Source organism: Suricata suricatta, chromosome X (genome assembly GCF_006229205.1).
Source record: "Suricata suricatta isolate VVHF042 chromosome X, meerkat_22Aug2017_6uvM2_HiC, whole genome shotgun sequence".
Lineage (NCBI taxonomy): Eukaryota > Metazoa > Chordata > Mammalia > Carnivora > Herpestidae > Suricata > Suricata suricatta.
The window spans coordinates 91540686-91606976 of record NC_043717.1 but is presented as its reverse complement, the minus strand read 5'-3'; the positions used below and the strand labels follow the sequence as shown (position 1 = coordinate 91606976).

General features: G+C 48.0%; 2 protein-coding genes across 2 annotated transcripts; both read right to left on the bottom strand.

Annotated features, from left to right (window-relative positions):
* Positions 1–5821: 5821 nt before the first annotated feature.
* SASH3 (SAM and SH3 domain containing 3) lies at positions 5822–19222 on the bottom strand. The gene is made up of 8 exons (XM_029929883.1): positions 18956–19222; positions 12252–12347; positions 11418–11564; positions 9903–10041; positions 8543–8691; positions 8183–8392; positions 7880–8030; positions 5822–7336 (listed from the first exon to the last, which is right to left on the bottom strand). The coding sequence occupies exons 1-8, from the start codon at positions 19010–19012 to the stop codon at positions 7146–7148; spliced, it is 1140 nt and encodes a 379-aa protein (XP_029785743.1). The 5' UTR covers positions 19013–19222; the 3' UTR covers positions 5822–7145.
* Positions 19223–26138: 6916 nt separating this feature from the next.
* On the bottom strand, positions 26139–53326 carry XPNPEP2 (X-prolyl aminopeptidase 2). Its single transcript, XM_029930929.1, has 21 exons — positions 53123–53326; positions 50450–50526; positions 48678–48788; positions 47471–47534; positions 46433–46537; positions 46092–46178; positions 45050–45196; positions 42057–42158; positions 41314–41395; positions 40844–41039; positions 39975–40064; positions 38587–38696; positions 37757–37834; positions 36580–36651; positions 34524–34584; positions 33255–33324; positions 32639–32743; positions 32125–32184; positions 31553–31629; positions 28928–29017; positions 26139–28308 (listed from the first exon to the last, which is right to left on the bottom strand). Exons 1-21 carry the CDS (start codon positions 53169–53171, stop codon positions 28114–28116), a joined length of 2028 nt encoding a protein of 675 aa, XP_029786789.1. The 5' UTR covers positions 53172–53326; the 3' UTR covers positions 26139–28113.
* Positions 53327–66291: the final 12965 nt, after the last annotated feature.

The following is a 66291-nucleotide window of genomic DNA, read 5'->3' as shown; positions in this document are numbered from 1 at the left end:
AATTCTACCCCCAACATGGGGCTCGAAATCCTGAAATCAAGAGTCGCCTGCTATACTGACTGAGCCAGCCAGGCACCCTAGTGTGCATGTATATTTTAAAATATAACTGGACTTCAACTACAAATAGAGTTTTGTATCCTGCTTTTTTTTTAATTTTGCATTTTCCATATCATTAGGAATTTTTAAAAATAATTCCATAACATATAGATAACCATCCTCCTATTGTCAGACATTCAGGAGTTTCATTTTACATTATTATAAATAATGTTGTGATGAACTCTTTTATATATGAGTATATCTGTGATTCATTTCCTTAGGATAGACTCCTAGAAATGGAATCACTAGAGTCAAAGGGAGTGCTCTTTTTAATGTTTTTTGTTTGTTTGTTTTGTGTTTGTTTGTTTTTGAGAGAGAGAGAGACAGCTCAGGCAGGGGAGAGTCAGAGAGAGAGGGAGGTACAGAATCTGATGCAGGCTCCAGGCTCTGAGCTAGCTGTCAGCACAGAGCCCGCCTCGGGGCTCGAACACATGGATCTGAGATCATGACCTGAGCTGAAGCTGGAAACTTAACTGACTGAGCCACCCAGGTGCCCTGGGAGCGCTCTTTTAAAGGCTCTCTATAAATATGGGCAAATTGCTTTACAGAAAGGCGGTCACCGTTAGTCCTGCCAGCAGTGTATCAGAGAGCCTGCTTCAACACATCTCATGTAAACATTTGGTAATTTGATAGTTGGAAACTGGTATCTCTGGGTTGCTTCATTTCTATTTCTTTTATTAATAACGAGGTCAAACATTTTTCACACCTCCGCTCTGCCTTATGTTTCTTGCCATTTGTATTCTGTGAATTGGCTGTCTGAGTCCTTTCTTTTTCTTTTGGTATGGGGGGGGTTTCTACTCGATTAATAAATGAGAGCTTGGAGCTCACACTCCACCACAGGCCAGGAAATGAGGGGACCCTGCATCAGAAGTGGTTCTACAACTCTGGAACATGCCGTAGAATTACCTCCCTGATACTCCATGCCCCTTCACTTTCTTCAAGTCTGCCTGTCATTGCCTTTTCTGCCAGCCACTGGCCATCTTCAGCTATCTGGTTGTTCCAGTGTGACTAAAGAGTTGTAGTTTTGTGCCAAAGTAGACACAGGGTGATTATTTGTCATAAACCCAGGCTCTGTTAAATGGCATTGCTGAAAGGAATATGCCTGCATTTGCCCTTCCTCTCCCATCAAATTAAATACTGTCATATAGACAGTTACTGCTAGAGCCAAGAGCAGAACCTAGATGGCCTGACTCCCAGTCCAGAGAGCTTTCCGGCATAAGGCAGGTGCAGACAGATGAAAGGGCGTTGAATAACTCCAAGTGTCACTTGAGTGAAACGAGCCTTTCATTTATTTATTTAGCATTCAATAAGTACTTGTTGAAAACTGTGTGCTAGGGTTGACTTTAGGAAAAACTGCATTGCTGACCCCATTGTCTTATGAGTTAAGAACCAGCAGTGATTTTACCTTTTTTTTTTTTTTTTGCCATTTTGGATTAATTTTACCAATGATGTCTCCATGTTAGCATTTTAGGCATTTAGAGAGGCTGACTGTGTATATTCAGGCTAATATGGTGGTGGTTGTTGGCTTTTGCTTTAAACTTAAATCTCTTAAATATTTCTTTAGATCCCTGCACTTAGCTTGAACTGATGGTGGGGTTTCTTTAGCACAGAAAGTCAGGAAGTTGCCTTGCCTGGTTCCCACAGTCAAATTGGCTGTCCCTTTGTGAGGGCCATTGCCCTGGGCTCTTTCTGACGCTATCCCTGGCAGGTCCCAGAGGCAATGGTATACAAATGCTATATTGGTAACTGTGAAGTTATAGGAAAAGGTGAAGCCTACATATCAAGAGCTATAGAATTCCGTTAATTTAGGGCCTTCCTGGAGGAGTCTTGGCCGAGTCTAGAAGGGAGGCAGTTCCTTCCCACTTGATTGTGTTGTTGGCTGATATAGAACGTGGCCCCTGTTTTGTGAGAAGCTAAGGTAGCCTCTATTGTGGCTTTCTTTTCCCCAGCTGGGGAAACCTCATACCTCATCCTGAATTTCCTGATTCCAGAGGGGGATGGTGTTGAACCTCACTGAGACTACAGTGATCAACATCCTTTTTTCCTTTTAAAACCTTCTTTTAGCTTTTGTTTTAATGCCCTTGGTCTCTAATGGCCCCACCACAGCCTTCACTTATGCAAAAGACCTGGGTGTGGAGGTCTCTGGAAGCCTCTGGCTGGGGCCTGTGTCAAACCACACTGCTGTAGGGTTTGAGGGGTAGGAGAGGGAATTTGTGGAGTTGACAGCCTTCATTGCAGGGATTGGTGAGAGCTGGTCAGAACCTACCTGGGGAAGTCTAAGATAAGCTTGTGAGAAACAGGGACCAGCGAGTGAGAGGGGGGATGGTTCTTTCAGATGGTATGTGCTGATTCCCCCAACTGCTTCACTGATGGACCAGCAAGTTGTTTCCAACCTTGAACTGGGGAGGAACTGGCTAGACTCTATTTCTTCTTGAATCTAGCCTTTATCCTCTTCTTCTAGTAGCCCATGAATATCCAAGGGAGTTGCCTAAAATAAATCTAATGTTCAGGGTTGATCATCCTACTGTGAACTGGGCAGATCCAGGGCTTCCCGTCACTCCTCAGGTGGCTTTCTTTCCATCACCAGCCTCTTGACACCACAGCTGGCACCACCTACCCCCAACACCCTCTGGGAGCTGGGATACCAGTTTGTCTGTGGGCTATAGCAGTTAGTCTGAAGACACATACCGACACAGCTTTTGTACCTAGCCTTGAGGTCAGTACTCTGAAGGTTACAAAAAAGTCAGAAAGCCACCATTTATTGTTACTATGTGCCAGGAACTTTATATGCACTATCTCATTTATTTCTCCACCAACCCAAAAAGGTAGGTATTATTAGATCATTATTCTTTTTTAAATTTAATTTAAAATTTTAAAAATTATTTTTTAATTGAGATATAATTAACATATAACATTGTGCACATTTAGCATGTGCAATGTGTTGGCTTGATGCGTTTATATATTGCAATATGGATTATTATTCTTATTTTACAGAAAAGAAATATGTATGTATATAATTACCTGAAGTCGAGTAATTAGTAAGTGGTGGAGCCGGGATTTGTCGACACTTTAGTTTAACTCTAAAGCTGTTGTTCTTGGTCACAACACTGACTAGGGATCTGAGGTGAGATGGGCCTTGAAGGGAGGGAAATGGAGGTAGCAAGGTGATGTGGATTTGGGGGATCAGATATATATTATCATTCAGTGAGCAATGATTTTGTGTTGGACACTCTGCTAAGCACTTTACATATACTAGTTCATTCAATCTTTGTAACAACCCCATGGGGCTAGTACTATTATCCCACCTTATTGATTTGGAAAATGAGGCTCAAGGAGGTTAAGTGACTTATCCAGGGTGACCCAGCTAAGTGACAAAGCCAGATTTGAACTCAAGTTGGTCCTGACTCTTAACCGCTAGGCTTTGCCTAACTTGGAGGAGCTGCCACTTGCTGTCCCCAGGCCCTGGAGGGGCCCAAGGTTAGAGGAAGAGCCCCATTACCGTCTTAGACTAGCCCACCCCTATCCTCCCAAGGGGAGCCTGGGCCTCAGAAATACTAGGCTGGGGAAAGGGATAGAGGGTCTTCAGCTGGAAAGCCTCAGCCAATTGGACTGCAGCCCTTTGTTTGCTGGGATAGGGTACCCTTGGCATCTACTAGATGTCCAAAGGCTGGCAAAGAGGTTCTGGCAGCCTTGCCTGGTGGAGGGGCTTGGGACCCTGGGCTGTAGCCCCACCTGTCCTGTGTTTGTCTTCCCTCAGGCCCTGCCCTGCAGAGTACAGTTTCCTCATTGCCCCTCCTCAGCTTCCCATCCCGAAGTCTTGGGATCATTGGAGGCGTTGCACAACTACTACTTTCAGCCAGTATGCAGCCTATGGACAAAACTGGGGCCTGACACCTCTGAGACACTCCCCTCCCCTCCCATAGGTGGGGAGGAGTTCCAGACACTTCCTCAGTCTGATTTTGCTTTTCCTGATATTTTCCTTTTCCCAGCTTAGGCCTAATAGATATGTATTACCCACAGATTTGAAAAGGTTTTGGAATCTACTCTGATAAGGACCCCTTAGTTTGTGTGGATTTTAAGTATTTGGGCATTATTCACCCCCCATTCCCCGTCTTTCCAGAAGCCTGTGCCAAAAGATAGCAGGAGAATGACTTTGCTATTGCCCTATATCGGAGGCCAGAGGTTTGGGCCTATTTATTTATTTAGTTAGTTTTATTTTTTTCAAAGCTTAAAATATTGCTCCTTTTTAAATAAACATAATATAATAGATACTTTTAAAATTCAAACACAAGAAGAATGTACAAAGTGAACGCTTCTCTCCCTCCCTCCCCCAGCCCCACTGCACTTGTCTCACTGGTGCAGGTCTTTCCAGTCTTTCTTCTTTTGGACGTTTTCCTTTTCTTAAATGAACTTGAAGTCGCCCCATAAGTAATGTTTTAGTTCTCGTTTTTCGTCCCATGATGGAGCACAGACTTCTTTTACAACCGTAATGTTTGTACATTATTTGTATAATTTAAAAATTTTTAATGAAACAATAAAAAATCACTAAGATTTTCCCTGTGTTAGTAAATATTTTTCTACAACGTCATGATTAATGGCTGCACAGTATTATGTAAACGAACTATAATGTATCCAACGAATTCCCCATTCGTGCTGTTTCCAATTTCTTACCCCTACAGACAAGAGGGCTGCGAGTATCTTTGTCCGTATATCTGTGTGCACTTGCGTGGCTCTTTCTGTGGATCAAGTCCTAGGAGGGGAATGGCTGGGTCAAAGGGTGTCAAAGGCACATGACAGATGGTCACATTGCCATCTGGAGGACGGGGGCCTCTGAAAGCTCGTTGGACTCCCTACTCAACTTCTTCAACCTGTCTGAGCTTCGGTCTCCTCCTCTGCAAAGTTGGAAGATGACTGCATGTACCTGGGGGAGGGGGGAGCAGGTTACTGCGGAGATTGAGTATTTGAGAGAATAAATGCCAAGTGTTCGGTTTCTGGCACCACAGTTGGTGCCCAGTAAATGGCAGAAAGTACGCAGTACCATTGAAGCGTTGAGGCTGTTTGGGCTTCTCTTAGTTTCTCTGGTGAGGATGATGCTCATAGCTGCCTGCGGCCCACAGCCACTAAGGGCAGTGGTGTGAGCACAGCTGGGAACAGAGCCTGCAAGCAGAGCGGCCTTGCATTCTCTCTGGCGGCAGCTCTTACCCAGTCTGCCCCGCTAGTTCATGGGGTGGGCAGAGACAGCGGGAGGTCTTTGTCTCTGTCCCACCTCCCAGGAGAGGCTGTAGCTTCCGTGGGGGCAGGGTGGGGCCCAAGTAGAGGTGGCCTCACAGGGAAGGCCCTGTGGAATCCAAATTTCTCCCTTTTGGATCCTGGATTGCCCCTAGCATGGGCTCTTCCTCACTGGTGGAGGTCTTCAAGGCTCTTGTTAAATAACTGATCTAGGAAAAAAGGGAAATAGCTACCTGCTCTGTCAGACCCCAGCAAGGCCTGTGGCTCTGGGATCTTGTACTTTGAGGATTGCCAGTTAGCCGAGAGGGCAGAGCCACTTAGTATTTCAAACTGGAGTTTTAGGTCAGCAGGATCAAGGGTAGTGATCATCTTCAGGGAAGGAACAGATGACCCTGAAAAGTCATTGGAGGTCATTTTGCTGAGTGCAGCTTCGAAGAACACTGGTCTGACCTTCCCCCAGCCCTTTCTCCATAGGAAAGATAACTGGAGACTGTAATTAGTTCTACCTATGTTTATTGCTGCCAACTTCTCCCCCTCCATCCCCTCATATTTACACCCAAACCTTTCCCCCAAGGTAGCTTTTACCAAAATTCTTCATAGTAGGTTGAGAAGTGTGTTCATGAAGCAGGCAGTCCTAGACGTTGTGGGCCCTGTCCCTAGGCCAGTTGTATCCTGGGGAAGGGTTACTCTGGGAATTCAGGGCACAGACTTGATATTGACATCAATGGAAGCCTCCCACCGACAGATAAGCTTCTTCCCCTTCTAGAACTCAGGGTATATCAAAACCTCTTGTAAAGCAAAATCGTAGGTAGTGAACTCCCCAGTGTCAAGCTTCATGCTTTCGCTGTTTCTAAGAACCCCTACAGGGGGCCGAATCTGAGTCCAGACTTGCATCTAGCTTCAGAGGGGCAGTTCTGTCCTTGAAAGTAGGATCTGACTATCTGCCATTGGCCTTCAGGGGAAGTGGTGGACAGTGCCAGGAGTAGAAAGGGAGGGTCATGTTGTTTTAAGCTGGGGAAGTTGCATCTTGGCTTGAGTTATGTGGGGAGGTATGGAACGAATGAGCAGGAGGAGCCATTTCATTTGGGAGCTCAAGGCCCCTTCAGCTCCCTAAGTAAACTCCGCTGGTGTCCTTGGCCACTGGTGACAGGAGAGCAGACATTTAATGCAACAGAATGTCAGAGCTGGCAAGGCCCTCGTCAATCAATATCCACTGTAATCCCCACTAGTCCTGGAGCTTGATGGGGGAAAGCACTCGGTTTAAGTCAGATAGCTCTTTAGTGGCCAAACCTCTAAAAAAGTTAAGGAGAAGGAATGTGGGAAAGGTATATGTGGCTTTCTTCAAGCCCTGTTTGGGGAAATGTGTATGGACCCATGATCACTTAGGGTCCTTTCAAATGGCCAGCCTCCCTAGGTCTTTGAAACCTACCCGAAACACTGACTTGGCCCACTTTTCAGGAGCAGTGTGACAGGGGAAAGTGGTGTGGGGGTGAGGAGGGTTTGGGGGCCTCGGTGGTGAGAAACATGGGTAGGATGGCCCCGCAGTGTCCCACTTGCTGTGGCCGGTCGCAGGTGGTATCTGGAAGTTCTGTGCTGTCAGTAGCTGGTGGAGGGTGGGACATGCCCTTGGCTGGCTCCGCATCCACTCCAGCCAAGCCTACAGGGAGGGCCCTGGCCGGCCTCCGCAGCCCTAGACACTGCTGGGGGAGCAGAGCCGGGCTCAGCCCCAGTCCTCCAGGGTCCAGGCCTCCGTGGGAGGCCCGGCCCATCCCAGTCTTGGCCGCTGGGGCCCAGCCTCATCCTGTGCCACTGCCTCTGCCTCAAGGCGCCCCAGCCAGGGAGAGGCCTTGCAGCTGCTCCTCAGCGCCTGCTAGCTCGGCCTCATCGCGCCCGCTCTCTGAGCCCTCAAAGCAGCCGGAGTCTCGAGGAATGTCCACCTTGGGTTCAGACACTGTGTTTGCCACTGGCTCCAGGCTGCTCTCAGTGCCCTCTTCTGCCTCCTCGCTGCCGGCTGCCAGGGCAAAGGAAAGAGATGGAAAGTTGGGGGCGCTTTTGCCTTAGTTGGGCAGGGGTTCCAAAGCCCCAGGGACCCCTGTGTGGGGGTAGAGACTCTGGGAAGTCTACCATAAGAAGTCTCTCCCTCTGGGCACCCACCACCATCCTTGCTCTGCTCACCCTTTCTGGCTTAGAACCACATGGGAGTGGTTTCCAAGGCAGCAACCCAGCCTAGGAGCTCTTCTTCAGCACCCAGCTAGAAGCTGGTAAAGCTGTGCTTGGCTCCTGGTTCTGTTATTACCCAGCTGTGAGGCCTTGAATACATGTCTTACCTTCTCTGGCCTTACGTCTCCCTTTTGATCCCAAAGGGAGTTGGACCCGATCATTCCTAAGATTCCTCTCCAAACTTTGCCTGAGACTGGAATTGGAGTGTGGAAAGTAACTTCCCATTGCAGAGGGGTGCTGGGGCTGAGTGTGCTCAGGGGGTAGGGCCAGGGCAGGCCTCCCCTCCCCAGAATACCTGCAGGCACCCCTGAACCCAGCTCCTAAACCCACTCACTGTCATAGTCCAGCAGCAGCTCGGCCGCCGTGAGCAGCTTGGCCCGGTGCTGTGGGTCCATGATGTTCAGCTCATTGAGGTGTGTTTCCCGCAGCTCTTTGAAGTCCTCCAGTGTCTGGTAGCCATTGAGCAGCAGGGTGGACGTGTGCTCCTGTGAGCAGAGGCAGACCACCAGTGCGGCCACTTATAAGCCACCCCCACTTGGGATGCCCCTTCCCACATAGCTGACCATGCCCTAGCCTCCATTCCCGGGCCTGTGTGCCCCCCTTGATCTTAGATGCCAGTGCAGGTCCCAGCTCAAACCTCCAGGCCTATGCGCTCCAGCAGCTCATGCAGAGTCTTGGGCTTGGGCCTCTTGCCCTTGCTTTGTCGGCGGCTGGGGCGGGCAGGCCCCGCAGCCTCCTCAGGCAGCACGTCCACATAGATGAACTTGAAAGATCCCAGCTTGCCATTGAGCAGGCCCAGCCATGTGCCCACAGGTGGCTTTTCAATGATCTGGATCACATCTCCTTTCTGTGAGAGGACAGGAGAGCACAGTGGAGCAGGGGAGAAGGGAGGCATATTCCCTTGGCCTCCATGGACACTGTTGTACCCTGGCTCAATGCAGCCTCCTTTATGAGCACTGCCTGCCAGGCTCAGGAGAGGCCTACATGCCAACCTTACCTGCAGTTTCAGCGAGTCATGGTCATAAGGGCTGGGAGTGAAGTCGGTGTGGACTCGTGCCCTGCCACAGAAGGGCCCCGTGTACTGGGAGGCAGGTGGTTCTTCTCCGAAGCTGCCAGAGCCTGGGCTGGGGCTGCAGAGCTCACTGCCTGCAGGAGATGGGCAGGGGGGAGGGTCACCTTTGTCCTAAGGCAGCTGGGGCAGTACCCAGGAGGTACCTTCCTGGGGCAAGAAATCCCTAAGATCCATGCGGGGGAAGAATGCTGAGCTCTGGCAAGACTCACACTGCAGAAGGGATTCTGACCCACCCCTTCAACCACGCTGCAGGAGCACAGCTTTACTTTTGGGGCCTCAGACATGAAAATGGTTGACCACAGAAGGAGAAATGGCTCACGGACTAAAGAATGAACAATCTGGAAGGACCTCTAGAGACCAGCTGGACCAACACCACGATGAAAAGAAGAGGAAAACTGAGGCCAGACAGGGCAACTACAGCCCAAGGCCTCTCAACATATAATTGGTAGCACTGGGTCCATTAGATTCTGAGTCTCTTGACCCCTACTCCAGTGCTTCTGGAGGCCACCTTGCCCCTGAGAAACCACACCCTAAACTAATATTTTACTTTCTCTACTTAATAAGAGTCAGTGTCTAGTTATAACATGGAAACTCAGACGGGCTCTTTCTCTCTGGGAGGGGAGAAATGAAGGGCATTATAAGTGGCTCTTGGTGGGGGCAGGGAGGTGCCTATGGACACAAAGAAAGAGCATGGAACTTAGAACTAGCCTGAGGAGTGAGAAGGACAGTGGTTCTGTGGTTGTGCAGCCCAGAGTCTGCAGCCCCTCCTCCAGGAAGGGCTGTCCAACCCCATAGATATCTAGAGGATGCCAAGTGGTGCCCTGAGCCCAGCAAACCAAGGGCTGCAGTCCAACAGGCTGTCTTCCCAGCTGGAGACCTTCTACCCCCACCCCCAGCTCAGGCGTTGTAGCCACTAGCTCCTCTTGGAAGGGCGGGAGTGGGCTTGTCCCAAAGGGCAATGGGACTCTTCCTCTGACCCTGGGCCCCTCTAGGGCCTGGGGACAGCAAGTGGTAGCTCCTCTAGGCAGACCTAAGTCCAAGACTGGGTCACCTTGGGCAAGTGAAAACCTTGCTGAGCCTCAGTTTTCACATCAATAAAGTGGGGATGAGAGTACGGGCATCATGAGGTTGTGAATATTTAACGTGAAGAGGGCTCAGAAAGTCCCCAGCAGGTAAACTGTGAAGGTACCTTTCTCTCGCCTCCTGTCCTGACACCCACCTGCATGGCCCTAACCCAGTCCTTTTCTCCAGACTCAGCAAATGTTCCCGTCTGTCCCCTACTCACCTGTGGATGTCTGGCGGCTAAGTGCCGGGAGCTCGTGCTCCTGCTCAGAAAAGGCCAGCGCCATCTTCTCAGAGCTGGGGCTGTCCAGGCTGCAGTCTGGTGAAGTGGGGGAGGCTGAGCCCTCCTCCAGCGTATCTCCCTGCAGGGGAGGAGAGGCAGGGAACCCTGAGAGGCCTTGGCACGGGGATGCTCTGGGTGCAGAGGAAATGGGCCTGGGCACCGTGGAGAAGTGGGGCCTGGCTCAAGTGTGGACTCTGTTGCTATAGGCTGCCCGGCACTCTCTGAGTCCAAGTTTCTCCTTCTGTAAAGTGAGAATGATGGTCTTGCCCTGCCTACCTCGTGGATGAGGCTCAACTGGGGTGCTGCGTGAATGTGCTGTGGCGGACTCAAGCAGACCACTGGGCTCCTATGTGCCAGCGCTGCCTGCCATTTCATCTCATCCTCACGGTGACACCAGAAGGTAGCACCGTGACTCTCCCAAGTTTACAGAGGAGACGTAAGGGAGGAGCGTTCCCAAGGTCACACAGGAACCCACAACCAAGTGGGCTTGACTCCGGCTCCTCCACCTCACCACACCTGGGTGCTGTGGTGGCCCTCTCACAACCGGCTCTCTAGGGAGAAAAGCCCTGATTTGTAGCAGTTGCCAATTCCTGTGTTGTGAATCCTCCCCGCTGCAGCCAACATCAAGCCACCACTGCGAAGTCACTGATCCAGCAGCACACCAGATAGACTAATGCCACCACACAGAGACTCGGTGCAAATACCTTCGAGAGCTTAGAGGACAGTGAGAGAGAGTAGAAGTGTGGGGAAAGTATGAGTTCTGAAGACTGACGGTCATCTCCTTATTTGTAATATCACTTATTTAATTCTAAGTTCATATAATTTAATTTTCAGCACTGTTTGGGTTTTATGTTGGCTCACAAAATTCCTGAAAATTTGACCAGTTGCTGGCCTGAGCCAGTCTGAGCCACTGAGAGCGGAATAGAGTGTACCACAGCCGGGGCACCTTCTGTAAGAGCTAGGAGCCCAGCACGCTCACCGTGTGACCTCAGCTACCTGCATGTGTTGGCCCGACAGCTGCCTGTCCTACCTTTTATCCTTGGGCCAGAGCCAGCCTTCTCCATTTTCCCTCATAAGGGCCCCTCTTTGAATGAAGTCTTTCCAATCCCAGAGGCTGGTTCTAAGCGAGATGTTGAGGTGGATAAATTTGCTTCAGGCAGTCTCATCCCCTCGTTAGCAGCCCTCCCGCCCTCAGGCCTGCCTTTACAGGACATTTCTGTTACCCGGACTTCCACCACCCATCCTGAGACCCTACCCCTGCTTCCTCAGAACCATGCCTGCTGCCATGTCCATGGCCGAGTGAGCTCTCCTCCATATGACCTTCCTTCTGGAATTGAATCAGGCCTTCAGGCATGGTACCTGAGCAGGGGCTGTCAAGGTGGTCATGCTCACACTCTACCAGAGCAGTGCCCGTCCTCCCTGTCCCTCACCCTTCCCCTGGACCACAGGCCTCACCATCTCTTCTGACAGGGCCTTCACCATCATCTTGCCCATCTTCCTGTTCATGGTTCGGGAAATCACGGCCCTCCACTTCTTCCCCAGCTTTTTACCGCTCTTCCCAGCATCTTCTGGGATTGGGACACCTGAGTCATCTTCTGGAATCTGTGACAACAAAGGAGACAGTCCAGGGACCCTGGTGATCCTGGGTCCAGGATCTGAGGGCAGAAGGAGGCCTTCAGGTTCTGGCAGAGGATGGGGAGTAAAAATGAGAGGCCCCATCCCCTTCCCTCCTACTCCTATACTCAACCCTATTAATTTGTAATTAATTTGATAATTACAGTTGACCCCTAAGCAATGTGGGTCAAATTCCCCCCACCCCGGCCCATGCAGGTGAAAATCCATGTATAACATCTGACTCTCCCAAAACTTTACTAATAGTCCACTGTTGACCACAAGGCTTACCCATATCATAATCAGTCAATTAACTCATATTTTGTATGTATGTGTACTACATACTATATTCTTACAATAAAGTAAGCTAGAGAAAAGAAAATTACAAGGAAGAGAAAATACATTCACAGTACTGTCCTGGGTTTATTGAAAAAAATCCACATGTAAGTGGACCAGTGCCATTCAAACCATTCAAACCCGTATTGTTCTAGGGTCCACTGTAATTTGTGATTGAAAAGAACGCGGGTGAGTTATTGGGGCCCAGAATTTCGGTGGGTGGGATGGCGGGCCTTCGGTATTTAAGCAGGGATTCCTCAAAAATCCAAAAATATCTTCCCCCACCCTGCCATCCCCCCACCCACCTACAGCCAGATCCCCAGAGGAGCCTAGGCAACTCACATTATCATCCAGATTAAATTCCTTCTCGCTCACCACAGGGGAGCTGGGTTTGGATTTGGCAAAATCCTTGAAGCTGCTGGAGCGCTGGAGTGAGAGCTGGAAGAAGCAGAGGAGTCCCCATCAGTGGCTGGATAATGGCTGGCAAAGTAAGGAGCGAGGAGCTGTCCACTGTTCCTGACACATGCACAGAGCCCAGGGTTAGGCAGTGCCCACGTGTGCCCTGATGACCCAGGGCTAATGAGGTGCAGTGTCCCGATATACTTGGAGCTACCTGGCTGCCATGCTGCTCTTCAGCCAAGAGTAGCCTCGAATGCTGGCCCCAGGGCAAGCTCGGGACCTCAGGAGCCTATGACCTCAGCCAGGCCTCAAACAAAGCTCACATTTCCACTAGTACCTGAAGTTCGGTGCCCAGAATTCTGCAGTGAAATACTAAATGAGTTTGGACAAAAGCATATCTCCTATTAGAGACATACCTCAGCATGACAGTAGCATCACCTTTACATAACAGAGCAAACCTTCCCCAACACAACAGCAGCCTCTTTGCCCGGGATCTGACTCAAGCATGGTGTTCCTCTCACAATAATAGTGGCACATACGTTGAGGTCTCCAGCTTGATAAATTTGTGCCTTTGGAAGAGCAAGGCAGTAACCCTCTTCCCACCCAAGAGTCAGTTAGACCTGGCATTACACTTTCTGGAAACCGTCAGTAGAAGGTGCCAACAGATTTGGGACATAAACCATTGGGGTTAATTTAGTAAAAACAAGCTGCTGTTTTCTTTCCTCATGTTGGCACACTAACCCAGTAATATGATGAGCTGGCTACTGTTGACGTTTGCCAGTGTTTGAACTTTTAAATCCAGCCGATGGTTTGCACTGATCGGATTGTTTTCAGGAAACGAACGTTCTTAACTGTATATGCATGCACAGGGCAAGATAGCAGCCAGAAACCAAGGCCAGGCAGGTAGAGTCAAGCTTTACACACAAGAAGTGAAGGCTGAGCCTCAATCAAGATCAACAGTCAAGACCAGAGATACACACAGGAACCAGGGTTCACAGATGGCCAGACAGATAGAGCGGGATACACTGCAGACACCAGAGATAAGGGCTTGAGGAACTGAAGCCCCAAACCCACACAAAGCTGAAAGTTTCACATCCTCTTTCCTATGAAAGGGGGGTCCAGTGACAATCTCCCCAGGGTAGGGGCAATATCACCTGCTTCCCAACACACAAACAATTGGCCCCTACTGCTGGGGACTACATTGAGGACTCTTGGGGACTTTAGTTCTCTTGGTGGGTCTTGACCAAAGGCAAGTAGTCAATCAGGATCAGGGGTCACACCTTCCTAGAGGTTGTAGCCAACTAGTTGACCAGATACAAAGTCAGCAGTCAGGCCAAGCAGACACTACCACCATAAGGGCCGCCTGGATGAAGCACCTACAGCCTCAGTCAGAAAGCCTCTTCTGTGCTACACTGGGGAGACAGAAAAGGGGAGGGGCGAGTGGGCATGGGAAGGGGAAAGCATGACCACGGGGTTACCACCATGGTTCCCACGTGTCTCCTCCATCCTCCTTCATTTATTTTCCCCACCCACTATTCTTTCCTCTTTTTCCCCCTTTCTTTCCCCTTCTCTCTTCCACCTTTTGTTTATTTCCTCCTCTTGAATGGCTAGGATGCAGCTGCCTGGGTAACTTCCTCCTCTTATTGCCTGGAAAAGAGGGAACAGAGAGAGGGTGGGTACCAGGCTGGCCTGGACCCAAAGAGGGCAGGCTGGGGTGCTATTTATAGGCTGATGGGACCATTATGACCTTCCCTTTGCTGCCTTTCAGCTTGTCTGCAGACCAGAAGGCTGAGAGTTGCCCTAGAAGCCCCAGGGACTGGCAAGCCTGGAAAGCACACAGGAGGGCAGGCACAAGGCTGGAAGTAGGGTTTGTTGCAGAGAGTAAACTCACCACCAGACCACAGTTCTTTCCTTTTCCTGTCATTAATCTGCAGGCTGGGGGCTGGGAGGAGGGCCTTTGGCCCCCAAGATCTTATGTCAGGGCCTGTGTGTCCCAGCTTTGGCTCAAAGTGGGAAGAAACCATCCAAAATGGCCGCGGGGGTGGTGCTAAGACTTGGGCCTCTTGGCCACTCCTCAGCCCAGAGATATGGAAGAACTCGACATGTTCTTCAGGTAACTAGGGATGGGGGTCAGCCAGAGTCGCCTTTTGCCCAGCCTACTTCCAACCTGAGGGACAACCCCATATACTTGAAAGCCTTTTGGTGACTCTAAAATGATCCCCCATCCATGTATGGATTCAAATCCTTGAACCCCTTTGGATTTTCCATCTGGCTTTCATTTGGGGTGAGGCCTTCCTGGGGGACGTCCTGCCCAGGTCAGGAGGTAGTACCATACACTGTTGGCCCCCTTTCCATGTCCAAGAGGAATATGTGGGCATCTTGGAAAGAGCTACTTTTCTGACATCAGATGTTCATGAGTTCAACTCCGAGGTGTGTGACCTTCAGTGAGTTATTTAACCTCCCCAATCCTCAGTCTGTCAGCTTGCAGGTGGTCACATCTTGATTCTGCCATTGACCAGCTGTGCAAAGCAGAGAGTTCCTCAACTTCTCTGTGTTTCTGTTTCCTCGTGGGTAAAATGAAGACAAGAGCACCTACCTTGTTGGTCGCTGTGAGGCTAGAAGGCACTGACAGCAATTCCTCAGCAAATGTCCATATGTTCTTAGCCTTTCCTCTGCCCCTCTCCAGACTTTCACCCAAGGCATGCCCCACCTGGAACACTCCACCCTTTCCTGTCAACCATAGTTTCTCCTCTCCTTAATAATCCAATGGAACTGGAAACAACCCACATGACCATCAACTGTAGAACGAACACAAGAATTTTAGCAGAGTCATGGAAGGGAATAGTACATAGCAATGAGCTTAGTACAGCTCTCTGCAACAATATGGATGAACTTCTCAGATACACTGGTGAACAGAAGGGGCCAGCCACCAGAGTACATTATATGGTTCCTCGTATAGAAATTTTAAAATCTAGCAACACTAAGCTATGCTGTTGGAAGTCAGGGTAATGATGACCCCTAGGAAAAGAGAGCATGTTGTGACCACCAGGGGCATGAAGGAAGCTCCTGGAATGTTGGAAGTGTTTTTTTTTTTTTAAATAAACTCAATGCCCAATGTGGGGCTTTGTTTCTTGATCTGGGTGCTGTCTGTGAGAGAATGTTAGCCTTATGGAAATTCATTGAGTGGAACACTTATAATTTATGCACTTCTTTGGATGGATATTCTATATACATAGAAAGGCTTTTCAATTCCAGTTTCAAAGGTGCTGCTCCCTATAGGAAGCCTCCCCTGCTCAGCTCTTCAGAGTCTCACACTGTTGCCCATTGGCATCTTCTTCTCCTGCTTCCTAAGGAAGATTGGTTTTCCCTAGGTGCCTCTGCAACCCCCTTCTCAGCTCCCTCAATGTACCAGTCATATACCCAACACGCTCTGGGCTCTAGACACTGATCTGTGCATATATGGGAGTCCAGTAGGAAAGGACTTAAGCACCTCCCATGTACCCTGCACCTTGCCAAGCACTTCGTGCATAACAGCTCACTCCAGCCTCACCACAGCCCCGTCTTACATCCCTACTGCCCAGCTGAGGAATCTGATACTCAGGGAAAGGAAGTATCCTAGGCACAGTCACACAACTGGCAGCAGCAAGAGCAGGAGTTTGAACTCGGGTCTGCAACTTTGGAAGCCTACGTGTGTTGCTATGCTCAGAGCTTATGGAGTTGACCCTCAGTACAGAAATGGATTACATTTGGTGGTTGCCATTACATGGTGTTTGGAGGGAGCTTTCAGGAGAGTGGGTGGGAGCATGGAGGAGGAAGGGTTTGGGAGGGCTTCGTGGAGGAGGAGGCACATTTAAGCTGCTCCATGCAGGGGAGCCAGGATTTCTCCAGGAGGAGCTGGCAAAAGATTAAGTAAGAGAGTTAGAAACATTCTAAGCATAGTAGGTGTGGTGGGAGGTGGAGCAGAAAAGGCTATGGAAGGTCCTGCAAGCCATGCCAAAGAACTTGGGCGTTAGTTAGCCTGTGGGCAACGAGAAAGCACTGGAAATACAAAGTACATGCTGGTGAGGGTGTCATGTAGAACTGTGCTTTCCTACTGGTGGGTTGAGTCTTTTATGATCATCAGATTCTCCTAGTGCTTTTGGGATCAGTAGGGGGACACAAGAGTAGAAGGAGAAGAAGTTAAGACTCTGGAGACTGACAAATCTTGGCTTGGATCCCTGCTCTGCAGCTTCCTGTCTGTGTGAACTCGGGTAAGTCACTTCACCTCTCTGAGATTTGGGCATAACACCGCGATAAAGATAAGATCTGCTCCTACATCACAAGGCTATCATGCGAAGCCAACGAGCTAAGATATGGGTGGAGTGTGCAGCACCTGGCACCTGATGAGTCCTCCCTTGGTGCAGGCTCTTAGTGCTTTCAAGTCTTGTTGCCTCCACTTCAGGGCTAAGACTGAGGCTGTCTTCTTTGCAGCATGCTCCCCACACTCGCCCACGCCTACAGCATTCACCCTTTCGTGTGCACAAGCATGCACGTGACAGAGCACTCTCACATTGATTGTTCCAGGCAATCTATATAACCTCCTGAGATGAGCAGATTGAGAGCTATCCCTGTTTTCCAAAATGAAGGAACCAAGGCCCAAAGAAGGTCAATGAACTGTCCAAGGTCCTACACCTAGAACCTCTAGGATTTCAACCCTAGTTTCGGGCCCCGTGGCCAGCACATGTTTTTGGCAGCCTTGGGAGGAGCAGGGGCAGGAGAGAGAGGCCTCACTTGCCTTTGTGCTTTGTTCTCCATCATGTCAACCTCAGTCACTGAAAGAAAGGACTTGCCCAAGGTCACAGCACTGGAGCTGGGCTGCTGCCTTTGGGCCTGGGGAAGATGCTGTCCCTACCTTCTGGAAGCTAAGGACATTTCCACAGGACGGGGCTTGGAGAGTGGCTCTGGAGGCTGGCCCAGGCTCAGACAAGGGTCGGCTGGGGTTTGTCTGGATAATCTTCCCTCGAGGACCTGGACCTCAGAGTGCCACATGGACCTCGCTTCTTCTGGGAAAAGCTTGATGGGGGGAAGTGGTCTCCCAGAGGCCTAGCCACCAAACACAGAATCTGGATAAGGGAAGTCAGGGAAGAAGATGGGGACTTCCAGCTTCTCTGTGCCCCTGGGGTACACAGGGTCCCACTGTCAAAGTGTCAGATCTTTCTCAGGCCCTTTCCTCCAGCTCAGCTCCCCTGTGGTTTGGGGCCCAGCAGTATCTAAAGCAGTCTCTGCTTCCCACCCCCATCAGCCAGAGAGCAAGGGGAAGTGGACCTGCTCACCGAGGGGTGGCAACCAATGGTAAGCCTGCTGGGCCGAGCACCAAGCAGGGCTTGGATGGTCGTGACAGAGCCTGGGTGAAGACTCATGAGTCTCTACCCGCCTCTGCCCACCTCCGCTGCAACCTTAGAGGAGCATTTGGGGTGGGGGGTGTACAACTGCAAGTGGTAGCCCCCCAGGACCTGAGATGGGGCAGGAGGCACACCCCAGTGCTCCTGGGCTCAACCTTTCAGCTGGCTGGGCCTCCGCTTGGGAGCTGCTCCCCTGACAAGAGGCTCCCCAGTAGGGCACCTCTGGGCTGAGTTCCAGGGGAAGATGGCAGGGCCGAGTGAAGGCCTGGAGGCTCCAGAGTATGGCCTGGGGCTAGTGCTGGGCTTCTTAGACTTGGTTCAAGCCTGGTTTGGGATGGTCCTAGGATCCCTCTGGATGTGTGGGATGTACTTGCTAGTTGCCTGGGAAAATCCTATAATCGAATCAAAGAATAAGTCTAGAAATCCTCACATCCAACCTAGAAAAACCTAGATCTGGCAGTCTTCAAAGAATCTTCTAGTTGGGCCTCTGTTCCAGGAAGAGGAATCTTTCAGCTGCCCATAACAGCTGCTTTTCTTCCTGGTCTTTAAAATCCCTCCGCTGAAATTTTCCTCCTTCCCATCTCACCAGCTTCATTCCTCAGTCTTCACAAATAATTTCTCCCCACCTGGGAAGAAACTGTACACCCCGTGCATCCTATTGCAGCTTTGGAGATCCTTTTCTTGAGTCTAGAAATCACCTTGGGCCCCCTCTCCAGTTGGCCGCTTCTCCTGTGAGCCTGGAGAGCTGCAAAAGAGCTGAACCAAGGGGGCAGAGTCCAGGAGATGGCCACAGGGTAGGGCCCCCAGGAGCATCATGGCTTCTAGCTGGGTGGCCCAGTCGGGCTCTTTGAATGAGACAGCTCTTGAGAGGCCATACTTGGTCAGAAGTAGTGGCAGGATCAGCGTAGGGGAGAGAGAATTAAGAACAATCTTGGGATTCAACTTGAGAATTGTATTTTGTGATTCTTGAATTCTGGTCTAGGGTTCTAGCCCTTAATTTTAGGTCTCTATCCTATCATTGTGGGCTTGAATTCTACATCTCCAGACTTCTAAGAGACTATTCTGTAACCCTGATTCTCTAGATTTTGGAAGTCTCTTCTGTAGTCCTCCTACTCTAGTAACCTTTGGGCCCCTGCCCCACTGCCCTTGGGAGAGTGGCTCTTGCCTACATATGGCCTTTGGCTCTTCCCACTTCTAAGAGTCCTGGAGGGATGGATTGAGAGAGAAGACATAAGGAAGGAGTAGGTTCCCAGGGATGTTCCTCACCTTTCTCTTCTGAGTGGGCTCCTTATCACTGGCGTTGGAGGGTTTGCGGCGCAACATGGTCCTCTGATCTGGTGACACTCCGTTCCTGCAGTCCTAGGTGTCGAGATTCCGAGGCCTCTTGCTTAGCCTCGCTAGCAACGTCCAGGGGGCACGGCATGGACTGAGCCTCTGGCCGCCACTCTGACTGCTGCAGTGGCAGCTTGGGGGTGCGGGCCATGGACACCCGGCGGCGGCAGTATACAGGAAGCCCCACCACGTGACCTGCTCTTACAGCAATTGCAGCCCCTGCCGGCCCCTAGGGAGGAAGGAAGTCCCAGCTTCAGTCTCCAGAGATTCCGATGCAGACGGCTCTTAGGTTGAACAAGCAGAGAAAAGTCCCTACTCCACCATCTCATGTCAATCATCACCAGTCCTGCTCTATCTCCCTGTGGATGGCCAATCAACTTGATATTATATGGCCTACTCACACCTCTTATCTCACTGACCAGAATCCAGAAGCCAGAAGTTGGACCATTTCCCTCTGCCTGTTAGGCCAATGCTCCTGGTCACTTGCATCACCACCCCTACCCACCATGTCACCCCCACCAGTCATCCCCACCATTATCAGTACACTTATAGCCATCATCACTACAGCAAGCACCCCTACAGTCAGCGCCCTCAGATGCTACCCCCGCAGTCCTCATTTCTTACTCTTGTTATCGTCTTACAATCATCAGCCTCACAGCTGTCACCCTTATAGAAAAGCCACCCAGTGCGTGCCCCAACAATTTTACCCCTACAACAATCATCCTTATAATCACCACCCTTTACAGCCGTCACAACATCCCAAGCACTGCCACTGCTGCAGTCATTCCCACTGCCATCGTTGCCACTTGCTAGGGCAACTGCCCGCACAGTCAACAACCCTCAGCCAACTGCCTCTATCTGCAGTCACGGTCACAGCCATCTCCCTACAGCTATCATCCCCACTGCCACCACCATGCCTATCGCCATTCTCTCCAGAGCAGTCACACCTGGAGTCAAAACTCCTTGCCCACCCCTCATATATTTGTCATCACAACAACCATCACCATGAAAAAGACATGCGTTCGCAAGCAACTTCGTATTATTAGCAAATGTCCCATTCAAGGCATTTCTTGAATGCGTGTGTGGTTAAGTTTAGAATGTTCACTTTGTGGGTTATCTGTGGCAGATATTTTGATAACTTCAGTGATTTTCTTATTCCAGAAGCAATTCATATTCATCATATATAATTTAACAAATCTGGATACACAGAAAGAAATTTTAAAATCCTCCAGAATTATCTTCCATACTGTTTGAATAAATATCTTTTTCTATTTTTGAGCATTTAACTACCTCTCTCTCTATATAAATGTATTTTACAAAAAAATCACACTGCCCAGAAAGCAGAGCTGTGGTTTGAGGGGGTGGGGAGGGGAAGGAGAGGTCAGAAAGGGCACAAGGACCCTTTTGGGGGTTATAGATACATTCACTATCTTGGTTGTGGTGGTTTCTGGGTGTATACATACATCAAAACAAATCATACATTTTTAAATGTTCAGTTTATTGTAGCTCAATCATACCTAAACAAAACTGTTTTTAAATTATTAAAAATGAAAAAAAGTCACATTTCTCCAACTCTGTTCATATATGCTTGCCAAACTGAATACAGTGTTATTGAGATTTTTCTCATGCTAGGAAATTTTCAACTATGCCATTTGTAATGGCTGTCCAGCAGCCTAGTATAAATGGATCAGGATTATTTCAGGAAGCCCTTGCTGATGAACTTAGGTTGGCTTAACTCTTTTTTTTTTTTTTTTTTAACCCTTCGTTGCATACCCTTAAGGTAAATATTCACAGCGACAATTTGTTTCCTTTGGATAGATTTCCAGAAGGGGAATCCAGAGTAAAAAAAAAAAAAAAGGTGTGCATCTTTTTAAGATTTTGCATTCTGTGGCACTTGTGAAATCCTGGGTTGGCCCTCCCCTGTTCCCAATATGTTCTTGTTGACTTCCTCTCCGTTGTCCCTCAGCCTGCCCGACACCCTTTGACCATTCATCTGTTGGGGTGGGCTCAGGGAAGACCAGGTCCTTTTCCCCCAGACTGAAACCATCCTTCTTTGACTGTGTCCTCCTCAGCCTGCCAGGCGAGATTCCGCACCCCAGCTCGCTTCTGGGCTCCACTACCTGGGAAGGAGCCTGGCAGCGGTGGCGGACGCGGCCCCGCAGGGCGAGGGGTAGGCGCAGGCCTGCAGGGGCTCAGGGCACCAGGGCTCCCACAGCCGGAGCCCCCGCAGAAGCTCCAAGGCCCTAGCCGCTACGGCACCTCTCCGAACCAAACTGGCGCGCAGGATGTGCCCTGCTTCCTGTTTGCACAGCCAAGGCCGCGAGTGGAGCTACACACTAACCGCAGAGCGTCTAAAGGCAGCCAACTAACCAAGGCGCTGGGCCGCCGCCTTGCCTAGGCCTGAGAAAAGGCGGCAGCGGTGGGGGGTGGGGGTGGGGACCTATATCGAACTGCAGAGAGGCGACCAGAGCCCCCAGGACAGAAGGCAAGAAGTGTGCTCAGCGCTACCCTTCTGTCTCCTTTTAAGATGCGCCTCCTCTAATCGGCAGCCCCCACCTGAGCATCCCGGGCTCCCTCATCTGGACTTGTATTCCTCCAACTTTTCCCTCCTGGCAGACTGCCCATGGCCCTAGTCCCCCTGAGGTCAAGCACCAGCTGGCCAATGGGCTCTAAACATTTATTAAATAGGTTTCTCTTCTGGGCAACACATTAGCATTTTATAGGTTACTTTCTGGGTACACAGAGCCCTCAGCTAAAGAAGTGATCCACATCAGTAGTGCAGAGAATGAGGCTACCTCAAACTTGATAATGGTGGCAGACAAGACCTACACGCTAGCTCTATGCAGAGCCTTGTGCTAAGAACTTGAATGAGACACAAAATAAATAGCTTTTGAAGTCCCTTGCACGTTGGAGCTTATGTCCTAGGTGGGGAGGCAAGCTCATATTTGCCCAGTGCTTGTTCTTGACCCACTGTGTTAATTTCAACACAACCCCCTGAAATCAGCAGTTTAAACTGTGATTATTATGGCAAGGATGTGCCCAGTATCAATGTGGGGCAGGAAAGCCTTGATTTAGCAGCGATATTGCAGGATGTGTGTGTTTTGGGGTGAGACGTTCCATAGTTAGTGAGAATCCCTCGCAACCTTCCGAGAGTAGACAAAGTAGGGCTCTCAGAGAGTAGCGCTGCCAAAGACATTGAGGTTACCGTAGGATGCATTCACATAGAGCAGCCCCCACCTGCACTCTGAAAAGATTCTAATTTAGTAGATCATGGGTGGGATATTTGGGGCAGTTATGACTCAGATATGTCTGAAAGTGTCCCTCCCTCTCCAAAGCATACAATCCTGGTTTCAGAGGGTAAGAGTTTGGTTATCGAGGGATGTCTATATTTGGATAAAGTTCCCAAATGATTCTTAGTCTCCCCTCTCCCAGCCACACACACACACACATCCAGTGTAAAATAATACTCTGTGGCAGGTGGTGGGAGTGAAGAGAAATGGAGGGCATCTGAAGTCTGATTCCAGGCACAAAAGCTGGATAGCTAAGGCTGGTTAAGTGTGTGTGCAGGACGATCTATAGTGGAGCCCCGTCAGCCTGGGGAGTGTTCAACGCCTGTAGTATTTGGCTTAGAGGGTTGGGGTGGGGAAACAAGCTGACTGCAAACAGCTGTCCTGTAGAGAAGGGATGCATTCTGGATGATGGGAAACGACAAATGGAAGGTTTGGGTTCCTTCCGAGGAAGACATTTTTGATATGTAGATGGTACTGGTTCAGCCCTGGTTAAGTAGTAGAGCTTCCTGTGTCTAGAAATGTTCAAGAAGATACCACATGGCTGTTCGGAAATACCTGGGCATTTCCAAGGTGAAGTCCACCTTGGAAAGCCCAGCCCAGATTTCATGGTGGTAATCTTAGGCAGGGAGGTTGAGAAGAGCAAAATTGCAGGTAGGAGAAGGGCAGAGGAGGGCAAGGAGCCTGGGCAGGAAGCGTCCATTCCTCTTGCACACAGACAGGACATGCAGAGCCTGTAGCTCTAGGAGCACTGGGGAGTCCCTGATGGCAGGGGCTGATGGGAGGAAAACTCATCTCTGAATCTCTGAACTCATGACCAGGTCTTGGTTTAAAAACAAAGAACACCTGCAGGCAGCTGTGGCAATTACCATGAAGGAGAGGCTGTTGGGCTTTGGTGCTCAGAGAAAAACACTACTCACTGCAGGGTGTTTCTGTGGGAGACTGGGAGGGACAGGGCTGCTCTGCCTACGACGGTGTCCCAAGGTTACAAGGACAAAAGTTGCTGAGCAGTCTAGGGGACAGTTGTCTAGGGAGGAGGAAGAGCAGGAGACACCTCCCAGAACTGGGGTCAGGTAGAACTGGATTCAAATTGCCGTAGATCACTTACTGGCTGCATTCTCTTGGGCAAGTGATGTTGGCAATGAGCTTTTTTGAAGACAGTGATAATGTGGGCCTTGCTTGGTGTGTGTGTGTGTGTGTGTGTGTGTGTGAGACAGAGAAAGAGAGAGAGAGACAGAGAGAGAGACAGAGAGAGAGAGAGAGAGAGAGAGAGAGAGCGAGCGAGCAGAGAGCAGTTATCCAGATGACACATCTAGAGAGAGCATGGTCAGTCCAGTGCACGCCTCACCCAAAGTCCTCTATGCCTGCCGAGAGGCTATGTCAGTTCACTCCAGGCCCCACTCACAGTTTCTCCTCTTGCCTTGGCACCTGCTTCTACATCTCATCTGGGCCCCGTCTGAATCTCTGCTGCATGACTCTTTGGCCCATATTCTGAATGTCTCCACCTTGTGAATGGCAGGGTCCCTCAGCCCCAGCTATTCTAGAACACAGAAGGTATGACAAACAAGAAAATCTAGAACTACTTAGGACCGCTGGGAGGGAAATCAGCTTCTCAGCTTCATGGCCTTGCCATGGACCACTGGGGTTTTCTCAACCACCCATCCTACCCTATTTGAGCTGCCTGCTCAGTTCCTGTTTCACAAAGAAACAAGGAAGTGAGGAGGAGGGCCAGGGCTGGCTGGGCGGGGTCAGGAAGCACCTCCCACTTCCAGCCCAGAGAGCCTTGGAGGCCAGGGATAGACCGGGAGGAAACGGTTGCCATTGATTCTTTCATATTTCTATATATTTCTTGGCACTAAGAGCGCCCAACCACCGATTTGAGGAAGTGCCCAGTGAGTTGGTAAAACTCACTGCTGATGTGGGTTAGCTGGGTGAGGGCAGCCAGCTACGCCCCTTCTGCGGTCCCAGCTTGTGAAGAGCTGGAGGCTGCTGGCTGGTAAATGAGACAGGACTGGCTTAGTTATAATTTTAAAAATGCACCATTTAGACTCTTTGCGTATATATGTATATATGTATGTATGTACCTCTGATCTCACCCATGCTCTTTCCTATTCCAAAAAGGATTTAAATCATCAAAAAAATGTAGCTCAATCCCATCATCACCACTGTGATCATGGCTGTGTGACCCGAAAACAGGTCTCCTTGGGCTTCAGTTTGCTCCTTAGAGGCAGTAGGGAGTGAGGGAAGGACACACTGAACACAAGAGAAGAGCCAGCACAGAGCAGAGTCAGGATGCTGGGGATTTAATCCTCGCTTTGGCCCCACTGAGCTACGTGACCTTGGGCAGCTCCCTCCTACGTCTGGGCTGCTGGTGCATTTCCCCATCTGTAGATCAACGGGATGGAACCCACTTTTTCTTAGTGTTTGTTTCTTTTTTGGGTTTTGGCTTTTTTTTTTTTTTTGACATGACGCTCCTAGTCCACACTGGCTATGGGATTTGTGGGTACAAAGTGAACATTGCAGGGCCCCTTGTTGAAAAATTTTTAAAAATTTCAAGATGGTGATAGTGGAGCCCAGGGCTCTTCTAAGCACAAGACTGGTCACCCAGAAGTTGGCCCTGCAACTACTTCCAACACAGTTTTGTGAGAAGCCCATGCAGGTGACTTGGTGGAGCTCTGCCTTTTGGGGCAGTCCTTGTGGCATTTGTAAGGAACTCCAGGCACTAGGAAGCATAGCTGGAAAAACACAAATTAGATCCTTGGTCAAAAGCCTGTCTAATTTCGAAGAGTTATATCTAAAATCTGGATCCTCAGTTTTTTGCTTACCTCCAAAGGTAAGGCAAGAGTTGTACTCATGCTGGGTGAATAATAATAGCATTATCATCTCCTGTCTGTGTGGCTTCCTGGCTCACAGAGTGCTGTCACATCCGGATGGGCCTCTCACTGTAACCTCATGTGGAAGGTGTCATAGGTAGTTTACAGAAGAGATAACTGAAGACCAGAGAGGTGAAGTGACTTGCCTACGGACACACAGCTGGCACAGCTGGAACTAGAACCCTAGAATCCCACCTCCTAGGAAAATGGGCTTTTCCAAGGGGGAGTTATTTATCTTCAATTCCTAATGATGTCTCAAGTGCTCCTGCATGGGTTAGCCTTGTTGTGTAGGCTCTGAATGTTTCCTTGCCTGATGCAGAGTGAAGTCTTCCAAGCAGGTTGCTCAGTGTGCCAACTACCTGGGGCCCAAGGAGGGAGGGCCTGGGTGGCAGAGCCCCCTCTGCAGACATGCCTCTGGGGCCAGGGCTGTCAACCCCATGGTGGTGGATTGGAAGGGGCAGTTAAGGGAAGAGATGAGGCAGAGCCCTGGGTCTTATACTGAAGGGATGAAAGGGGAACATGTGAGCGACCTTGGGTTGAGAGGCTCCCCCACCCCCCTGCTGCCTCCGGCCTGCCAGAACTCCAGGAGCAAATGTCAGGGATCAGGAGGAAAGGTCTGGGTGGACAGGCCCTGGGGAAGCAGGATGGTGTGGAGAACAACAGTTAGGTCTCAGTCCCAACGCAGAAGCTGTGTGATCTTGGCTGAGCCTCGGTTTTCTCATCCTTAAAATGGTGAGCCCCATACCACCTGCCCTTTTCTGAGAGAGTGAGTTCTGGAGTCATCTGACTGGTTTGAATCCTGCTTTTTTCATTTCCTTGAGGAGTGACCTTGAGCAAGTTGGTTAATTTCTATAAGCCTCACTCATTTCCTTCACTTGAAAGATGAGAATAATAAAAGTTACCTTCACAGAGGTTGTGGAGATTAAGTGGGAAAATGCAATAATGTACACCTGAAAATTTATTAAGAGGGTAGATCTCATGTTTACTGTTCTTACCACAATAAAATAAAACAATGTTTAAAGCACAGTGCCTCATACATACTAAACACTCAGGGCATGGTAGTATTGATGAGGATCAGGATGATGATAGTAGTGATCACTTTAATATTATTATTAGTAAGCTGTTTTTGTGGGGTGACCAGGTGAAAGAGTAAATGACTCAGCAGATAGAGGCCCATTGTTGGGTGCTATAGGCTCTCAGTGAGATCGGCTCAGACCTGTGGCCTTTAGATGCAAGCATCAGTGGTGGAAACGATCACAGTTAGCAAGCTAGGGCTGGTGGTCACAGGTAGGGGGACTCTGCCTGGTGCCTTTACCCAGCACTTTGCCCCAGAAAATTGGTTCTCTCCTCCCCCTGACTGTGCTCTGCTGAGCAAAGGGGCTGCTTCCAATTTTCCTGGACTACATTTGACAAGTCCCACAGCTTAGGGCTCCCTTCCATCCTCTCCAAAAGGGTACCTGACCTTTAGCACAGGAGGTGGTTGGCTGGGCGTGACATGCATGCAAATATGTGAATATTCACACACGTACATGCACGCATGCTCACATGCACATTCTCAAGCATGTGTGCTCCCCAGTCGAGCTTCTGGGAGCCTCAAGTCCCTACCCCCATCTCACTCCCTCCCCTTCCCCCCCACCACAAAAGCCACAGGTAACAGCAGTCCCCAGCAACACAGAAGACACAATGCAAAACCAAAGGCAGGCTTCGTTGCCATGCTGTTTTAAGTATCAAGCAGGATGTGAGCCCAGGTGGCTAACGGCAGGTCTGACCAAAGAAAACTCTGCCTCCCTCCCCTCCGCCCTGCCCCCAACAGCAGGCTCAGTGAGCTTGGAAGGGGTTGGAGGTATGGTAAGGGATTTTCCACTGGTGCCAAAGGGCAAAACAGCTGGACTGTTGGTGCATTCCGGCCCACCAAGTCCAAGCCACACACTGTGTGTCCTTGGAGAGGTCCCACCTGTCTGGAGCTTAGTTTTCCTATCTGTAAAATGGGAAAACCAGAGTCAAACAGGTTAAACCAGCCCACACAGGTTAAAGACCATCCAAGGATGCTGGGGGATTTAACAGCATTGTCCCTGTGGCTGCATTTTGGAAAGGGAATAAGGCTACCCATATGCTGGAAAGTCTGGGATAGTGATTGGGCACTGCTGCTCAGGTTGTTCCCAACTTTGAGTAAGGTCATATTCCAGAATGCTCCCCACATGCCCTCCTACCCCATGGCTTAACTTTCCTATGGCTTAACTTTCTATCCTGTCTAATGGCACGGAACCCACCCAAGGTTTAGAAGTATTGGGCTCACATGTGGGGCAGGTTGGGACATGTGGCCCCTTTCTGGCTAGCTTTCCTGGTTGCAGTGTGTAACCAGAACACTCAGCCACCCTACTTTCCTCTCCTTGTACAGTCACAGCAGGGAGCCTTGACGCTGCCCTGGTTCCTTCAGCCTGTGCACTGCAGCCAGGAGGGAACTGGTGGGCCAGGGACAGGTCAGAAGAAGCTTCGAGGGTGTGGAAAGACCCACAAGTCAGGAGCCAGTGGATGTGGGAACAGCCCTGGCTATATGTAGCAGGTGGCAATAGAGTGGGGCTCTCCCAGGGCCATGGACCTCCCAAGGCGTAGGGTTCTCCCTTATAGTGGTCTTTGAGGGGGGGCAGTGGTAAGAGGCTCTGCCAAGTTGTAGATAGGTTAGGCCTACTGGGCTCACAGGGGGAAAGGGACTAGCTAGCCCTCCTATCCCAGGGCTAGGAGTTGGGAGTCCAGGGTGAGGTGTACAAGCCTGAGGGGGTCTGCCTGGGGCCAAGAAGCACTGTGTCCATGGGACTTCATCTTGGAGAAGGAGGCTGAGGGTAGTGGCAAGGGGCCGGCAGGGGCTCCTAGGGCATGATAGGTGCGGGGTGATAGGAGCTGAGCTAGAGGGTTGGCCAGGAAGTCTGAGCCTCTAGACACTGCCCTGGAGGATGGCCAGAGAGGAGACAGCCAACAGAGAGGCCAAGGGGGCGGTATGTGGGGCCTTTGCTGACAGGGGCTCCGTGTGCTGCTGCAGCCACTCGAACTCCTCCAGCAGCTGCCGCTGCTTGAGCTCTGGGCCCACCTTCTCGCGGATGGTCTGGTAATAGTGGTTCAGGTACTGGAGCTGCAAAGGGAAGGAGGGATGAGGGCCTCTCCAGGCCGGGCTGCCAAGAGGTGAGGCCTCGGTGCCATTCAGCCCCCTGCTGTGGTACTGCAGCTGCCCACCTCAGCCCAGGTACTGTTAGGTTCCCCACAGGTCTCCAGCCACCCTCAGGCCACAGGCGTTCTCTCGGGCTTTTTAGAGGCAGTTCCACACAGTGGCTGTTTCGTGTCATAGTGACTTTCAGTGGGTGGGTGGCAGATGGGAGTGGTTTTCAGGCTCAGGAATGAAAGTAAGGTAAGCATAATTATCCCCATTTTACCGAAGAAGGGACTGAGGATTATTCTAGGACTTCAGATGGCAGAGTCCAGAGACTCAGTCTCAGACTCCCCAGGAGTTCACTCCCTGGGGTTGGGTAGGTTGGTCTGACCAGAGAGCTCTGGAAGCTTTGGGGTCTCTGGTGAGAAGGGAAGGGATGCCCCAAGGTGTGCCTACAAATGCCAACAGTGTGGACCTTCCCAGGTAAGGGGAAGTGGCAGGGGGTCTTGGGGTAGAGGGAGAAAAGGTGAGAGAGGCCAAGGGTTGGGAATAAGGCAGTCAGTGGTTCACGGGCCAAAACATGGAAGTGCTGAGGATCACTCACGTGCTCCGGAGACAGCAGGCTGACGTCAATGAGGTTCCGGTCATAGGGCACCAAGGATACCACTTCAAAGGTCAGGTAGGACCCGGGGTACTGGGATGCCACAGGGAAGGTGGGAAAGCAGGAGAATGAGTGAGAAGAAGATGCTAGGCTGAAGGGAGGGAGGGAATGCTCCACTCAAGCCATGGGCACAAGGAACTGGCCCTTGTCAAGTCTGAGACTTAAGATAGGCCTGAACCTTCTACAGTCCCCTTGGCCAACCCCAAACCCCAATCTATTACTTAGCATCTCACCTTTGCTCCATCCTTCTGGATTCCAATTTAGTATATGTGCTGCCGAAGTGAGCACTCCCTCTGGATTCCTAAAATTTAGACTTATGTCTGTATTTCTCAAACGGTGTGCATCTACATCACTGAGGGGGCTTGTTAAATATGTAGATTCCAGAGTCTACCCCCACCCAGACCACTGGAGTGTGGATCTCTAGCACAAGACTGGGAACCTACATTTAAATAATTTTACGATAAGTTATTAGGTTTTAATATCTATCCATGCAATCTACATCTCTATATATTTCTATCTCTATCTAGCCACATCTCTGTATCTATCAATGGAGCTACCCATAGAGATGAATATAAAGGAGAAAAACTAGTCCATAATTCTCATTTCCCAGAGATCCTTTACATGCATGCATTTAGAAAATTCAAACTACAAAAGGATACACAATAAAAATTGAAAGTCTCTTCCCTGCCCAGTTTCCTTCCTGAAAACATTTAAGACATATACAGTATGTATGTATGTATGTGTGTGTTTATTTTAATCCACACAAAATGGATCCTACCACTTGCTTTTATGCACCTTCTCACCACCCTCTTGATAGTAAGTGTAAGAGAGCACTGCATATTAGCACAAAGATATCTACCTCATTCTTTTTTGAGGGCTGCGTAAGGGTCCATAGTATGCAGATGATGATTTACATAATCAGTAATGGATATTTAGGCTGTTTCCACTTCTTTTACACTATGACCATAGTAAATGTACTACAATCAACATCAGTATATAATACGGCTTGGTGATATTTTGGGAGTATATCCAGAAGATACATATTTGGCAGAGGGATTGCTGAGACAAAAGGGATAGTCATTTTAAATAGAAGTTTTGATATATATTGTCAAGCTGTCCTCCAGAATGATTGTATCAATTTGTATTTCCTCCAGCAGTATGTGAGATGGCCCGTTTCCTCATATAGTCACCAGGACTGAGTATCAACAAAATCTCTCGTTTTTGCCAATCAGACAGGTGAAACACGGTATTCTATTGTTGTTTTGATTTGTATTTCTTTAAGAATAAAATTGAGCATCTTTTCATGTATATGGAGCATTTATGTTGATCTTAGTGAGTTGCCACTTCATGTCCTTTGATTGTCCCCCCACCATTTTTGTCTTATTGATTTCTAAAAAGTTCATGGTGAAAGAAGGAAACGCATCCTTTCTCTGCTGTACGTGCTCTCTTTGTCATGCGTCTTTTGGCTTTCTTTATGGTCTTGTTTCCACATAGACAGTTTTAAATTTAATTTGTCAATCTTATCCTTCACAGTTTCCAGGTCTTGCATAGAAAGGCCCATTTCCACCCTGGGATTATAAATGAATTTATATAAATTTTCTCCCAGATCTTTTATGGTTTTACCTTTAAATCTTGATCCAGTCAGAATTTTATTTGGGTGTAACAGTAAGGTTCTTCCCTTTAATAAGCTCCCAAAATGATTAGCCATTTATTCCCCCTTCCCATTTATTAAATATCTCTGGTCTTTACTGTTTTGAAACACCAGCTTTATTATAAATTAAATTCCCATTTTGTTTATAGAAATTAGAGGGTGTATTTCTAGACTGACTGTTCTGTTTTATTGTTACATCTGTCTCTCTCACTTCTAGTGCCATACTGTTTTAGTTACAGCAGTGTCAGAGTCTGTGCTAATATCTGAAAAAGCTAGTTTCCCTATGGCTCTTCTTTTTCAGAATTTTCCCAACTTAGCTATACATAGCTACTTAGCTATTTTTGCATGTTTATTTTTACAAATAAACTTTACTATCATTTTGTGAAGTCACAAGAGCATCCAGTTAGCATTGAAATTGTGTTTGTCTTAAATTTATAGATTAATTTAGAGAGAAAGGACATCTCCATAACATTGAGGCTTCTTTCCAGAGAGCACCATTTACTTAAATCTTTTTTATGTCCTTCAGTAGAGATTTTCTCCATATAAGTCTTTTTAAGTTTATATGTAGGTATTTTATCCTGTTGGCTGCTATTATAGAAAATCTTCATGTTTAACAAGCTCCTCTGGCCATTATTTTGTGCATTGAGGACCAATGATTTAGGGCAGGGACATGCTTCATTGGGTCTAGAGTGGGACCTGGGCATTAAAAAGCTCCTCTGATAATGTGGATATTCTATTGTGCAGATAGGTAGGAGAAACTCTGAGTTATGGAGTTTTTCTAGAGTCCAGGAAAACCCCAATTAAATTCATGCCCACCTATTAAATGCCCTTCTCCTTTGAGCTTCCTTATACCCCCATGCAGCCCAAAGTCACTGCTGTGTCATCCACAGCTCTAGCCCACCTCAGCAGCACTTTACCTTGGTCTTCGCTTCTACCACAACGGCCACATCTTCAAGACGGATCCCGAATTCTCCATCCTGATAGTACCCAGGTTCTAGGAGATGCAGAGATGCTGATGGTATTAAGCAGGAGGAAGACCCAAACCCGTGTTTCCTGTCCCAGTTGAGGAGTGATGGGAGGGCTCAGCTGTCTGGCTGACTCCCAGCTCGGGCAAACCCACCACTCGGTAGATGCTCTCTGACCACACAGAGGCAACCTGCCAGGCTTTGTAGCCCAGCAGGGAAGACTTAAGAGCTCACTTGGATCCTGGAGGCACCCCCATCTCCTTGTGTGCTACTGTCCTGTTACCCCAGCTTTTGACTGGAGACTCCAGAGTTTGGATGTACAGCCAGGAACTGACTCCCAAGGGCAAAGTGAGGCTATGAGCTGAAGCGATTTAGGATTGGGGTATGACAATCCACTTGGGGCTGTGAGTGGTGGGGCCCAGTAAGTCTGTGCCTGGCATGCTTCCTGAAGGCTGACACTCCCTCAACTATAGTCCTGGGCTAATCTTGGGGTGGGGAGGGGGTGAAGAGCCCAAGAGCCATACCAATGGAGGTGAACATGCCCTTGGCCATGGGAATGTTGCTGTACTGGAATCCCACTGGCCCTGGAAAAGGAGATTCAGGCATGTTGTCAATTTTCTCATACTCTCCAGCTCAGAAACTAGCAGGCTCTGGGGAAGAGCAGGTAACTGGGGGAACTAACCGGGGAAGCTGGGCCTTCTCCAGCAGCACTTGTCCACCACATCATTTGTCTATCTGGGGCTGGCACAGAAACCACTTTGGCTCTGTTTTTTATTCCTCCAGTGTCTACGCCAGCCAGCTGCTAGGCCTTGACCTGCCACTCCTTTCTCTGAGGCCCTCCTGGATGCCAAGCAGGCAGGAAGAGTGGCCAGTTGTCAGGATTTCTCAGCTACCTGTGGAACATCACCTCCTACCAGCTGGTTAATCTTGGGTGGGTCACTGCATCTCTATGGGTCTCGGTCATTTCCGTACCAGTGCAATGTTCTATCTCCTTCACAAGAGGAGGGGAACCCAGGGGAGTGTTGAAGACACACTTACACTCATGCACACAAAGGAAGTTGCCAATGCCATGGCCCGTCCCGTGACCATAATTGAGCCCAACATCCCATAAGGCTCTGCGGGCAAATATCTCCATCATTCGCCCTGGAAGAGAGATGGCCCCCGTCAGTCAGCCAGACCCCAACTGTCTGCTTTGCCCCTTCCTACTTCTTTGTCCCAGAGCCAACTACCAAGATAGTACCTGTGGAGAGTGGTTCCTGAGAGGCAGGTTGGCATGCACTGTTTTCAGCACATCCTATATTATACCTACATTACCTAGACTGATACCTCTACTATAATTTCTCCCCATCCACCAAGACACCCGCTTCTTCTAGAAATCCTCCCATGACTGCTACAGCCCGCAGCAGCCTCTCCCTCCCCACTGAGGTATAGTATTAGATTAGGAGGCAGGAGGCCTGGGTGCAAGGTTTGGCTCTCCCAGTAATCCTCTGTGTGGCCTTGGGCAAGCTGCTTTCACTCTCTGGGCTGGATTTTCTCAATACAATGGGTGGGATGGTAATATAATCCCTGCAGCACTAGCCTTTCAGGGTAGCAGTCTGGGTCCAGCAAAATCAGGGACTGAGGCTCTGGGTCCCACCTGGTTTCCAAAACCCACCTGATGTATTAGCAGGAAAGATGAGTCTGGACAGATCAATATTTCCTATCAACACACGGGTATATGCTTCCTGATGGGGAGAGGGAGAGGTAACATGGTGAGTAAGAGGAGGATCCTGGGAGTTTCTGAGGAGGAACCTGTTGAAAGCTAGAACTTGGTCCATGTGGTTCCTTTAAACTGGTCCACAGGGACTCTTATAGATGGTGGTGGGCTGAGGCCTGACAGTATGGGGTTAGGAGGCAAACTCCCTGGGCTAGAATTTTGACTTGGCCACTCACAAAGTCTGAGACCTGGGGCAAGCTACTTTAACTATCCTGTGCCTCAGTTTCCTCATTTGTAATGGAATGATCACAGTACTAGCTCGTAAGGCTGTTGGGAAGAGTAGGTCAACTCATGCACATGAGGTGCTTCAAACAGTGAATGTTCTAACACAGATCAGTGCCCTTATTACTATTATGATCATCCTTGAGTTTCCTTCAGGCCTTGGGTTAGGTTGGGGCCTCATAATCCGGCAGGTCAGCCTTGCTCAGTTGGGCTGTTTACCTTGCAGATAAAGGCAGAGAAGTGGGCTGACAGCAACCTCTTCTGTTCATTCCTTGTGGCACACACACACATGCACACACACGCAGGCACGAAAGCACACAGGTTTGTCATCTTGTGCACGACAGCCCGGGGCAGTGTACTCAACCCACTAAACCCGAGCTCCTTGAAGCCCGGCCAGCTTTTGTTTGTTTTTTATTTCCAGCACCACAGCTGAGCCACAGTTTGCTTGCTGAACACGTGAATGTGGCCCCCTGTTCCCTACCCCCCCAGAGGCCCCCGGTATACATAGATGACGTCCCAGTCTCTGCTCCAGGTGGGCCAGCCCTCACTGCTTTCTGAAAAATTCCAGCTCCTTTCCACCTCTGCCTCTGAGACTGCTCATGCTATTTCTCCCTGCCTGGAACGCCCTTTTTTCCTCCTTTCTACTGAGCACGGGACTAGGCACACAGACAGCACTAAATAAATATTTGTTCGCTGATTCACTGAAATTGGATGATGATAAGCGACCACTGAGGCCTTGTCAGTAGCCTGAAATATCTCTGGGGAAGTAGCCAGGAGCACTGGGTCTTCTGGTTCTAACTTGCTGTGTGACCTTGGGCAAACTACTTAACCTCTCTGGGCCTCAGCTTTAGCCTCTGAAAAATGAAGGGCTCTTGCTGGCTGGAGTGATTACTTGGGTGTTCCTTGGGTAAAGGTGGGTAGGGGCATTCTGGGTCCAATGCTTACCTTTTGGAAAGCAGAGGGTGTGCCCCAGTGGACTGTTCTGGTGATATCTGTCGTTCCATCCCTGTGGAGAAAGGCAATCAGCATATACAGCTTGGCCATGTGCTTCGTGTATGTGCTTCCCACTGGGGTTTGACTGGTAAGAGTAGGGTGGGGGTGAAGTGGGTTAGGGCTAAAGGGAGAACATAGATGCCATTGTCAATTTCCCATCTTTAGCATCTGTGCATAAAGAGACTCGGCAAAGCTATTAAGTTCAAAATCACTATGTTGTCTGACATTTCTGATCCTCCACATACATACTCCACCCCCATCCCATCTATTTTGGCTGTTTTACAAATCTGAGTTTCTTGGGTCAGTCTAGCTTTACAAGCAAATTTTCTACCAGGCTTTCAGGGAGGCAGGAGGGAGGGGACTATCCCATTTTTACAGGTGGAGAAACTGAGGTTCAAAGAGATCATCATACTCTTACACATTCACATAGCTGTTTACCATTTCTAGAACACTTTTGCAGCTCCCTGGGAAGGGTAGCAGGGGGCACCTCATTGTCCTCATTTCCCAGATAAGACAATTGACGCCATGAGCCATCTCCCTTTCTGAACTTCAGTAAAGCCAGACCTCGAGCAAGCGTTGACTCTCTACACAGCTTTCTCCTTGTAAACATGGATCTCACCCATGGGTTTGCTCAGAGTCCCAGGAAGCTGAAGCCAGAAGCCAAAAAGTCTGACTCCCAACCACAGCAACAGCTGTTCCCCCAGATGGCCCCTGTGGTCGCCACTGGGTAGGGGGAGGGGAGACATGGTCCCAGGGCCCTGGGGATTCCTCCTCAGGAGCAGGTCACAGGGTGTGGCAGACTTCTTGAGAAGAGGAGAAGAGGAAGTGAGGTGACCATGTCCCCGGCCTCACCCTGCTCTGAGCATGCCCCAATCCAGCAACGCCCCACAAATTCACTTCCTCTTTGCCCACTGACCATTTCAAGTACACAGTCATCCAACGTCAGACTGGTGATGAGCGAAGGCTGCTAGGCTAAGCTCTTGGGTTAGCTCCCAGAGCTGCACTAAGAACAAGCAAAGGGCCTTTGCCATCGGCACATTCACCATTTCCACAGGATAGAGAATGGGAAACTGGTTGAAACAACTCCTTGCTTTTCCATCAGTTCAGCACACCCCTTCCTGCCCACCCCGAGCCAACCCTGCCCGAGGTTTTCTACAGTCCACTTGCTTCCTGGATAAGATAAGAAGGGAAACATCTACTGGCTTATCTCGTCTCAACTCCTGTGTGAATGATTGGTCACAAATTCGGAAAGACTGGGGTTAGTTAGTGAATTCTGCATGGCTCTCATGTATGGGTGTTCAGATTGTGCACTGTACAACGGTAACACATCTAAAGGGGTACCAGTCACTCTGTGGTTATATACTAATTTCAATGAGAGCACACAGGTGGTACGCAGATTGTGGAGTCTTGGAGCGAGGGAGGGGAGAGAGTGTCCTGCTACATAACCCTGCCCATGGTTGTGTACGCCCTCTGAAGAGCACTCACGCATATCTACTCACCGACATACCCATGCTGATAGGTGTGCCCTGTTTCAACTGTGCTCTGGGCATCCTCTGAGGTTGCTTCTCTCCTCACCTACCTGCGGCTTGTGGAGGCCTGATCTTGCCCCTACTCCCAACCTGGCATGGTCACCTCATCTGTGCAGTGTGGGGAGGGGGGCTGAGGAGGATGCATGCTGCTGGCGTGTGCGTGAGTAGGTGAGAATATGGGCGCAGTGTTTGTGCTGCCAGGCAGGGCTGCTAAGCATGGCTGTTCAGACTGTGTAATAATATGCAGGCTTAAAAAACATTTTACTTGAGCAAAGAGAGATGTTTCCGATTCTTCCAGAGGTGCTGCATGGGCAGCCCCAATGTCTTGGCTTCTGTGTGTTTTCTACCATGCAAGGATCCCCAAGTGTGAAAATGGGAATGGTGCTCAGGATCATTCAATCCAGGGCTTTCGTTTCTCATACAAAGGATCCACACCCAGGAAGGGAAAGCTTTGGCTGGGCAGGATGGGGAGTACATACCAGTATTGCCCCCCAGAATCCAGCAGGTACATCTCATCTGACGATAGCTTGCGGTGCAGCTCCTTGGTCGGACTAGGAAGGGGAGAGCGACTAAGAAAGGAGTTGCTTAACCATGCTTCCACTTCTGAGTGGAAGCACAGGAACCCCCTCACCCCTTATTTCCCAAAGGGCCCTGGAAGAGTACTCAGTTGATGCTGCTAGTGTACTCAGTGCACATCTGCTTGTCTTATACCTCACCAAGCAAAGCCCTGATCCCCAGGAAGGGGAGAGGAAGCAACCCAGAATGCAGGAGCCTGGAGAGCTCAGAGGGCAACAAGTGCAGCCATCTTCTTCTATATAAGGAGAAACAGGCCTGCAGCAGCCCAGGAGCTTGCAGGAGGCCGTGCAGTAAAGCTGGGGAGGAGCTTGGCCTGGCCCCAGATGCTCAGTGTAGTGCTCTCTCTCTCTCTTAACTTTCTGTGGCCCCTGAGAAGCCAGGGAATAGGAAGGGAGGGTCCTGGAGGGTGGGGCTAGAGAGCCAGAGTGGGTAGGGCCAAGGAGTTCCTACCCTGCTACTCTCTAGACGGGAGAAGGGGCTGGGCCAAGGCAGCTGCGGGCTTGGGAGACTCCAGGGGAGGGAACCCTAGGACGGACAGGCCAGGTTGGTCAAGGGAGGACATCTGATCTCCTGCTGTGCCCATGCCAGGCCGAGGCATTCTGGTGGGCTTGGGCCCCCAAATTCTATCAGGCAGCCCTGCAGCTGTTTGTTTTCTCTGGAGCCAAACATCTGGTTAGACTACCTCTGGCCTCTCCTTAGTTGGTTCAGGCTCGGTGAACTGGGCTTTCTCCCCATGTACTTGAGAGCTTTAAGAATTAGCTAATAAAAATAACTCACAGGAAGCCAAGGAAAAACATCCAGCAGCAGCCCCGCCTCCCTTCCAGATCCCTCAGCTCTGTGTGTTCACAAACTCTCAGCCTTTTGTGGGGAAAACTGCTCAAGCCTTTTAATTCCAAGAAGACTCCCAATCCCTGACTGAACTCCACTGCCCATCCACAGCCTCCACAGAGCTAACGGGTCTCAAGCCTTAAATGTGGGTCCCGGGCCTCAGAGCATTCCTTCCTCCACACTCCCTCCCCCTGCATATACCCCAGGATCCCACCCCTCCAGGGCCCTGGAAAATTGCTTCTCCTGAAGTACCTGTAGTGGGCCAAGGCGGCATTCAGGCCACTAGCAGAGATGGTTTCAAAACTGGGTCCAGAGGAGAACTGTTCCTCTCTGGAAAGTACATGGCAGGAATGGTCAGTGGATGGGCTCAGGGTCTAGACTGGACCCAACATATCTAATCAGGGCAAATGAAGGTTATAGCTCCCTCTACCTCAGCCAGACCCCATTTGGCTCTCCCAGCCCCGCCTCCTGGTGCCATCTTCCCAGGCTCCAGTCTGTCGGTTATAGAGCATTCAAGGTCAGAGAAGGAGAGACTGTAGACATCAATTCGTCTCCCTCCTTTCCCATTGTACAGATGTGGAAATCAAGGCCCATTGTCCCACAGTGAGTGCATGGTAAAGCAAGAGTGAAGAAACCTACCTCCTTGTGTCTGAAAGGTTCCCCAGCCCCAGAGCAGCATCCTGCACCTCAAACCTACAGTATGCTTATGGCCTGGGCCATGCGTGCCCTCAGGGAACTTCATTGCCCAAATTGATATTTTCAAGCGGCCCAGGAGCCCCCACCTGGCCTGAGCCAGCCTTCCCCAGGGAGACAGAGTCTGTGCCTGAAGCAGACACCAGGGGGCACTGATGGGTTTTGGCCCATCAAGGTGTTCCGCTTTCAGTGATTCTGGGCACTGCAATCCAACCCTCCCTGCCCAGCTCTCCGACCACCCCCCAAACCTGCTACTCCTTGTTCCAGAGAGGCCCCCAAATACAAAGAGGGTCTTCCTTCCCGCTGAAGTGAAGAGACCAGGTGCTCCCCCCTGCTCCCACCCCCACCCTTAAAGAGAGTTGGTCAAAATGTCGGCAGTGGTTCTTCACCCTCGGAACTTGTTGAGCAGCTCCGCCCCGGAGAACTCATCCACCGTGCCTTGGGGCACGTTCTTCTCCAGCCACACCAAGTAGCGGATCACAGCCACGGCGTCCCGCACCTGCAGCGGGCAAGCAGAGGAGCGGGCTGCTGCGGCAGGATCGCAGTCAGGGCTCTGGGATCAAGAGGATCAGGCGGCTGCTCCTGGAGTTGAGCTTTGAAAACTCGAGGGTTTCACTGACTGTTTGATGATCTTAAGGGATTCATGTTAAAGTTTATATGTGATTACAGTGTGGTTATGTTTTAAAAAGAGTTCTTATCTTTTAGAGATGCTTCCTGAAGTGTTCTCTTTTAGAGATACTAAGGTGTTGATAGGAGACACTATGATATCTGAGATTTGCTTTAAAACCAGCCAGCAGTGGAGGGTGGGGGAGGGTGGGGGCGTAGGCAATGAACTTGGAGTAGTAGACCAAATGCCAGGAGCTGAAGAGGGCTGCGGCAGAGACGTGGTGCGTGGGGATCATTATGCTATGCTATTTTCTCTACTTCTATCTACGTTTAAAATGATCTATAAGAAAGTTTTGTAAAATGAGGCGTTTCTTCTAATTTGAACAGTAATATCCAAAAGAGCAAGCCATTCTCTTGTCAGGGTGAGGAAATCAGACCAGCTAACACTTACTTAACACTTGGCATGTGCCAGACAGTGATCAAAGAAAAAAAAATATACATATACATATATAATTATTCAATATAATTATGTTTGTTTCATTATATAATTATGTGTATATGCATATATGCCTATAATATATAATTACATATTTATATAATTTATGTACTTATATATTTATTTATATAAGTATATATTTTATATTTTTATTTGTATAAGTATTTATATTCATATGTATACACATAGTCTATGCATGTAAATGTATGTATGTACACACATGGATGTATGATTATATATTATATTACTTATATATTATAATTTGCATATTAATAATAGATTACTTACATATTTTATACATATTATACATTGTATGGCATATATGTTTATCTATTTACTCCTCAGAACAACCCTATGCTGTAGATTACTGTTATGATACTCATTTTGAAGATGATGTAACTGAGGCCTAGAGAGGTGCAGCAACTTGCCCAAAATCACCCAGCTAAGAGGTAGGTAGAGGAGTTGGGATTTGAATTCAGACACCCCAGCTCTAGGGCCCAGGCCCTAAACCACTGTACCAGATCAGGCATAAGGGGATGAAGCCCAGGTGGGTGCCCAGGAGTTTGGTGTTCACTCCTTTGTTTCCTTGAACTTTTTCTTCCTTGAACTTTCCTTCAATCCTTTCTGATTCATCAGACCAGGAGTTCCCAAAAGGCTAGTCTGCCTGTGACTTACGTGGCTGGCTTTGAGGAGGGCCTGCTCCTTGCTATTTTTCACTGCCTTGGTCACCATCACTGGGGAGTAGGTGTCTTCTATGAGTTTCTCCTGTTATGGACAGAGAGGATGAGGTCTAGGAGCATCTCCAGGGCACAGTGGTGTTTGAAAAGGATTGGTAGGAAAGCCCAGCTGAGGGGAGATTTGCTCTTCCCTATAATGGCAATGACCTTTCCTTTCTGTGCTTTCTGGCTATGTGGGTCTTTCCCCATCTTCTCTGTCCAGTTTAACCTTCCTTCCCTCTGTCTCTCCCTCTCTACTTGCCTCTGGATCCCACCAGTGCTCTGGGATGGATCGGACCCTAGCGTCCCTCCACCCTGCCAATGGACTAATCTAGCAACGTGAGTTTCTTGCATGTATCATATCGTAACAGCTATCATTTACCGAGTGAGTGACTGCTGTGTGCCAGGCACTGGGCTTTACATGGACCATCTCCTCTAAATCTCTTCAGAGCAAGTCCTCTGAGGTCAGGACTCCTATTGCCATTTTATAGGTGAGGAAACAGAGGTTCAGACTGGCTAAATCACTTGTCCAAGGTCATTTCACAGCCAGTTCAGGGCAGAACCAAGACCCAACCTCAGGTTTGGGCACTTCAAAGCCTCTGCTCTACCAGGCTGTTCCATCTTTAGTCTTCTTGACAATCTCTGAACTCTCCATGAACAGTTATCTGCTCCCTCTTTTTTCCATCTCCTCCCAGGGAGGCCTAGAAGGGGACTGACTAATTGCCTGAATGGCCAAGGGGCTGTGGCCCCACTTTAGGTTGAGACTTATCAGAGCTAGAGCAGGGGCAGGGATGATGCCCGTCCCAGGCTGGGGCGTGGCCAACCTACCTCAGGTATCACTTCATAGAGCCCATATGTAGTATAGCTAGTCCCAATCCAGATCTTCACATTTCCTGAGGCGTAGGCCTGGACGTTGTGATGGACTTGGCTGTAATCTTCAACTTGCACACACATGGAGCCCGTGCAGCCAGAGTTGAGGTACTGCAGGGTCTCAGAGTTTAAGCAACTCTTGTTTACAAATAAGCTGGATGGGGAGGGAAGACAAGGAGGGCCCTGAAGGTCTCTAAGGTTGATGTACTTCCTGGAGGTCAGAGGAACTCCAGCAAAAATCCAAGCAGACCATATTTGGAGTAGGTGGGAACAGAGGTCAAGGGGTCAGGAAAAGCCCACTGGAGGCTTCCCAGAGGATCCTGTGGGGGGAGACAGCAGATTCCCGGGAAGGCTGTGTATCAGGGCCAGGAAAGTGGTGGGGCAGCAAGGGGTGGATGTTGGAGGAAGTCCTGGAGAGCAAGCCATACCTGATAAAGGAGTCCGTAAGCAGTGTGTAGGAGTAGAAGAATGGGTTATAAGGGATGTCACTGCCACGAAGGTTGAAGAGCCCTGGGAAGAGAATTGACAGGCCTCTTTGAGGCTGATCTGCCCAAGGCAAGGACTTACACACCTTTGTCCCACTATTTGCTTTAGGCCCCAAAGATTCCCAGCAGGTTTGCTGAAGGTTTCTCGACTTTGCAGGGAGGGGGGCTTTGAGGTGCTGATGAGAGCAATGGACCCCCCCTTTTCTCCCTGAAAAATGAAGATGCCTTGCCAGCAACCAGCATAGTTCCAGTGGGTTACCAGAATATCTGAAGCCCAGAGCTGGGGTCAGGTAAGAAGCCCTGTACCATGCTGGGACAGAATAGGGCTATACTAGGTGCCAAAGCTGGGAGGGAGTCTGAATGCCCCTGGGTTGGCGGCCAGGCCAACAGGCAGGTGTTAGCCAGACCCCTTTCCCTTCATGGGACAGCCTTTGCCACTGTGCTCAGACCCTCCTTTTGATGGCCTGTGAGCTACCTCCAGTTTGCTCTGGGCCTCCTGGTTTTCTTATTAAGCAGACATGACCTCCTGCCCCCTTGCCTTCTTAGTTCTCACAGGCCATGGCCATGGAGCTCTCGGAACCTGTGATGATAGAGTGACGTGGGGAGGAGTCCTGGTTTGCAGGTCCAGGAGACTTGGAGGTTGGGGGGACCGAGGCACCCATCCGTGTCCATAAGTCCATACTCACAGGCTGTCTCATCAAGTGCCGATAGAAGGATGGCAGTTGGGGCCTTGGGGTGCTTCTGCATCTGGCTGCGGATGTCAGATACTTTCTCCTGCCAGGTGCTTCCTTGAAGCAAAGGACCCAAAGAAAGCATAAGTGACATGTTTTCCCTTTGGCACTTTGTTCCTGAGAGGGCTCCCTTAAGGCAATCTCTTGCCATTTCTTTTTTTTTTTTGTAATGTTTATTTATTTTTGAGAGAAAAAGAGAGAGTGAGTGAGCAGGGGAGGGGTAGAAGGAGAGGGAGACAGGATCCAAAGCAGGCTCTGCACTGACAGCAGAGAATCCAATGTGGGGCTTGAACTCATGAACCATGAGATTGAGATCATGACCTGAGCTGAAGTCAGATGCTCAATTGACTGAGCCACTCACGTGCCTCTTCCCATTTCTTTAAAAACAATAGAACAGTTTGTTCAAACAAAGTCTCACTTCTGTAGTTATTAAGGACATGGACGCTCTGAACCTACTGATTTCAAGTTCTGGTCCTGCCATTACTAGTTGTGCGACCTTAGAATAGTTACTTAACCCTTCTGTGTCTTATTTTGCATATGTGTAAAATGAGGATGGATTATCATAGTAGTATCAACATCAATAGGGTTGTTTTGGGCATCAAATGAATTAATATTTGTAATGCATGTAGAATGGTATCTTGATTTTATAGTAAGTCTGGTGTAACTTTCTGACCCATAAGTAATCATGCAGAACAGAGATCAAGAGAGCAGCCTTGGCTGAAAGGCAAAGGGACAAAGGTCATGATCAAGCCTCTACTCTGAAGTAAGCTGGTGCCTAATAAGACATGGGTCCTTGAACATTGTTTTCATCCTTATTTGACCCATTTTACAGATAAGGATGTTGAGGTTTCAGGGAGGTGACTTGTCTAAGTTTTCATAGGTAGCAAAGGGTGGAGCAAAGATTTCCATTCAGGTCTTTTTGACTACATGGCCCACCCTCCTAATCCATAAGGACACTGGACTATTTTGCTAACTCTGTCAGTTCCCAGACTTGTCCTTAAACTCTGTGTCACAGAGCTGTCCTTTCTAGGATGCTTGTATCCTGGTTCTAGGACTTCAGTTTTCATTTTTTATTCCTAGTCTCTGTAATGCACATGAAGGGTCTGTCCCGAGGTGTGGCTCAGATTTTGCTGGCATAAGGTCATGAACATTAAGAGTCGTAGTTGCACTCAGAGATTAACATAAGGAACTTAATGTCATTAAAAAAAACCTTATGCAAACAGGCAAAACTATTTAACAAAAACCAAAGCTTTGGGTATTATACTCTTTAAGGATTATTTTATTTTATTGTGGTAAAATACACATACCACAAAATGTATCATTTTGACCATTTTAAAGTACACAATTCAGTGGTTTTAAGAACATTCACAGGATTGTGCAACTACCACTATCTAATTCCAGAACATTTTTATCATCCCAAAAGAAAACCCTGTAGCCATTAGGCAGTCATTCCCCATTCCCTTCTCCCCTCAGCCGCTGGGAACCATCAGTCAGCTTTCTGCCTCCATGGAATTGCCTATACTGGACATTTCATACAAATTGAACCATACAATATGGGGCCTACTCTGGCTTATTTCCCTTAGAATTATCTTATCCAGGTTCATGAATGTGATACATTTTTGTGAGAACAAATGCAGGAAAATTTAAATTGTCTGATGCTTACAGGTATCTTTGAAGTAATATTCCCTGTTCTTCTCTTTGCCCTTTGCCCCCCTTTAAAGCTTATCAGTTACTGGGGAGAAAGTCTGTCTTGTCTCTGTAAGCTTAGTGACTCAAGAACTCTGTTCTTGGGCTGCCAGGCCCAGTTCTGGCTCCGGATGGCTTTCCTTTGAAGACGAGAAGCCTATGAAGGCTCAGCATCCTGTCATTTGTGGGAAGTGACAAAACCCATGTGAATTCTCCCTCAGTCCCTTGGAAGGGTTCTCTCCTTCATTCCCTCCCCTTCCTGACATAACTGCTCCCTTCTTTATCTGAATAGGATGAGTATTATTTATGATGGTACAGTCTTGGATAGCAAGGTTCTTTAAAAGCTTTTGTGAGATCCAGAATGATTCTGCAAGTTATATCAGAATGGATAAAGAAAATTGGGCAGTTTTAGCTGTTTCATCATTCTTGCTATTTTGAAATTTCCCTCCTGCTCTTTTGACTCCTTTTCAAGCAAGAAATGTGCATGGACCTGTGTGTTGGAAGGGGCCTCTCAGATTGCCCAATATTGCTAGGAATCCAAGTCTATTAGCTTGTTCAGAATTCCTGGCAAGGTAAGAGGTGGTGGTGGCCAAGACAGTGATTCATAATCAATAGCCTGGTTGTGGTCAGGATTTTAGTTACTACTTACCAGAATCGTAGAGCATGCTGTTCTTTTATGATGTATTTAGATGGTATCAATGAGGTCAAGGTGAAAATGATTGATGTTAGAATTTGGGAGGTCAGTCAACTTTCCTTTGTGGTCCGGCCAAAACTTGAACCCTAAGTTGTGTCATGGATTGATCCTGAACTTAGTTATATGCTTCCTTTGTCAGCCGGGTCCACCTGACCGCAGTCATCTTATTACAGGAGGGCCAGAAGTCATGGTTTGAATGAATCAGTACAAACCCATCTCCACTACCAAACAAGCAACTCATATCATGTTTTTTCTCTCTTCAAAGGGGTGGGGTTCTTTTTTTCCCATCTTGCTCTGACCCCCTTGTTTCTTCCCTTCCTTCTCCCTCTGTCTTCAAGTCCTAACACTTTATTCCAGTGTTTTCTAAATATGCTCTGAGGACCTTTTTATTCAGACTCTTTGAGATGACATCTTTTTTTTAACTAATCGTGCCAGGCAATTCAGGCACATACAAAGGTTCAAGAACCATTGCTCTGGTAATTCCTAGGACAAAATTTTCAGTCAAAAGAGCAGCAGCAGGGACCTGTGTTGCTTTAAGTTGGGAAGGAGAAGGGGCTTAGATAATTACCTGTGAATGCCTCCTGCAGGGCATAAATGGGCTGGCTCAGAACCAGAGGCTTCTCTGACCCCCATGCCTGGTCCACAAGGTTGGGTGTGATGGACTTCAGTTTTATGTTAGATTTTGTGAGGGCCATGTCATAACTCTCCCAGGAACCTGCAGAAACCAAAAGCAGTCACTTGTCCCCTGCCTGTTCACACCTCAGGGAAAATTGTGACTCAGGCAAAGTTAGTCCTTATCTGCTCTGCCTCCCACTCCACTCCTGAAGCTCCAGCTTTCCAGAGCAGGTCTAAGCAGTCTGGTTCTCTGAGAGAATGTCCTCTCAGCCTCCTTGTTCTGCTTCCAAAGCCTAATGGCCCTGGACCCACCCTAACCCTGCCCACGCCCAACTGGCTAAGCTTATCTTTTTAAGGACCAATGACTATGGGGCCCTCTTCTTGGTACTATCCATTATAAATGAGCTTCAGTGCCACAGCCCAGAAAAATGGTGATCTTCCGCCATTGGAAAGGCTGGAAAAGAAGCCAGTTCTGAAGGTGGAGCCTTTTGGTACATACTTGTGAAGACCCCACTCTTGGGGGAAGGCTGGCCAGCTGGCTGGGCTCCCAGAGCTCAGGGACCTGTGATTCTGGGGGAAAGGAAGTATGCTTCTTTGCTCAGAAGCCCAATGAACTTCTTTGACCCTTCCAAGCTGCCTTTCAGAAGAGGGCTGCCAGGTGATTCTAGTTGGTAGAGCTCCAGAGCACAGAGGATGGTTCTGAGTTCAAGAACATCCTGGCATATTTGTCCACTAGATCTGCTAGATATCTTAATGATTCACTGAGTCTCTGTACTCATGACTTAAAAAAAAACCTGCATTCATTCTTTTAAATATATTTGCATTACACAACCCATGAGTAAACCTTTGTTGCAAAATATTCTCCAACTATAACTTGAGACACTGTCTTTAGAGTCATCCTGTCCCTCCTACAAAGGTACACTTCTTTACATCCCATAGGGACTGAGACACCCTTGTTGCTGTGAAAAAAATGCAGGAATGAGGGAAGAACATACCGATGGAGAAGAGAAAGGGGTCGAAGCCCACACTCCCTCCAGCAGGAACCTCAGCGAGGAGCCAGATGACTATGGAAGTTGTATCAACTGAGGGGAAGACAGAAAAGAATGGAGTGTCACCTCCAGGGACAGCCCCAGGCACTCCAGTCAGGCTTCTGTCTGTGACAGTCCTGCCAGGTCTGTTCTCCTTGATGTCCGCTTCAAAGGTGAGGGACAGCTTCAGATATCCCAAGTTTCCCATAGAAGTCTAGTATGGCCTTTTATGCATTCTCTTACCTGTACCTTCTTGAACCTAGTCCAGATTTTAGAGCTTGGGGGATAAGTCTATGCGAGCCTTTTACCTTCTTTATGTAGCTCCCAGTTGCAGTCCATCTGCCTCTCAGCCTGGGTCCAGTAGCGACTGTCGGTCCAGAGACCTGCTTTCCCCATGGTCACCACTGCAGTTCCTGGGGGCAGAACAGATAAATTTGGAGTTGATGATGAAGGTTAGGATGGTGGCCTTAGTTAGTGAATGGGCAATACAGTGCTGGCTCCAAGAATGTCAAAGGGGTCTCCAGAAAGAACTTCCCTCCTCCATTTCAAGGAAGTGAGGCAGGAGATATTAGGGAGAGCACTGGGGGAAGCCAGCCTGGATCAGGCATCTCTGCTCTGTGTTGAGGGCCTCACCTAAAGAGGGACAAGCGGGGTCTGCTTCTGGCCTTCCGAAAGAGTCAATGCTGCATGTAGGTACTCTCAGGAAAGATGGTGTGGTAGTTAGTATCAAGACTCAGTGGCTGATAGGGACACTAAGCCAGGGGCTTAGCTGAGGACAGACAGAGAAGCCAAACCCAGTGTCTTTGGCAAGATGGGTAAGGCAAGGAAGCTTGAAGCTCAAGAGAGGAATGTTTAAGGATCAGCAGAGGAAGTGTGGATTTCATTCAGGGGGCCAGGATCAGAGTGGGAGGCCCCTTCAGAAACTGGGATCCCATAAAGTGCCTTTATGTTTGCTTCTCATTTGGCCATGTGAGGTGATGTCCGAGAAGGACCCACTAAGTAAAGCTTTGTCCCCATGTGAGTCATGTGTGAAGGGAATCAGCGGGCCCCTAGTGGCTAGATGTGGAAGTGGCAGCTGTTCCACAAATGGAGCCCAGGGTGTGCCAACCTATGCCTGGCAGCAAGCACTGGAAGAAATCCTCCTGCCGTCTGCCTCATGAGAAGTGTGACTGGTGGACTATGAGATGTATGCCCTGGTGACCTGTTTCAGAGTGGTAGAGGGGAGACAGGGCCACTGAACATTAGGTCTTGGGGTCCCTACTTCTGAGAACTGGCCATATTAGAGCCTCTGTGACTACCTCTGGGTCAACCAACAGAAGCGATAAGGGCTGGGTAATGGCTGTCACCTGCAGACCCTGTAAAGCCTGTTATCCATGCACGCCTCTTGTCACGTGTGCCGATGTACTCGCTCTAGGAAATCAACAACATTGTTGTTAGCTTTCTTTGTGGAGTCAGACCCCATGGAAGGCCCCCAACCACATCCCAGTTCTTTCTGTCTGGTCAGATTCAACCAGTCCTACAAGCCCAGGCACACTGGGTGCCTTTCCAGGAAATCCTCTATCACTCCCCCAGATCTCAGCATCTTCCCTTCCTTTGGATAACTGTATCTCTGGAAGTCTCAATCCCATAGTCCAGCACTGGCCTGTTCTTGTCTCCCTGGTCAGAATGCAAATTCTGTGCTGTCTGGCATCATGTCTTCTGGTTCTTCTGGGTTCTCCGCTACAGGGGTCGCCACACCCTTCCCAGTCTAGTACAGTACACTAGGTATATCATGAATAACTTCTGCAGAGGGCTTTATACATAATTGTATTTTGATCATCATAATCCTTGGAGACAGATTTCATTATTTCCATTTTGCAGAAGAGGAAACTGAGGCTCAGGGAAGCTGAGACACTTAACCAAGATGGGAAAACCAGTTCAAGCAATCTTATTAACACTGAAAATGCATTCTTTTCCAAACAGGCTAGTGCTTGAAAGGTGGATGGGATGGAGGTGGAGCCGGTGGTGGGGAAAGGGTGGGATGGGTTGGCAGGGGCGCTGCTTTGGGAAAAGCAGTTTTTGTTCAGACCATCCTGTTTCCTGTCTGCTCCCTTCCCCCAGCCTATACCCCAAACTTGTGTAGTCTGAGACTCTAGATTATTCCAACGCTCCAGCCACCAAGTTATGGGAAAGACTGGGCTGGAAGGGAGCTTAGAATTCTTCTGGTGCAATTCCTAGCCCATGCTCTAATCCCTTAGGGCCAGAGTGCCCTAACCATTCATTCTGGATCTGCCATCTAGGAATTGATCAAAATTGATTCTGAACTTGTTTATAGTTTCATTGTCTGAAGGCAAGGGGATTTGGCAATGCTTTCTCTCCTGTGTAGAAGAATAGATTCTCTCAGCTACCCTGAAACTCACATATCCAAGCCTTCTACTTCCTTCCCTTTGCCTTTTGAATCATTTCTCTGCCCTCATCTTCTGAGCCTTAAAAGCCTCCTGTTTGTACCCTGTTCTTATTGGTGGTTGACCCAGGATAGCAGAGGGCAAGAGTGGGGGAGGAGCTGTCCCTTACCATGTGGGCATCCGTTTCAGGGATGATGTAGGCAGAAAGATTCTTGGAGCGCATCTGCTGGCGGAGGGCTGCGAGCCGTGCTGTGGTATTGACCACAGTAACTGGAAGGTACTGACACGTGACAGGAAGACACCAAGATGCACACAGAGACATACATTGCTTAGAGAAAATGATGCCTGGGCCCCAGCATCCAGAGGAGCCACTAGCCCCCCCTTTGGCAGGTGGCGGGTGTGGCCAGGCTGGGCCAGCCTGGAGAAGATAGGGGTGGCAGCTGATGTTATGGGTGAGTCTAGAATAAGGTGCCTGGGCTGAGAGGAAATGGGGGTGTTGAAAAACTTGGAGATAAACTCCTTGTGACAATAATGGGACCTGAGTCTTGGGTGGGGGCATAGATGAGAACTTCAGGGATCTGAGCCCTGGCACTGGGCTAGGCTAGAAGGACGATCTGTCTTTGGATACCTTGGCAGCAGAATTGCCAATTTAGCAAATAAAAATACAGGATGCCTATCCATTCACATGTGAATTTCAGATAAGCAACATATGTTTTAATATTAGTATGTCCCATACACTATTTGGGGCATAATTATACTAAGACATTATTCATTATTTGAAATTCAGATGTAAATGGGCATCCTGTATTTCATCAGGCAATCTTACCTTGGGGACTTTTTCAGGTTTCCTCTCACTGGTCCCAAATGGCAAAAGAGAGTGAATGAGTACCCCTAGCAGTTTGAGATATTGTCCAGAAAGATCTCCTCTAAGCCATTTCTTTAAAGGCTGTTTTATCTTTAAAATAAAGAGTGTGGTCAGGGTGCTGACTCTTGATTTTGGCCGAGGTCATGATCTCATGGTTTGTGAGATCCAGCCTTGCATTGGGCTCTGTGCTGACAGCGCAGAGCCTGCTTGGGATTCTCTCCTTCTCCCTCTCTCTTTGTCTCTCCCCGGCACATGTGTGCACTCGCTCTCTGTCTCTCTCTTTCTCAAAACAAATAAACTTAAAATATAAAATAAAGAGTGTTGGGTTTTTGTTTTGTTTTCTCTTCTACTTAGTGATATATCTATGTCTGTTTTAATATAAAAGCAATGTGGTTTGCTCACCCACCTGACTGCCCCAGTGGTCTCATAAAGTTGACATTGGAAGCAGATGTACCCCATTGGCCCCGAGGCTTAGTGAACTGCTAGCAGGCCACCAGTTTTCACCTCTGGCCTCCCCCTACCTGAAGAAAGTCTTACGCCTTACTCTGGTTGTGGAAAGAATCTTCTTGTCTCCAGCTAGGAAGCTGAGGCCTTTCAGCTCCAATATGCTATGCCTTTGCCTGTAGTCACACCCTAGGCCTCCCTCTCCCCTTCCGTTGTCTTTCTCGCCCTCTGTTTTCCTCCTTCTTCTCTTCTGTGCCTCCCTTTGCACTGTTCCTTTACAATATTTGTTTGTTTTCCCTCTCATTCTCCTCCTTGCCTCTGCCCAGCCTCAGCCAAGGCTAGCTGGAGCCCCTCACCCTCCTTCCCGCCCCTCCTCCTTCCCTCTAGTGGGGCTGCCCAAACCCAGACAGAGGTAGATAACCTGCTGTGGGAATGGATGGGAGGGAGGGATGGGGCATGCATGTCAGACACCTGAGAATGTGCTGCCCGCCCTGAGGGTTGTTAATCAGAAACCAAAGCCCAAGAGTCCAGAAGTCAGGAGAAAAGCAGGTAGAGGGAAAGCCTAGCCACAGAGCCAATGGAGGGTGGGGAGAAGATGGGAGCTGTGGGGCAGGGCTGAGGCGGGGCCTTACCGGAGGGCTAGTTAAGCAATTTCTAACATCCTCTGCTGTCAGGTCCACTGATTTTGCGTGGCTCCAGGCAACCAAAGCTAGAAACCAGGAGATAAATCCAGGGTCACTTGGAGACCAGTTAGCTCCTAGAGAGCACAGGGACATGTTTCCCCAATCCTGCTGCCTGTCCCCACTGGGCCTCCATCCTTTGAAACAAGCAGTGCTGTCCAACTCTACGGTAAAAATAATCACATTTCATAGGAAGGAAATTAGGCTGAATTGAATGGGACTCTGGGTCATAATCAAAGGAACCTGTTTCATTGACAAGTGGTTGTCATTTGCTAAGTTTTAGTGCTCATTAAATCAACTTTTCCCTTCTAATTTAATTGGGACATTTCAGGGTTTACCGAACTGGAAAAGTTATATGTAAATTAAATTTTTGTAATCAAATTTTCTTTGAAATGCTCTAGAGGGTCTCGCTAAATAATCACCCCACATTCATTTTACCTTTCTATAAATTTATATATATATATATATATATATATATATATATATATATATATAGGGTTTACTTAGCATTCTTTTTTTAATGTTTATATATTTTGAGAGAGAGAGAGAGAGAGAGCGAGCACGTGCCTGCACACATGCTCACATGAGCAGGGTGAGGGGCAGAAAGAGAAGGAGAGAGAGAATCCCAAGCAGGCTCTGTGCTCAGCCCAGAGCCCAACTGGGAGCTCAAATACACTACATCGAGATCGTGATCTGAGCTGTTATCAAGAGTCAGATGTTTCACTGACTGAGCTACCCAGGCACCTATATGGAGTTTACTTACATTCAAGGCCCATTTGTACCATTTCTTACAACCCAAATCTCTGGCTCTCATTCCAGGCTCATTTTTTTTTTGATAGGGAGAGAAAGAGAGAGAGAGAGAGAGAGAAAGAGAGAGAGAGAGAGAGAGAGAGAGAGAGAGAGAGAGAGAGAGAGAGAGAGATGGGGAGGAGTAGAGGGAGAGGGAAAGAGAAAGAATATATTTTTGAGTGGGAGAGAGAGAGTGTTTGAGTGGGGGAGAGGGGCAGAGGGAGAGAGAATCCCAAGCTCAGTAATTTATAGTATCTCATTCTATACTTGAAACAAGCCTGTGATGTGGGTATTACCATCTATTTTCTATAGATAAGGAAGCTGAGGCCCAGATAGTTTTGGTAACTTGCCCAAATATTGCCACAGTGACCCAGTGCTAGAGCAGGGATTTGAACCGGGGCCATCTGAGTACAAAAAGTAAACCATAGAAGGGCGGTGCCACAGAAAGGACAGAGTATATGGAGACTTAGTATCTAATTTGGGCTTCACCCCAAATTTGGTCTGACCCAAGGAGTCACCCAGTATGCACTGAGCAAACATTTCCTAAGTATCTACTGTATGTCAGACACTGGGCTAAGTCCTGCAGGCTGTATCCAGCCCTGAGAGTCCAATGGTCTCTGATAGTCCTTTTCTCCATCCCCTGCCTTAGGAGGGATCTCCTCAGAGGGTAATGGGGGCCTGGGGATGGGGAGGAACTATATTTTTACATTCTGAGTGGGCAGAGTTACAGATAAGAGTGTGGCTGGCAGATAACACCATAAATGTCCTGCCTGGCTCTGTGGGTCTCATAAATTCAAGGGGGAGATGCAACCCATACTGTTGATCTAAGAAAATGAACCCCCATTTCTGTAGGAAATCTTTGGCAAAATGGTGATGCTAAGATGCTAACATAATAAGCAGGACTCAGCCCGCCTATGTTTGTGTCGACACCCAGATTGCTGTTCTCTAAGGCCAAGGCTGTGGCTCCCAGGGGCAGGCTCTGTACTCCCTGACACAGGGCCTGACATTGGGGAGGTGCTCAGGAATTGGGTGCTAACTGAATGAGTGGGGTTCTGCTGACAGAGAGCAAAGGGAATGAGGCCTCCCTAAGGCTAGGAGTGGAGTGGGTGTGGAGGGCATTGAGGTGGGCATCTAGTTGTAACCAAAGAGGACAAATAGAGCATCATGGGAGTGACAAAGACCAAACTTTAGTTAGGCTCCTCCGAGCCTCTTCCTCACTAGAATTTGACTTTGGCCTTCCGTGTCCATCTGTTCCTTGCTGGGCCTGAGTCACCCAGTCTTCAATAAAAATCTTGCTAAGTCAATTTAGAGACAACCTTCCACCTTGAATATCTGATCACCTTTGCTCTCTGATCAAATTCCTCATCTGTTCACCCAGGCCTGCCTTCAGGAAGAATCCTATGAAGCTGGCTTAGCAAGAATTCCCCTGCCCTTGATGGCTCCTCTTAGTAATTTTCCATCCACTGCACCCATCACTCTGTCATTGGTTATAAGACTTCAGCCATCTTTGCTGTATTCAGAGTTAAGCCCTCTCTTTCTCCCCTATTGCAATAGTTTTGAAGGAAGTCTTCCTCACTCTTTTAACAAATGCCAGAATCATTTTTTCTTTAACAGGTGGAAATGGAAAGGTGTCAAGCCAGACTTGACCTGAGTCTCTGGGGACTGGCCCTGGGGTTCCTCTTTCTCAAGACAGAGAGGAGGACCAAGAGAGAAAGAGACAACCCAGGCCCCAGCCCTTACTCCAACCCTTTCTGAGCCCAGAGGGGAGAGGCCAGAGCTGCTCTCCAGCTGGACCTGCCCTCCCAGCATGGGAGGGAGGGACCAGGATGCACATACCACAGAGGAAGACAAGCCAGGGGCAGCAGCCCCAGTGCGCCTGGGCCATGGGGTCTCCAGATGCCGGTGCTGAGTGGATGGAGGGACAGGGCAGAATGGTCAGGGCTGTTTCCCTGGCCTCTTCCTCCAGGCCTTTCGAGGGCGGGAGCAGCCAGGGCGGGGGTCTGGCGATGGGAAGGAGGCGTCCAGCTGGTGGATGGTGAGTCCCCCACTGGTCTCTTGTATCTGAGTGCTCTGGACTCGGGAGTCCAGAGTTGGGAGTCTGGGTGGGTGGGGAAGCTTGGGCTCTCCAAGCCCGCCCCATGCAGAGTCCAAAGATCTCTGGGGCAGAGAAGCCACAGCTGGTCTCAATCAGCCTGCTCCTCCCCGCCCCCCACTTCAGCAGCATGCCTCAGCCATTCCCAAATTCTGTCCCCCTCCTTCCAGCAAGCTGTTTCCCATTAGCTCCCCCACCCTACACTCTGGCTACAGCCCCACTTTTGCTTGGAAATGAATGTTTATCATTCCTCCTCCTCTGAGCTGGCCTGTTTCTGAAAAAGACAATGTCCTCTCTCTCTCTAGTCCTCTCTCTCTCTCTCTCTGCACCCCTCGGGGAAGTTCGTTACAGCTGAGGAGCTACTTTCTTCAGCTGGGGTGAGTCACCTCAGTAGAGCCCACTCTGTAAAAGCGCTGCCAGTCACTGGCAAAAAGGAAAACTGCCTTTCTCTTGGGACGTCTGAGACTGCAGGGTTCTGTTTGGCTGTTCAAGCTACTCATATCTGAGGTGGATCAGGGGATTCCACTGAAGAGGGAAGAGGGAAAAAGACTCAAAAAGGGGAGTTTAAGGGTCCCACAGAGGACAAATTTAGTGAACTGGACATGCGCTTTCTGCCATAGCTTCTAGATTAAGGCTTTGGTTCCCCTGCAGTATGGGTCACTCCTAACAAGCATGAGTCCTTACAGGGGAAGTAGAGAAGCCGAGGTCAGCCTTGTGTCCACTCCCAAGGCATCAGAGGGCACCTGGCTGCACAGTGCCTAAGCAGCTCCCAGGAAATGCCCTCTAGAACACTTGGCCAGAAAAAGTAATACTTGTGAGAGTCAAACAGACCCAATGGACAGGTACTTATATCTAGCTTGCAGGGCCCCAGAGGCAAGCCACACATTCCTTTTGATCTTATTTTTAATGTATTTACACTCTGCTTACATCTATAACAAGTTTAAGGTGGCTTTCAAATACTTCATCCAAATACATTTGGAGGAGGGAAAGGGGGCCTTCACAGGACTCCCTGAAGGAGGGGAATTTAAATGAGGAAGGAGGTTCAGTGAATTCCACCCCAGGAATAAAAGCAGAGCCCACAGCCTCAGAGGATAGACCAAGGACAAAGATTGTGAGACTGCTGATGCTCCCACTGTCTTATTCCTGGCTCCCTACCCCCATTCTAGGCCTGGGGATGATACGATTCCCAGAGACCAGAGGACTGGGGAAATGTCCCAGCCAAAGCCCTTACTCCCCTGTGCACTGCACTAGCCACCCTAATGGGCAAGCGGGTAGATTTGAAAGACCATGCACAGGAGGGACCCTGAAGACAGCCTTCTAGGACCAACAGCTCTGCCTTCACCCAGCTCTGTTACCCACTAGCTGCATGGTTTGGGGCAAGCAACTTCACTTCTTTGAGCCCACAGTTTCCTTGCCTATGAAATGGGGTAATAACAGGACTGAATTCTTAGCAATGAGTTCACATTTGAAGAGCTCGCAGAGTGTGTTTGCTGTGAAGAGTAAGTGCTATGTAACGAGTCTCATCTGTACCTTGTTCTTTTTGACCTTGGCATCCAACACTGCTGAAATGGCAGTTAATATTACAGCAAAGATCAGCTGGGCTTAAGTGTCAACCCTGAACGCAAATAAACCAAGCAGGCATCCCTCCCCATCTACTGGACTCTGCCCAGGGATGGTCTTGAAGGTTAACAAGGCCACGTACAGTACTTAGCCCTATGGTTCTGTCCTCAGGGTCCTTGTGTTGGCTCTGGTGACAATGATGACCCCACCTGCTTTCACCCTCACTTTATCTGCTTATCTTGAAAGCAATGTCTTTACTCATCAGTTTGGGGCACTTGAACCCAAGTTGGCAATAGACCTGAAGTGGAAAGAAATGATTCAGGGTGGGGAGGGTGAATGGCCGAGAGTCGTTGTATCAAAGTAGTTTAGAGAAACAGTAAGTTACTGGAGTCTTGCTGTGGCCTGCAGAGGCTGCCCATCTCTGTTTGTTTCACTTTGAGGCCCAAGCCTAGCCTAAAGCACAAGTTCTGAAGTTGGAGAAGTTGTTCTTCAGAGTTCCCCCTGTACATACCTCTTTCTTTGTATCCTGATCCTACCTCAAGGCTTGTCACCCTGCCTTCTGACCTGGGTCTGCTTTCCCTGGGCAACAATGCCTACCTAACTTCCATCAGAATCCACCTTCCTGGGGGCGCCTGACTGGTGGTAATGACATAAACAGCAGCTTGAGAGAGCCTGGAGCAGCCTTATGGCAGCAGGAAAGTCAGAGACCCAAGTGGGGGTCTGAGCATGGCCAAACACCCTGCTGGGGATCTCCCAAGATACTACTGAGGATGAAATGTTGAGAGGGGATCTGAGGTCCTGCAGATGGGAGGGAGAGTTCAGATCTAACTGATGATATGACCTCAGAGGCTGAGGGACTTGGTGCCCTTGGCCTTGTGGGCATAGCCCCTTCCCACTCTTCCATCAAGTCTGTCAGCCATGCTTGGAGACAAGTGGGGTCCTCACCTGCAGAAGAGGAGACAGGCTGGAGAAGAATAGTGGCTTTGCCCACGTTCAAGCTGATCAGTGGCAGAGCTGGGACACAAACCTGAGTCCGGGGGACTGTGCAACCCTTGTTCCCTCCATTGGGCCTCACTGCTGCCCTCATCTGAAGTTCCTCCATGCTTCCCAGTCATCAGTACAGAATTCTGTCTTTCCAGTTCGGTGGTCATGGCCTTCCTCCCTGATATGCCCCATCACCCACCTCTTCTTGGCCACATTCTCTCCATTCATCAGAGTCTAGTTTAAAAGTCACCTATCCCACCATGCCTTGATCTCCCCCTCAAATTCATTCCTCCATACTGGGGGCTCCCATAACATTTTGTTTGAGTCTCTATTTAAAAAGCTTTGTGTTAACCCTTTGCTTTCTTGATTCTCTCCTCCTAGGTCACCCATCCCTGAGGGCAGGAGCTTGCTTTTTACCGGATGTACCAAAGCACCCAAGACACAGTCCAGCAGCGAATGAGTGGGCTCAATACAACTTTGGTGAGTTAATGTTAAATAAACCCCAATAATGTGTGGTCTAGCCTCCCATCCCTAATCTGGAAGAAACACTCTTGATGGAGGCAATTCTCTAGTCCGCAGAAGGCTTTCATGGTGCTGTTGGGTGGCCCTTCTACCACACATGCCCTGTTTTGACAAAAAGCCAGCCCTGCCTGGGCTGTGTGGTGTGTACATGTGTATATTATATGCATGGGGTGGTCATAGAGTGTGGAGGCAAGAGTCGGTTTCATAGAAGCTGGTCTTTGTTGTGATGAGACCCAGAATCTCACCTTCAGGCAGCCAAGCAGCAGAAGGGGGATTTATCCTCTCAGAGTAGGGTGGGACTTCTCTTTGCTGTGATTGGAGGAATCAGTATGCAGCTCCTTTCCAGCAGCAGGTTCCTTCTCCTCATGGAATAAGATAGTGGTTATGGACCAGGGACTCTGTTAGCAAGATGCAGTGGGCCTTGCTGCAGGCCCTTGTGAGCCAGTTAGATTAGTTCTGTGGGCACAGAGTGAGTCACATCCTGAGTCCTGGATGGGTGCTAAGTTCAGTCAGTCATGTTACAAACCTGTGCTGGCCCCTCAGAGGCCTTGTACTACTGAAGGACATGTGGCTACAATACCATTGTGGCTCACCAAGGTTCCAGTCAATTCCACTTAAGCCTTTATTCGGTGGTCCTTGTGCACTCTCCTAACCATCTGTCTTCTTTGTACCCTGATCCTTTTTCACTCCTCTGTCAGCTAATGCCTCTCTCCTCAATGCATCCACGCGGACCACACTGCCCTTCTGTCAGTCTTGTTTATTCAGCATGCCCTGTCTCACCACTCGGCCTTTGCCTGTTCTTCTTTCTCCACCTAGAATGTCTTTACTTGCTCTCTTGCCCTGTGAACTCCTTTCCCTTCAATTCTCACCTCAAGTGTCACTTAATCTGGGAAGCTTGCCCAGACCATACCAAAAGCAGCATCTCGGGCCCTGTCATTGCTGGGGATTGCCATGCTCTGAGATGTTGAACTCCAGCTTCCCATTCTCTGATCACATCCTCTTGTCCTTTGGTCAGTAGTCCTCTCTCCCTCGCTCCTATTATACCTGCTTTGTTACCTCACTGAAACTTCCTGTCACTTACCTTATGCTCTTTGTCTCCATTTATCAGCATCCCCAATCTCACTTCCCTCCCTATTTAGTCCAGGTAACATAACCCATCACTCCAACTTCCCTTTTATTAGCACATTTAGCTCTTCTGTACTTTTGTCCTTCCACTACATCCATCCTGCCAATCTTCATCTTCAAGTAAAGCATACTCCGACCCCAGGGCCTTTGCACACACTCTTCCCACTAATAGGAATGCTCTTTTTCCAGATATCAACATGGCTCACTCTACTTCATTCAGACCTTCATTCAAATGTTACCTCTGCAGAAAGACTTCCCCTGATCTTCTTATTTGAACAGTGCCTCTGTCATTCTTTATTCTTTTATTCTCCTGTATTTACCTTCAGAGCATTTAGCTGACAATATATTACTATCTGTTTGCTTATTTTTGTCCATCTCTCTCACAAGTATGCAAGCTCCATGAGAGTAGAGACTGTTTATTTTGTTCACTACTGTATTCCAGAGCCTAGAACACTGCCTGGCACTTAGTAGGTACTTGAAAATATTTGTTGAATGAATACGTGAAACCCAAGGCATTTTAATTATTTGTCTTCTTCACAGGAGAAAATATCACACCTCTGTGAGTTGGAGTCACTCCAAATTCATGCTGCCAAATATCAGCAGGGCCTCTTGATGCTACTTGGCAATCCTTTCTACTTGTTCTGGTTCAGTTCCCTTTCCTGCTGCCCTCATGGCAACTCCAGATTTTTACCCTGGCCCTCAGACTCCTAACCTGCCTGCATTCCATGGCATTCTATGACCTGTGGACCTTCTAGTTATTTCTGACTTTGCATTATTTCAAACAAGTGAACCAACCAAAAACCTTTGCACACATATGAAGATTTCTCTAGGATCCACATCTAGAAGTAGAAAGTGTGCATTTTTCATTTCAGTAGATTCTGTCAAACTACCATCCAAGAAAAGTGATACCAGGTCACACTCATACTAACAGGATATGAAAATAACTGTTCTACAACCTAATCAACATGGATAGCATCAGATTTTAAAATTTTATTCAACTCGATGGGTGAAAATTGCTCTCTTGTTGTTTTATTTGTATTTACCCTATTGCCACTAAAGGTTGAGTATGTTTTTATATGTTTTATTTGCCTTTTTTTTTTTTTTATCTCTGAGTACATGATCCTATTCTTAGCCCATTTTCCTGTTCAGTTATTTGTCTTTTTCTTATTTATTTAAAAAGATCTTTATATATTTTACATATTTCTCCATTATATGTTTGCCATATTACAGATATTTATATGCCATAAATATTTTCTTCCTTTTAGCTTTGTCTTATATTTTAAAGACTTAAATTTTTATGTAGTAAAAAAAATCTATCAAGATGTCATTTTCTAATTTCTAGGATTTGTGACCTACTTGAAAAGGAAATATTATCCCACATTTTCTTATAGAGTTTTAGACTTGTGTGTGTGTGTGTGTGTGTGTGTGTGTGTGTGTGTGTGTGAGTGTGTATGCGCTCGTGCATGTGCATGTGTGGGTGCATGTGTGTTTAGGTCATTATTTCATCTGGAGTTTAGATATAATATGTGGCACAGATCCAACAGTAGTGTGGGTTTCTTTTTCTAATTTGAAAACTAATTGTCCCAACATCACTTATTGATTAGTATAGCTTTCCTTATTGATTTGCAATGCCTATATGGGGCTGTATTAGACTCTGTTGTGTTCAGTTGATCTGTTCATGCCTACATCAGACTGTATTAATTACTATCGTCTATGTTTTGTTTTGAGAGCTGGTATTGCAAGCCTTCCTCCCACTTTTCATTTTTTAAAATATTTATTTATTTTGAGAGACAGGGAGAGAGAACACACAAGTTGGGGAGGGATAGAGAAAGAGGAGAGAGAGAATCCCAAGCAGACTCCACACTGTCAGCATGGAGCCAATGTAGGGCTGAAACTCATGAAACCATAAGATCATGACCTGAGCCAAAATCAAGAGTCAGATGCTTAACCAACTGATCCACCCAGGCACCCCTTCCTCTCCCTTTTCAAATACTTTGTCATAATTGCATAGTTTCTTCCTTAGGTGATCTCAACATCAGCTCTGTAAGCCCTACAAAATTCTGTTATGGTTCAAGCTGAGATTGCATTAAATGTATAGATTAATCTGGAGAGAATGTCTATCTTTGTAAGATGGAGTCTTTTTACTCTGGAACATACCATGTCTTTTCATTGACTTGGGTATTTGATGCCCTCCTGTCAAGTTTTCCATCCTCACCCTCACCCACTGTGGCCGATTGTAGCCTGTACAAGCCCATGGCAGGTGCTCTTGTTAGAGTCACTGATGACCTTTGAGGTGTTCTCCCACTGAGCCTGGGGGACTATGTCTATTCCCTCTGAAGCTGGGTGGATTTTTGTGACTGTTTTGACCAACAGCATACCGTAAAAGTGACACCATGTGGTTTCTGAGGCTAGATCAGAAAAGTTGGTACCCCTTCAGCCTTGCTGAAACACTCTTTTAAAAATTTGAGGTAAAACTTACATAACATAAAGCCGTTTTATATATTAATTTTTAAAATGTTTATTCATTTTTGAGGGGGGTGATCATGGGAGAGGCAGAAAGAGAGCGGGACAGAGGATCTGAAGTGGGCTCTGCTCTGACAGCAGCAAGTCTGATGCGGGGTCAAACTCACAAAACCGTGAGATCATGACCTGAGCTGAAGTCAGATGTTCAACCAAATGAGCCACCCAGGTGCCCCAAACCCAGCAATTTTAAAATGAAAAATTATGTGGCATTTAGTACATTCATAATGTTGTACAAACACCACCTCTCTAAAGTCCCAAAATATTTTCATCACCCCCAGAATGAAGCCCCATACTTGTTCCCTCCCTCTTCTTCCTGCCCCTAGCAGCTACTAGCCTACCTTTTGTCTCCGTACATGACCAACTCTGTACATTTCATATAACTGGAATGATACACCATGTGACCTTTTATGTCTGGCTTCTTGCACTTGGCATAATGTCTTCAAGGTTCACCCATGTTTTAGCATTATCAGTACTTCATTATTTTTATGGCTGAATAATATGCTGTTGCATGGATATATTACAACTTATTCATCCATTCATCCACTGATGGAAATTTGAACTATTTCCACCCTTTGTGACTTGTGCTGCTATGAACATTCATGTACAAGTTTTTGTTTTAACAAAAGTATATACCTAGAAGTGGAATCGCTGGATCATAGAATAACCAAACTATTTTACACACCATTTTACATTCCTACTAGCAATGCATAAGGGCTTCTATTTCTCCATAGCCTTGCCAATGCTTATTTTCCTTTTTAAAAATTAAAACCATATTAATAGGTGTGAAGTGATCTCATGGTTATGATTTGCATTTTCCTAATGCTAATAATGCTGAATATCTTTTCATGCATTTGTTGGCCATTCGTATGTCTTCATTGGAGAAATATCTATTCAAGTCCTTTGTCCATTTTTAAATTGGTTTGTTTGTTGTTGATTTGTGAGACTTATTTATGTATCCTAGGGTCTGGATTCTTATCAGATACATGGTTTACAAATATTTTCTCCCTTTTTATAGGTTATCTTTTCACTTTCTTGACAATGCCTTTTGATGAACAAAAATTTATACTTTTGGTGAAATCCAAGTTATTTATTTATGTTTGTTCTTTTGTTGTTTGGCTTTTGGTGTCATATCTAAGAATTCATTGCCAAATCCAAGGTCATGAAGATTTAGCTCTATGTTTTCTTCTAAGGGTTTTATAATTTTATAATTTGAATTTTATAATTTGAAACCACTTACATTTTTAAACCAGAAAGTGTGGGTCCTACACTTTTATTCTTCTTTTTCAAGATTGTTTTGGCCATCAAGCTCCCTTGTAATTTCACATGAATTTGATGCTTAGCTTCCACTTCTGCCCAAAAAGTCCACTGGAATTTTGAAAGGGATTGCATTGAATTTTTAGCTCACTTTGGGCAATACTGCCATCTTAACAATATTACATCTTCCAGTCCATGAGCACAGGATGTCTTTCCAAGGCCTTCTTTAATTTCAGTAAGCAATGTTTTGTACTTTTCAGTATACAAGACGCCCCTTCATTGGTGATATTTATTGATAGCTATTCTTTTGCATGCTATTATAAATGAAATCGTTTTCTTAAGTTCTCTGTGGATTGTTTGTTGTTGGTGTATGGAAACATGAGGTCCCTGCTTTCAAAGCCTTCAGCTGCCATGTAAGCGGTCCACCTACCCTGAGACTTCCAGGTTACGAGGAAGCTCAAGGCAGCCCATTCAGGAGGCATTTTGGAGACGCCCTGAGACCATGTGAAGAGAGAGATGCTCAGCCAGCTCCCAGCTGCTCCAGCCAGCTTCTTCCCCACAGGGTTCCAGCTCCAGGCACTCTGATTGCAACTATATGAGGGACCCTGAGCCAGACTGCTTAGTCCCCAAAACTCCTAACCCATAGAAACTATGAGAGATAACAGGCTAATACAATGGTTTTTGTTGTTTTAAGCTGCCAGGTTTTATTTATTTATTTATTTATTTATTTATTTATTTATTTATTTTAATGTTTATTTTTGAGAGAGAGAGGAGAGAGAGAGAGAGAAAGAGAGAGAGAGAGAAGCTCCGGGTTCTGAGCTGTCAGCTCAGAGCCTAATTCAGGGCTCCACCCCATGAACCATGACATCGTGAAGTGAGCTGAAGTCAGATGCTTAACCGACTGAGCCACTCAGGTGCCCCTAAGGTGACTTCTCTTTTTGAATAGCAATAGATAAACAAAACAGCCTTCTAATGACAAAATCTAAGAGACCATTTTAAGGGCCTGACCTCTTTGTGGTAGTTGATCTGGTAGAACTGTTCCTTAATTGAAACTCTCCCTTTCTTTAACTTCCTTGGCAGCTTTTCCTGGTTTTCTTCCCATATCCATGACTGCTGCTCCCTAGTCCTCCACCTACACTCCTTTTATTACACCTTTCCCTCCAATATTGATTTCTCTGGCCTCAGCCCTCTCTTTACTCTTGCATCTCATTCTCTCTACAAAATCTCCCATCTACAAGGTCATACCAGCCCAGACCTCTTTCCTGAGCTCTAGACTCATAAAGCCACCTGCTCACTGACCACCTCCACCTGGATATCTCACACTCACAATGTCCAAAATGGATCTCTTTGTTTCCCCTACACCCTGTCATATTCCTTATCCAATCATCTCCAATGATCCTGTCTCAGTGATTGGCATCCCTATCCACCCAGTTGCCTTCACATGCAATCAATCACGAAATTTTGTTATATCCACCTCCTACGTGCATCTCAAGATCATTGTGGGTGTCTTCCATATCTGCATTCTTCCCTCACCAATTCAAATGCACACACAGCCTTTCTTATTCACACCTGCCTTTCCTAAGCCATAGCTGGTGCAGTCCATGAGTTTGGAACTGTTGTCCTCACTGAAAAAGGTAAGCTGCTAGAGCCATCCAGATCTAACTCCAAAGTCTGTGTTCTTAACCACCGGCCATAGTGTGGGAGGCTAGTTTGGTATGAAGAGAATGGAGAAAGACAAACCAGGTAGGGTCTGTGACAACTACCACATCTCTGCCACACACTAGCTCTGAGATCTTAGGCAAGACATCATTTTTCTGAGTCTCAGTTCATCTGTAAAATGGGGATAATAATCCCCCATACTTGCAAGTTTGTTGCCAGGATTCAGTAAGATAATGCTTGTGCAACACTTAGCATAGTGCCCTGAACAGAGCAAATGCTCAATAAACAATGGTGGGATGTTTAAGAATGAAACTTAGAATATGGCTGGCTCTCGTAGCTACTTTCTTTGCTGAAGACAACAGCTCCAAACTCAATGACCACACCAGCTATAGGCTGGGTATGTCGGGTCTGTATAAGGGAAGACTGTGTATGTATTTGTGCTGATTAGGGGAGCGTGTGGGTGTTGCTATAGACACAACATTTTATTTCTGAGGTCAGGGTGGCAGATAGGGGCTGGAGAAACTGGTAGGTGCTTGGAAGCCGACTTAGCCTAACTGGAGCTAGCAGATCTTGAGCCAGACAGCAGAGGGCAGCAGAGGTTGATCTGACTGCAGTTCCCGGGGTTGGAGTGGGGCGGGGGTGGGAAGAGAAACCTAAAGAAGAACTTGGGGTCCTAATGCTAAATGCAGGGCGGGCTGGGGAAGCTGTCCAGAGCAGAGGAGTAGTCTTGGGCTTGTTCTCCCTTAGGGCCTGGGATGAAGATGATTAAGGAAGTAGGGTGACTTGAGAGGGGCAGAGGGAGCTAGATTTTAGGGGTGATAGCTGAGTTGGGATATTTACAAAGTATATTAAGAAAAACACATCTATCCTAGTGTTGTGTATGTTTGGGTCTTCTCTCTTTTCTTAGAATCCCAATGGTCTTTCTAAAGGCAGTTATCAACTGGGGACTCTCAAGGGTGGAGATAACATTATGTGTGTTATATGATGAATTTGTAGTAGAGGTAAGGAACATGTCCCTAATGTATGAATGAAAAAAGCCTCAGGCTTATGGGGAATCCAAGGCCCAGAGAAGGAGAAATGACTTGCTTAAGTTAGGATTCAAAGTAAAAGTCAACATTTACTGAAACCTTACAGGTACTGCCGAACACATTATATACGTTACCCGACTTAGCCCTCAAAATAGCCTTATGAAGCACAATCAGATGTTGTATTTTCACATTTTACAAATAAGGAAACTGAAGCTCAGAAAAGCTAAGACTCTTGTCCAAGGAGCAGCCAGGATACAAACCCAGGCAGCCTGCCTCCAGCACCCGTGCTATTAGCCACCATAATCTGCTACTAGCTTAGACCAAGGATTAGGTCTCCAGACTCCCACGTCTGGGTTTTTATCATTATTCTACATTGCCTTGGATGGAAATGCAGTTTCAGTAAGTCAAATTCTGGTCCCAAATTAAATATAATAGCAAGACAGTGTGCTACTTTAAATGGATTCTCAGTTAATTCTTTTGTAAGGTACATAGCCCCCATTAAAAAAAAACTTCTCATCCATAATTTACCTGCTTTGTGATGTTCCTATATTGTGTGAACCATCTGCAGGATGTGTGGGTGGTGTGCTTCCTACACAGGTCTTCATGCCTGTATGAGCTCTGCTTTAGGTGGCATCTTCCCCAGCCTGCTCTGGCTCCTTTCTGGGCTACCTTCCTATACCAGATGGTCAGTGTAGGGCCAAGAACAGTGAAAGAAAGTTAAAGCAATGAGATTTTTTTGGGCAATCCTCTATTTTGTTTTCCTTGCACTATTGCTTATTGTTGACCAAGCACCCATTCTTATTCTTTTTCAGTGTTTGTCTGCAGGGAGGAATGCATGAATACAGTCATTCATTTGGCACTCGCTGAGCACCTACTATGTGTCAAACACTATGCTAAACCCTGGTATATACAGGGATGAACAAGGTATGCATCGTCCCGGCCCTCGTGGAATTTTGAGTCTAGAAGAAAAGTATGTAGATTACAAATGACTCCCTCTCAGGTGCCCCTAAGTGCTCTCACCATCTGTCTCTTCCCGGGGCCACTGCAGCTGGTTTGCCAGTCCTTGCCTCCTCCCAAACCCCCTACTCCAGCCTGCACATAGCAGACAGCAGTAGACAGACTCCACCTTTGAAAACATCCCTTTCAACATGTCACATCCTTCCCCTGCTCAACCTGCTCAAAAATCTTTGAATGACTCTCCATTTCCTGTCAAATGGAGTCCAAATTCCTTCACCATCTGGCTAGAGTCAGGCAAGTCCATGAGCCTATCCTGCCCCATCTTCCCGTCCCTACCCTTATTCCCTACCTGTCCCTATACTCTAGCAGGGAGGGTTTTCTTACCATTCCTATAAACTGCCATCTTCTTCCTAATCTGGACTCCAGTTCTATCTCCTCTTATCCTGCCTATCCTTCAAAAGATCCAGATAGAATGCCACCTCCTGATAGAAGCTTTCCAGTAAGGACTACACCCTTCCTCTGCTCTCCTTTCCCTGTAATCCTGTGCCCAAATCCTGATTCGCGTGAGGATGAAACAACATGCCATCATGGACAAATGCTTTGTATCGTATAATGTGAGGTTGTCTTCATACCAGTTCTCATAGCTACCATTTATTGAGCATTTGTCCTCTGCCAGGTAGCAGAGATCAGTGGTTTACAGACATTGAGTCCTCATAACATTCCATGGAATAGATAATATCTATTATTAGGTCCATGATTCAGATGAGGAACTGAGGCTCAGAGAAATTAGATATCTGGCCCAAGATCACACATACAGATATGTCCATCTGGGGAGCCTGTGTTCTTTCAGGAGATGGCCCATTGGACTCAGCTTGATTGAATCTCAGTTGTGTTTTTGTTTTTTTAGTTCCCTGTAGTTCACCACTATATGGCCCTTGCTGTTTTTTAACACTTGATTTTTAAAATTTTTTTTGATATTTCTCCTGACTCTCTGTTTTTATTTTATCATTATTTTATTGTAGTAACCGACTTACAAGCTTTTGGGAAATGAGACTAAAGTAACGAAATACATGCAGATAAAATGCACTACTCCTATCTTCTCTCCCAGTGTCCAAGAGAGAAGTGGGTGCCAGTGCTGGGCAACCATCATCTAACCATGAACTCTGAGAGGCCTTGAGGAAAAGGCAATCCAAGTCAGAAGCCAAAGGTCAGTTCCTTCAGCGAAATAAAAGAGCACAGAGTCTGTGCCAGGTCCTCTAGCAAAATGCCAAACTGTGGCATGGACTCTATTTCCTTCCATG

Excerpts from the sequence above, each read along its gene's own strand:
- XPNPEP2 (XM_029930929.1), bottom strand. The coding sequence starts at position 53,171 with ATGGCCCAGGCGCACTGGGGCTGCTGCCCCTGGCTTGTCTTCCTCTGT. Across the intron at positions 41,040-41,313 it reads CTTACGGACTCCTTTATCAG|CTTATTTGTAAACAAGAGTT; the intron begins GTATGGCTTGCT and ends CTCCCCATCCAG. Across the intron at positions 31,630-32,124 it reads GGGCATGTTCACCTCCATTG|AACCTGGGTACTATCAGGAT; the intron begins GTATGGCTCTTG and ends TGCATCTCCTAG.
- SASH3 (XM_029929883.1), bottom strand. The coding sequence starts at position 19,012 with ATGTTGCGCCGCAAACCCTCCAACGCCAGTGATAAGGAGCCCACTCAG. Across the intron at positions 11,565-12,251 it reads AATTTAATCTGGATGATAAT|ATTCCAGAAGATGACTCAGG; the intron begins GTGAGTTGCCTA and ends TTGTTGTCACAG. Across the intron at positions 8,692-9,902 it reads TAGCCGCCAGACATCCACAG|GCAGTGAGCTCTGCAGCCCC; the intron begins GTGAGTAGGGGA and ends CATCTCCTGCAG.